The 72,089-nt window shown below is 41.8% G+C and overlaps 3 protein-coding genes across 7 annotated transcripts in view; 1 reads left to right on the top strand and 2 right to left on the bottom strand.

Annotated features, from left to right (window-relative positions):
• Positions 1 to 23,058, bottom strand: part of LOC142492382 (uncharacterized) — a 96,091-nt gene extending 73,033 nt beyond the window's left edge. The window contains exons 1-9 of the mRNA XM_075595028.1: positions 22,866 to 23,058; positions 20,129 to 20,279; positions 18,546 to 18,618; positions 15,808 to 15,918; positions 10,500 to 10,613; positions 9,317 to 9,511; positions 5,352 to 5,496; positions 3,252 to 3,409; positions 1,162 to 1,314 (exon numbers count right to left, since the gene is read on the bottom strand). Coding sequence (XP_075451143.1) covers positions 1,162 to 1,314; positions 3,252 to 3,409; positions 5,352 to 5,496; positions 9,317 to 9,511; positions 10,500 to 10,613; positions 15,808 to 15,918; positions 18,546 to 18,618; positions 20,129 to 20,265 — 1,086 coding nt within the window. The 5' untranslated portion in view covers positions 20,266 to 20,279; positions 22,866 to 23,058. The remainder of the gene's footprint in view (positions 1 to 1,161; positions 1,315 to 3,251; positions 3,410 to 5,351; positions 5,497 to 9,316; positions 9,512 to 10,499; positions 10,614 to 15,807; positions 15,919 to 18,545; positions 18,619 to 20,128; positions 20,280 to 22,865) is intronic.
• A 16,666-nt stretch (positions 23,059 to 39,724) lies between these two features.
• Positions 39,725 to 59,248, bottom strand: CEP57L1 (centrosomal protein 57 like 1). Of its 5 annotated transcripts, XM_075597588.1 has the most exons (13): positions 56,902 to 56,990; positions 56,240 to 56,377; positions 54,959 to 55,066; positions 53,545 to 53,728; positions 52,228 to 52,398; positions 51,270 to 51,391; positions 50,727 to 50,843; positions 45,528 to 45,605; positions 43,700 to 43,795; positions 42,834 to 42,914; positions 42,501 to 42,730; positions 40,668 to 40,812; positions 39,725 to 40,114 (listed from the first exon to the last, which is right to left on the bottom strand). In XM_075597588.1, the coding sequence occupies exons 4-13, from the start codon at positions 53,717 to 53,719 to the stop codon at positions 39,875 to 39,877; spliced, it is 1,455 nt and encodes a 484-aa protein (XP_075453703.1). In that variant the 5' UTR covers positions 53,720 to 53,728; positions 54,959 to 55,066; positions 56,240 to 56,377; positions 56,902 to 56,990; the 3' UTR covers positions 39,725 to 39,874. The 5 variants fall into 5 exon arrangements, with proteins under 5 accessions (XP_075453703.1, XP_075453706.1, XP_075453701.1 ...); XM_075597591.1 differs by lacking the exons at positions 56,240 to 56,377; positions 56,902 to 56,990 and adding an exon at positions 59,131 to 59,248 and having other exon boundaries at positions 39,725 to 40,108; XM_075597586.1 differs by lacking the exons at positions 56,240 to 56,377; positions 56,902 to 56,990 and adding an exon at positions 59,131 to 59,244.
• An 8,653-nt stretch (positions 59,249 to 67,901) lies between these two features.
• SESN1 (sestrin 1) overlaps positions 67,902 to 72,089 on the top strand; it is a 268,236-nt gene continuing 264,048 nt past the window's right edge. The window contains exon 1 of the mRNA XM_075597581.1: positions 67,902 to 68,176. Coding sequence (XP_075453696.1) covers positions 67,910 to 68,176 — 267 coding nt within the window. The 5' untranslated portion in view covers positions 67,902 to 67,909. The remainder of the gene's footprint in view (positions 68,177 to 72,089) is intronic.

The raw sequence follows: 72,089 nt of genomic DNA, 5'->3' as shown, positions 1-72,089 counted from the left end.
TCGCCTCCCCTACTTATATCTCCACACCAGGACTGGTGTAGGCACGTGGCTCTGTCTGCTAGCGATCTGAGTAGTGGAGCCACCCATTTTGAGAGAATAGGTTAGGTTGGGAGGTCTCGAGAAATGGGGGTTCAAAAGGCTGATCCCAGTTTTTGGTTAATTATGTATTTGTATGTGTATGTGTTTTTATGTATTTTTTATTGGTTTTTTTCTATAACAAGTCAACTGTCGCAGGGAGAAATTATCCAAAAGTTTACTTGGCAGATTATGGCCGAGGGTAACGTGGCTCTAAAGAAGGTAGGGGTTAGAGTAAGAAACAAACTGAGGTTGGGTGCCCACCATCACTACGAACCCAAACACCACAACAAACATGACACATAGGATAGTAGGCACTCTGAGTGTAAAGGGGCTAAACTCACAGGTAAAAAGGGGACGACGGGCCCTTGAAGAGATAAAAAAGATGAAAAACTATGTGATGTTTATACAGGAAATGCATTTTAAAAGAGATAAAGAACTGAGAATGATCAATAAAGACATTGTACAACATTTCTATAGCTCATCAAGAGATAAGAAAAACGGGGTGGCAGTTCTGCGTTGCAAGAATTTTATGCTGCAGGGTATCATCACGAAGAAAGATATAGAAGGTAGATATATATAATGATCAAAGGGAAGACATTAGTTGATGCCTGGAGAGTTTTGAATCCGTCAGGGAAAGATTATACGTAATACCCCCACATGATAGCTACTCTCGAATAGATTATCTTTTCATAGACCAGATTAACGTGAGTAAAATACAGAAAGTCAATATTGATAAGATTACATGGTCAGACCGGCACCAGTAACTCTAGAAATTGATTTGGGTCGGGGGACTATCCAGAAAGGTGAGTGGACATGGAGATTGAACGAGTCCTAACTGAAAAATATTGAAAAAGTGTAAAAAAAAATACCTTGATATCTTTTCAGTTATGTTGTATTGTTTTGTATATGTGAAATGTTATAAAAATATGGATTATAAATAAAGAATTTACAAAAAAAACCTCTCCTCAAGTTTTCTAATGCTTATTCCTGTACTGTAATTGCATAATAAATATTCAAACCACTAAATGCAGCTAAATGTTACAGAGCCTTATGATTAAACAGCAAAGCCCTTTATTGTTGTACCTTTACAAATGGAATCCAGTTGGCATTCTTCTTCAGGGCCATACTTGGGCCTCTAAAGCCCCATCTGTCCGATGCTTCCAATCCGGAATCATACACAGGGAACGTTCTCATGGTCTGCTGCTTGCTGAAGGTACTTCGAAATTTAGAGACCACCTATAAGAATGAAGAAGATGGGAGAGCTGTGAACTTCTTTATCAAAAGAGGTTAGATGGCCCGTATTTACTAGGCGGTGCTGGACCATAAGACACCTTACGTCACCTGAATGGTGTTGTAGGGCACTTGGAAGGTGTTTTATGGCTCTGTACCACTTAGTCATGGCTCCTTGGCCTGGACTCACTAAAGCACCGATGCGGGGTACTGCACCCTGTAACCGGTCATTTACTTGAATGGCAATTAAAGCAGCATTTCCTCTTGCCCGATTTTTAAAAAAAAATTTTTTTTACTTAATGCAGATCTATTCTCCCGCAATCGATCGGTGAAGATCCTGCTTCCCAGAGTTCACAATATGGCTGTCTATTCCAAAACAAAAAGTGCTGTATTTTCCTAAATTGTTGCTATAGCAACCGAAGTAAGCTTAATACAATACAAATCATTAAAAAGGGCATAACGAGGTGGGGGGGAAAAGTTTTAAATATGCAGTTGTATTATCTAATAATACACTAGTTTAAACACAAATCGGATTTTGAATTGAATATAATAATAATAATAGCATGTTCTTGTATAGCGCTGCTAGTTTTACGTAGCACTTAACAGAGACATTTTGCAGGCACAGGTCACTGCCCCATGGAGCTTACTATGTTTTTGGTGCCTGAGGCACAGGGAGATAAGGTGAGTTGCCCAAGGAGCTGACACTGGGAATTGAACCAGGCTCCCCTGCTTCAAACTCTGTGCCAGTCAGTGTCTTTACTCACTGAGCCACTCCTTCTCCAATGCCACTTAAATGCCAGATTAATGTGCAATACCCTGTATAGGCGTTCAGGGAATCACCTCCCCAGCCCCCTTTAATATTTTACATATTGTAATAGAGTCACTATCTCTATGTGCTAGAGTAGTGTAGCTAGTGTGCTTTCCTGCCTACAGACAGTTAAATTGCTCTGGAAAGCTAGCAGCACCAGCAAGTAATCAAGCTGGTTTCCTGAATGAACAGGAGTTTCAAAGGCAGAGAGAGAGCTGCCACAGTGAGATTGTTTTCCCCAAAAACAGGGATCATTTTTCCCCAGCCAGGAAGGAATCTGGTTGGTACTGTTCCCCAGGCCTTCTGGACATTGGTCGCAGAGCCTAGTGGGACTGCCTGGGTTGCAAACCCAAGAATAACAAGCCTGCTGAAGAGATAAGGACGTGAGACTGCTGTGGGAGCAGGGCTGTCCTATCCAGGTTGCTGGATGCAGAGGGATTTCCTGGACTCTCATGGGACAGAGTCCCCAACAACAGATAAGGACTTCTTAATGTATATTTCTATGCCTAAGGACTTTTGATATTGTCGCATAGGCTTTAACCCTAAACGGGAGTGTGTTTTGGGCTGATAACCAGTTTAGCTGGCTAGCCAAGTAGAGAGGGGCCTGCTGTGTACACAGTCTCCTAAATTGGAGTACTGTAGGTCTTTAATTTATGCTTTGTTTTCTTAAAGGGATGTTTTTCCCCTGTAAATAAAACCATGTTCAACGAATTCTAGAGTTTCTTGCCTTGAATATGGGACAAAAGACGCCGCAACGTGACGGAGGAATCACAATATAAAAAAGAATGAAATTATTATTGTTGGTCACTTTTCTTACACTCCCAGGATATTCTCACCCAACTAGTAGCAAAAGAAATGGTTTAGATGTGGCAAACATAAGGAATGAAAATAAACAATGAAAATAGTATGAACCTCGGATAAGTCATACGCTTTGGTCAAGGTGGCCTAAAACTGCATTTTCTCAGAACTTTATGTATAAGATCAACTTAAACATGAAAGAACTATATACTTATAAACAGCTTCCTATTTACTATTGCATCTGCCAACCTGTTATCTGTGAGAGGCTGTTATAAAAAAACGATAAAATTCTACAGTATAGGTTTGTCTATTTAAGATCCGATTTTTCCATGCTTACCAAAGAGAGAAGCTCCATCTCATCAGCAGTGTTGTTGAGTTTCTCTGTGCCATGCTCAATGTTAAAGTAAGACACCAAGGGACCAAGTAGTGGTTTTATCTCTTCTGTTTCAGTCTTATGCTGCGGCACTACAAAGTCCTCATCAGATAAGTATACCCCTTACAAAAATATAAACAGAAAAGCACTTTATCAGGTAGAATATGTTTTTTAAACATTGCACCATGATGCTCCAAGTTATACTGTATCTCAATATATACTTACACTTAAAAAAATAAAATATATATATATATATAAAACGGAAATGGCCGTGTTAGTCCAGTTGCGATAGTGCAGAATAAATGAGTACTTCAGTATTAGGTTATACCTTTTTTATTTGGACTAACAATTTATGTTATAACATGTCATAACATGACATAAATTGTTAGTTCAAATTAAAAAGGTATCACCTAATACTGAAGTACTCATTTATTTTGCACTATATATAGGTATATATATTATATATGTACAACGCTCTCTAGTACTGAGTTTTATTGGTGAGAAGCGCGTTAGAAGAAGTTCAAAATAAATATGTACTTTTTTAAGTTCAGTTTGCCTCAATTAACTCACTTGATCACCCCAGGCATTAAAGCTGCAGACCAAGCAATATCCTACGTGTGTGTGTGTGTTTTTATTTTCAGTTCTGTACTATGAGAATATACTTGTAGTATTTTTTAAAAAAAACAACAACCCTGAATTACATTTTTAATGTGTTATAATTTAACAAGCCTTTCTTGTTTCTACAGAAACCATTTACAAAGTCACAGACACCCTCTGCAGTCATTTAGTAACCCCCGAGCCGAATCTTCGCAGATCGATCACAAGAGAACGGATCGATCTGCGACTTAGCTAATTACTTATCATTGTGTGGATTATATTGTTGCACATATTAAAGAGGAAAAAATACAATTAAAAAAAAAACCGGCAGCTTGGACTGCTGCTTTAATGTAGATTCTTTTATATCCAGTAGTTGGTGATATAATGAGCAGAGTATGATATGACTCTAACGTATGCCTAGTAGTAGTAGTAGTAGTTGTAATAGCTAATACAATTGTATGCACCGGATTGTAAATCTTAGAAAATCTGCCTTAAAGTTTTAAATAGTATGGTTATTAAGCTCTTAAGATTACAGCGGTTTATTTTTCTTGGTCACCTCTGGAGAAGAGACATTCGGTATACATCCAACATGAACCTGGGCTTTGGTCAAACAGCTGGTAATACCACGTAATACTACGTAATACCACGTGTTACAAAATCTGTAGTATATCAGTCTTAAAATGAGATGGTACTGAGGAGAAATTAGATTTTACAATGAAAGGCAGATAGCGAACTAATGAGAGATGAAAGATGCAGATAACTTCATTAAAGGAGCAAAACAATTGTTTTTGTTTTTTTAATAGGCGCGCAGCAGGGGGTCTCCAGGGCTGAGCCCCGTTAATTTCAGCTACGGGGAGCCCTGCTTCCCGAGATACTTACCTCCGTAGGGGGTGCCGGTAGCAGCTCAGCCAGCTTATCTCTACGGCCCAAGTCACTGCATGCACGCGCAAGTCTAAGGCGCCACGACGTCACACGGCTGGTTCGCCCTCATTGGCTGAACCGTCGCCGTGACGTGGCGATCGCTCGGCCACCGCTCCAAAAGACAAAAACCTTGTCTTTTGGGAGAGGTGGTCGCGCATCGCGGTTTCTGCCGCCGCGCGCAGGCAGTGACTGGGGCCGGCCCCATTGAGGGTTTTATCTTGTTTGCACCGCGCACGCAGCAGCCCACGCAGCAGCAGCGAGCAGTAGGGACGAGGCCTAAAGGTCCTGGTCACGCAGGCCAATAGGAAGCCGCAAAGGATGACATCACGGCTTCCTATATGCCTGCATGACGCAGGACTTTTAAGTCGCCATTTTGATAGCCTTACACGGCCCAGTCGCTACCGACACCCCCCTACGGAGGTAAGTATCTCGGGAAACAGGGGGAACCGGAGCTGAAATTAACACAGTTCAGCTCTGGAGACCCTTTGCATCAAACCTATAAAGGAATGCAGGATTGCTGCTTTAAAATGAGAATACATTCCTTACCAGATGGTCCTGCAGTGCTGCTGGCCTGAGACCTGGAGTTGATAGCTCCAAACCTACTGCTGTATCCAGGTTGGCTTTCGAGCTCCTTTGATTGTGTCTCAATGACTGCCTCAGCTCGGTCAGAGATTGGCAAGTACTGGAGTATCTAACACATTGACAAATGAAAGCCCTCAAATCAGCGCCAATTTAATTCAAAATGCATCGTAATAGAGGAATAAGATGCAAAAAGGTTCAGAGTGTGAATTAACAGGCGGTTACAGTTGGCTTTAACCCTGTCTAAATTGCAGTAACTGTATTGCCAAGCTGACTCCTAATGATTTCTTGTATTAAACCATTGACCGTGTTCAGGAGACATACTGTACTGTTACAAAATGTGTGTGCTGCCTTTGGCAAATCATGACATGTTGCACCATTGTGTTTACATTAATTTAATTGAATATTATATACAGCAGGGCCCCGCTTCTCGGCGCTCCGCTTTTCGGCGATTCGCTGGTACGGCGGCACCGAGACGGGGGCCGCCATGTTGAATTTAAAATCGCGCATGCGCAGAACGGTCGGGTGCGCCCGGCGCGCATGCGCAGACCGCCGGTTGCGCGCGCAGACCGCAGGTCGCACATGCACAGAACGGCGAAAATGCCGGTTTGCGCATGCGCAGCACTGAAAATCGCCGGATCCGCTTTCCGCCGATTTTCACTATATGGTGGGCCTCTGGAACGGAACCCGCCGTATACCCGGGGCCTTGCTGTACTCTATTGCAAACTGGGAGGCCCCGCACGCTTCCCCACAGCACTTAAATAAAATGCCGGGGCAGCGTGCAAGGCCTCTGTATAATCCCACCTGCTCTCCGGCAGCTTCTGGCGTCAAGTCGCCATGACAACGCAAAGTCAAATGACAATGGCAATGCGACGTCACATGACGTTGTGATGTCAAATGATGCTGCTGATGCCGGAGGAAAGGTATGGGGGAGGGGCACGAGCATGGGGGAAATGCAGGCAGGGGGGCACAAACAAAAAGCTTTGCACACTAGAGCAGGGGCTTTATTTTACAGGTGCTTCAACCTGTGCTGAAGCAGGGAAATCCTGAAAACTTGATGGCCCTCTAGGACTGGAATTGGCCATCCTGCCCTATTGTAAAAGCATTATTGGCAGGAAACTGTTAATGCAAACAGTAATAATAATAATAGCATGTTCTTGTATAGCGCTGCTAGTTTTACGTAGCGCTTTACAGAGACATTTTGCAGGCACAGGTCCCTGCACCGTGGAGCTTACAATCTATGTTTTTTGGTACCTGAGGCACAGGGAGATTGTCACGGGAGCTTGTGCAAGATTATAATATACACCAAAATAACTGGGTGACTTGCCCAAGGTCACACCGGGAATCGAACCAGGTTCCCCTGCGTCAAACTCAGTGCCAGTCAGTATCTTTTACTCACTGAGCTGCTCCTTCTCCCAGCATGACAGAAATCGCTCTTTATGTATGGTTTCTGTTATTTTATTCACCTATACATGACTGACAGGATCATAATACACATATAGAGGTACTGATTCTAATCCCACCTGCAAATAACACCACAAGGATTTATCCTGATAGGAAAAAATTATTGTCATTATCATATGTCCTGTCAAAATAAACTGTTGATAATGTCACCATGTCATGTCATGCCAGTCAATATTGTTTGAGTCCTGCATATATAAAAGGATAATTCCTTATTCTTAGTCATTAAATTACCATTTATGCTCTTCATCATAATGTTAAAAAAATTATGTTATTTGCTTACTTAAATTCATCGACCAAAGACACTATTGTCAGAGGCAATTAAAAAGTTATACGCTTTAAGCAGATGCAGTTGTGTTTTGATATTAGTATTAAATAGCCATGAAAATATATTACAAATGGCCATTTCTATATTTGAAAGCAAAAATACAAGGTAGAAAATCCACACAAAAACAATTGAATAAGCAAAAAAAAAGCATTATAAATGGGGGAAAAAAATAAACAAAAAAACTCACGAATCTTTTGGAAAATAGAAGAAAGGCAGACACGCTAGCAAAGAGACCCAACTTTTGGGGCGTACACACTCAATCAAGCTAGCAGAGAAGCCCCCAATAATTTGGGTATAAACCCTTAATGTTATTTGGAGAGAAACTGCTGGGGGTTTTAATGCACCCATATCTTTCTCGATATATTTTATATTGTTTTTGCCGATTGTCTTAAGCAAACGGAGTACCACTCCACCAATGAATGCCTGAAATGCCAGTGTGATTAAAGACAAAAATAATTGTCTTGCGCCCCTAAATAAAAGTGTACATTACCTTCTCAAAATGATTGGTATAAAAGAATGCAGAGCTGTTTTGAAAAGATAAAAAGATGTAAAACCATGATACTAAGTTATTTTATAATGAATGTATTCACTGAGCCCCAGTAATGACATCTACAGTAGTGCTTCATTCCGAGCTGCAAAGCAGAGCAGTCCTTTTGGCTCAAAGTAAATGATGCTGTCTTGTGTAGTGGAGTCTTGTCGGGATGTCAAGGAAAGTCGCAAAGATTGGTTTCCCTGGTGAAAGGATCCCAGGTTTCTAATGCCCAAAGTCACACCTTTTCTGTAGTGGTACACCCAAGGCTAGCACAATACTCCACAAGCAGGTATACTTGTAGAAAAACACAGACAATACATTATGTAATAATGATTAGGCTGTCCATAACATTACAAAAAAAAAAACCTTTAACCAAAATGTTTTAGTTTATTTGCTGTTTTTGATTTGATTTTAACTTTTATTTAAAAAGGTGCAAAGTCTGCCGTAGAGTATTCACATAGCAGCTATTAATCCTAACTTAGTCTACTCATGGAGGTTACGTTTGGTTTTGTACTCATTTTGTGTGACTAAAACCCACACTCAGTGAGCAGGATAAAAACCAGAGAAGTGAAAACAAAAAATAAGAAAAAAGGGGACTGCACTTTTGAACTGTAGGGTGCCGGCACGCTATGATGTCGAGTGAACATCATCTCCTGTGTGCTTATTTCTCTTGGAGCTCTGGACACATTTGTAATAGTAGAAGAATGTTTTCGATGTAGGTGAGCCGTTCACCCCTTGATGGTCACTACGTGATCGCATGGTCACAGTGCTGGGATGTCTGTGGTGCTCTGATTCCAGCACTGAATGAATTAAAGCAAAGTACGCTCCAAAATATTTAACAATGTGTTTTTTTTTCTACATTTCCCTTAAGAGACAAAATTTAACAAAACTATCCACTTAGTCTAAAAATGTTGCTGCATATAAAACGAATGGTAAGTCACTGCACAAAACATAAATCTGAAATTTTATTAAATGGTCAATGTTTCAGTGGGTACAAAACCCATAAGGTTTTATAAGGCTCTTATGGCTTAGCACTGTTTAGTCAATAAAACCCATGATGCCTTATCTCTCCAGATGCGAGCATTCTTGGGAACCTCAGTATTATATCTTTTCCAGACTCATCAGAAGCCAAAGTGCTACATTTACCTTTTAAATGTAATTGGAAGACATTCATAGTTTAGTAACTTAGACAGTTCACTACCAAAGGTTTTGATATAGCATTTCCCATCACTGTATCAGCAGAACATTTTTTGCATGACAAAATTGCTATGCTTTTCCAGGAAAAAAAAAAACTAACTTACACTCTACCCCGAGAGTCATGAAATTGCAAGACACGAGCCAATGATGTGTGGAAGGTGTGGACCTCAGCACTGAGCTGTCCCATATGTTTTGCATTATTTGATGTAACGTTCCCCAGGTTTTCAGTGTAATGGTGAGGATAGCTCAGTAAACATGTTGTATGGTGGTCCTCCAAATAGCAATGTAACCACCCCAGGGATCTGCTACACTTAGAAATGTGAGAGCAGCTGTTCAACATTACAGCCTTTGATTTCTCCTATGGTACTGTATCTAGCAGAACATGGTGAGTCACAGAAATAATAGAATACATACCCTGATGTAGTTGTGTATGTTCTTCATTGAGTGCAAGTGGCAGATTAACCACTGCAGGTAAATGACAAGGTCCTCAAGAGTCACTAAATAAATAGAATTATTTTGTCCAGTCAACAAATGTTCTCTGGCCACTGACAGCCTCTCCGCTCTTTGTACAGCATCATTGTATTCCTGCATAATAAGACCAACTTGCTTCTGTAGGAGAAAACAGAAACGGGCTGCTGAACTGAAGTTTGCCATGTAGTGAGAACTATAACAATTACAGTCACAAGGCTGCTTTCGTGGGAAACATTACAACAGGAAAATAATTATACTAATTAGATGAAAGGGAAAGAAGAAAAGAACCAGCAATCAATCAGAAGCATGCAAACTTGCCAATTATGTAAGTCATCTGATCAATTAGATGTTTCCTAAGCGAACGGTAAATTAACGGCCAGTATCCATGGTACTGTTCGCTAAAGCCTGTGTTGTAAGTGTAACCCCCTCTTTATTTCCCTATATGTATTAATATGTATATACTAGGGCGGGTGCCTGGGTCCACCTCTCCTGTACCTGAGAGTCAGTATTCAGCCTGCAAAGAACCAGGATGGGGTCAGACAGCGCAGTGGGATACGTAGCTTATAAATAATAGTACAGTACTTTATACGTAGGGAACACAGGAATCGCATGCACTGGCCTTCAATGTCAGGAGACCACAGACAACACTTAAGGCAATATACTGTAGTGCCGACGGTTATTCTAACACAAACCAGTGGCAATCGCCAAAAAGACCCAGGTACATGCTGGGTACATGCTGGGTCTAGTTTAAGGCATTTCTGCATTGACTAATGGCCCATCAGATTAACAGCGGGGGTTTCTGGCAGTTCCATTCAAACTGAGTGGGACTGCCAGTGACCCCTGCTGTGTTAATCCTATGGGTCATTAGTCAATGCAGAAATGCCTTAAACTTGCCTTAAACTAGCCAGGCTGCACCCAGCACATACCCAGAATGTAACCGGGCTAGTTTAAGGCAAGTCTTAGAATACTCGTTGTCTCGTCTGTACATCCAGTATAACAACAAACCTCCCTGTGCAAATGTCCCACAGTCACTCGTTCAGACCCAGTTGGCTGTGTGCTAAAAGGGCCACTCTAGGTGCCGGCAACTCCTTACATCCACCCGGGAAGTCCCCAGCCCTTAACCTACCTGGTAGAGAGGATAACACTGTTCCATGATACTAGTGTGACAGCAAAACCTCTTCCATCTCAGCATATGTAAATATTTACTCCGGACCAAGTGCTGGATTCTGTCAGTGTAAAACTAGAATACAAACACATAAAAGTATCACGTCAGTGGTAAATTAATCATTGCAACGAAGGACATAGATATTTATGATAAAGGCAACATTTTGGAAGAATCATTTTCTGCTGGTACTATTATCTTATTATAAATGTAAATATTGTCCAAGGGAAACTTTAACAAGATGCTCATGTGCTATTGATTTTAAAGATACAATACAACCACAGGTAAACAAAAAACAAATACACAATCACATAAAACAACAAATACACACACAGTAAACTTGATGAAGTTTCAGTAGTGTTTCTAGAAAGCTTTATTTATATGGTATTAACTTGTCATTTCTTTGGACTCCTGTTCAGTTAATACAAAGCAAGATTTCGCTGGTGAGTCCATCATACTGTGCTGGAGAGGCTTGAACCTTGAACCTGTTTGTACGCTATTTGTGTAGACTGATCTTGGACAATTTTCCTTCGCATCTATTATTCACTTAGGCATTCTGTGTAGGTATTATCAGTTTTTTATATACCAAAACAAAGTACTTATCGCTACAGCAATCCCAAACATATTCTATGCCAAGAATATGCATAAACTAAGTGGCTCAGCAAAATATATGATGTCTAATTATTTTCAGTATTTCTAAACAGGTTAACATTTCAGACTATTCAGAATATGAAGGAAATGGGTGCTCCAATAGTTCCAGAATGTGATCAAAGTCATCAGTTAATACAACCTATAAATAAACTCTTGAATGGAGTGAGTATAATAATATGTGAGTATTCAGAGAATGTTCAATGAAAAGCAATAATGCACCTTCCTGAAGGTAACAAGCAGGAATGACGATTCACCTTGCTGTAACCTCATTGGAGGTAAGAAACTGTGAGGATTCGCCATCCTGGCGGTCGCAGACCGTCTCCTCACCCCAACAAGCCTTCCATGACGGACACTCAGGATACGCGGTCTCGTGGTCCCAGTACACGCGCGCGTGGACCTTGCACGGCCTGATCCCCTGTCCGCGGATTTGGACCCCGCCCCCCCGCTCTGACGCACGACGGGTGCGTTCGGCCAGCCTCCCTGCTGACGCACGGTCTAAGCCCCGCCCCGGTCTGGTGATGAAAAGGACCAGCATGGGAGTGACGCGCGCTCTCGGCATCCGCCCCCTGACATCCATGATGCGCGCAGGTCGGCGTGCGATTGGTCCCGCCCTCTCTTGCTCTAAGGACATTCAGAACCGGCGTGGGAGTGACGGCGCTACAGTCTCTGCCCCCTGTCCTCCGTGATGCGCGCGCCGACAGTTCCGCCCCCATCCCCGATTAGGCTGCATCATAGGGAACACCTGTGTGCACCAGCAGCCTATTGGTGCTTACTTCCTGGTTCCGCCCTTGCTGGCTATTGGAGGCTCTGCCTTTATATACCTTCAGTCTGCTCTCATTCCTTGCTGAGCATAGTCTAGTGTGACTCCGTGCCTTGCTGCATTCCAGTTCCTGTGACCTTGCCTTGTTGATTAACCTCTTGTAGCCTGACCCTGCTTGTCTCTTGGATTCCGCACCTCTCCTCTCCTGATCCGGCTACGAACGACCATTCTCCAGTCCTGACCTTGGCTAAGTACTCCAACGATCCGATATTCTCCTATCCTGAACCAGGCTACGTACCCTGACAATCCGCTACTCTACAATCCTGAACTTGGCTACGCACTCTGACGATCCGCAACTCTCCACTCCTGAACCTGGCAAGTACTTTGATTATTCTCCAATCTGTAACCCTGACCTGGCTTGAACGACTACTCTACATCCTAGGCGCACTCGCGTGGCTGTGGGTCGGCGTTAACCAATTCCCTACCTCAGCACCGGGTCGCGCGTTGTTTGTGGTGAGCTACGCGTTACAGAAACATAACAATATTTACTTTAAATGTAGCCATGTCTAAGATTGGTGTACATATCTCTTTCTCATGTTGGCAGTAAACCTGGTAAGTATTCAGGATTGCCAGCAACAATCAATGGAGGTTTGCCCTCAAACCCTGGTGAGGTGTCATATATCCCCAAAGGAAGTGACAACATGCAATGTGCCCACACTTAGTGGTACAGAGCAGGTTTGTTCTCTGGGGGGTGATATAAGACACAGCACTGCCTAAAGTTAGAAGTTCAGTTTCCTGTTGTTGTGCTGCCTCTGTTCAGTGAGAGGCACGTGAAGGTCTGCAACAGTGTTGCAGTGTCTCATGCTAGCTGTGAGTCAGTGAGCAGATGCAGGACATTGGGCAGAGTTAGAGGAGCTGACAGACAGAGCAGCTCAAGAGAGAGACAAAGCAGCTCAGGAGAGGAGCTTACAGCAGCCAGAGAAGCTGGGGAATCTCTTTGAGAGTAAAGGTGGAAAGCAGATCTATTAGGGAGAAGGGACCTTCCTAATGGAGTGCTGCACAGAGATGAGCGGCTGAGTTGCTATCTGTGAGGGGCAGCTTGCCCATACAATGCAAATAAAGATGTCTTGTTCGCATATACATCCACTGTGTGAGAGTGAAGTTACTCAGCAGTGGATGGCACCACCAAGAAGGAGTTCCTCGCCAGGACCATCTCCCTGCGGAAGCACAGATCCTGATGAGGTGGAGGCGCTGCACATGAAGTAAGTTGGACTCGCACCCACTACCTCAGCTTCCTGTCCTGATGATATCCCCTAATACCACCAAGCGGGAGACTCAGGAGTCCTGTTACTTGCAGGTGCACCACCAAACACGATCACGTAATGGGGACCGGTTAGACCACACGAGCCAATGTGAGATTGGGGGGGTCAGACAAGGGGGTCCACCCGTTACATAAATAAGTTTCTTCTTGGTTGAATAATGAATCAAACGTCTTACCCACTCCTGGAGTCTCAATAGGTATAGTTGTGGCGTGTCCAGTAGTAGATGTAACCAGATGGAAGCAAAAAAAGATTTTAGCAGCGCGCTGCCAAATGGAGCCAGGTTGTAAAAAATGAAAATTTATTAACAATAAAGCATCACCCAAAGTAGGTGTAGGACCTCTTACGCATTTCACACACACATGTGCTTTATCAAGGAGTATGGAGTTGTTTAGCCCAAACCTTCTTTAAATATAGTGCTCTAAACCAAATTTCGCGCCAAAACGGGTCCGAGCATAAACCCTCATATAAACATCTATAGTAGGGCATAGGAGGTAAAAGACTCCTGACGAAGCGACAACAGCGAAACGCGTAGAGTCGAGAGCGCCCTGCTGACGCTACTCACCTGTACCTGCCTGCACCTGAGATCCCCTCGATTTGGCGAAATTTGCAAGCGCCGCGACACCGGAAGTGAATTGCCGGGAAACCGGAAGTGACGCGACGGGAGATCCGTGCGGAGGGGTGAGAGTCTGGAAGCAGCGTTCGCTTTTCCTATGTGACCATTATATGATTTTATTGATGTAAGCATACATCCTTATGGTTTTACAGATTAAATTGCTATATTTTTATTGGTACACACTATGTTTGGCTTTTCGTTTTCCCATATGGTTGTAAATCATCCTGAGTGACATCCAGTCGCAGTGAGTGATTCTATCCCCAAGACCACGGAGTACACAGAGAGAGGCTGAATCTACATACCACATCCCACTACCACTACCCACTTGAGTTTGGGTTACATGCGTGATTTTTTTCAGAGAAAATGTGAGTTCTGAATTTATAGAAGTCTGCAGAAATTGGAATAATTCCTTTAGAGACATTGTTGCACTATATTCTGTCTTTTTTCTTTACATATCATCACTGATTGAGTTGCGCTCCCCTTCAACTTCCACACATAGGAGGTAAATGAATTACACATTTAACACAAAAATTTGATATTTAAAAACATTTGTAGAATTTTTTTTATGTAATAATATTTCTACTGTTATAATACACCTCCTAAGGGTGAATTTGAATTTTGCAGGATTTGGATCAATGTATATTTCTGTATATCCATAAAGTCATATTATTGAACACAATATTGTATCTATTAAACATATTTATCCAAAAACTCATTATGTTTGAATGATTTCAAGGAGTGAATTCTGTACAGATTATCAAAATTAATTAAAAAAAATTAATAAAAAATAATTAAGTAAATAATTGGCAAATGATTGAACCATTTCAATTAAAAAAAATAGCTACGGTTCCATTCAATATTTAGACCACAGGGAGAATGAGTTTGCAGCATAAAAATCCAATAAGCATCCCTGCGATCTAAAAGATTTAACTTGTTTCCTCCTCTTTCTTTTAACATCACTTTTTCAATGCCTTTAACGATTAAGTTATTAACCCCCCTAATCTGCACTCCGTAAAATGCTTCGATACGGGACGGGAAAGATCTTGCTTTATAATTCATCTCAAATGCTCCATAATTCTTACTTTTAGAGCTCTTGCAGGATACAGCAGTAATGTATGCTTCTGTTTTGACGATTCTTCAAGGAAAAGAAAGGCTTTACAGGTCTTTGAACATTTTGTGGATACTGACTCAAATAATATTACTGATTTAAAAACACATTTCCAAAGGCTAGAGAAATTATTGATACAAAATACTAAAGCCTGGTGGGATATAGCCACCCTGGAGAACTATAGAAAATAATAAAAGAATTCCCAGGGGACGGCGAATTAAACCTCTTTTTATCTGAGTTTGTTATTGTACAGTGAAATCCATCACAGCGCTTTGGCTGTGCTCCAGCTTAACCATACTATTATAGATATTGGGCGCTCATTGGGGTAGTAATCCTGGCGCATGTGCAGAACCACAGGGGCTGTGGTTTAATCAACGCATGCGCATTGACCACTAGATGTGGATACATTGAGTATTGTAGTGTTGCAAATGGTTGGGAGCACTGACAATCACTGTTTGTGGTTTAGAACCATTAATGCCGCCATGTGGGAGGAGCGCATGCGTGGGCGCGCCCGCTATGATGTCATGAGCGTACCCGGTTTGGCGCGAAATTTGGTTTAGATCACTATATTTAAAGAAGGTTTGGGCTAAACAACTCCATATTCCTTGATAAAGCACATTTGTGTGTGAAACGCGTAGGAGGTCCTACACCTCCTTTGGGTGATGCTTTATTGTTAATTCATTTTCATTTTTTACAACCTGGCTCCCTTGGCAGTGCGCTGCTAAAATATTTTTTTACTTCCATCTGATAACATTTCAGACTAAAATGCAACTTGTTGTTTATTTAGCAATATATCTATGTATTGTGCTAGTTTTTACCTGGTGCAGTAGTAGAGGTAAGTTGTCCGCACTGTATTCTCTTCTTAAACAGCTCTCTAGCTCCCTCTGCATGACATCTGCATGAATAACAACCGGCTTTGCTCCTGCCACCTGCACGGTCATGTAAAAATCAATCAAAACCAAATGTAATTATTCCATAGATTCAATTAGCTAATTAGCTACCAGAAGGCCATCGCTATAGTTTTTTGTCAAGGATTTTTGTAATGCTCAAATTTTATTGAAGAGTTTTAAGGGTTATTTATATGATTGTCACGTGTGTTACTACAGTCAAGCGCTATGTATATTAATGGAGCTATATAAAGACATACATACATACATACAAGGGGATTATGGGATACAGAAGAAAAGAATGGGGGAGAGGGACAACAAAATAAGGGGAATGGAAGAACATATATCAAAAAGATTCAATTGTTAATTAAAAAAATTAGCCGTGACATGGAACAACTCTGACGAACAATCTCAGAGATTTGTACCCGTTGGAGATTGGTACCTGTCTCAAACAAAACCCTCCCACTGTAATTACTGCTGATAGCTGGGAATAAAGAGCTCCAACCCCTGTCAGATATTTATCCCCAAAGCTAAGCGCTTTTAGCGTTTCGTAAAGCAAAGAACATATTTAAGGGTAACCTCTCAGCTCTCCCAACAATAACGCACTTTCCAGCTAATTAGAGCTCTTCTTCATTTTTACTTTCTAAGACATGTCACGTTTTTTATGCTAATACAATGGGGAAAAACCTGATGACCTGAGGCACAGAAATTGATACAGCCCATTATGTTACACCCAATGCACCACATAATCTGAATTGTCCCGACGCACGTAACCCGAAGAGCGCAATTCTGTACAGTATACGGCAAAGTGGCCGTTCAGACCGTTTTGCCTGAATATCCTAATTCATTTTAGTAACCACTTTGACCTGTACAGAATAAGGCCCTAAATCAGATACAAAATTATTAAAAATTGATTGATGGACTGCTGCAGAAATGTGCAATTTAAACGTCAAACTAACATCCTGACGTACTGAAGAAATGTTGCACATTTGTGTAGTAGATTGTGTAGTAGATTTGTGTGCTCGGCATTTCAACCGCTGCGTTTTGCTTTGTCGGCTGAAATAAACATGAATTGATTGTCAAATTGGCTGTTTTCATCCCTTGCTACATTGATTCCTTTGACTCTAAACGCGAGCATAAGCAGCCATTGTATATATAATACAGTACATGTTACATAACACATTTCTGTAAACAGTGTACTGTACTTGTTTCTCTTTAGGGTGTGCAATGATAAACGAAAGAGGTAACCCCCGCTCGGCTGTAAGGGGATAGGGGGGAACTGTACCTCTGGGATTAGATGTTAGTACATACTGAAACCAGAAAAAGTAAACCCCGTTGTGGGCCCTCACTCTCCCTGCTGGGGGAATTGATGATAATAATTAAAACACTTTATTGAAATCAATTAAAATAATGGAGGTAAATAACGGCGATCAACGCACTGTGACCCAGATACAGCAACAAGATGGGTGCTGGGGTCTAAAAAGTAGTGTGTAAAAAACTGCAGGGTATAAGTGGCCCACACCCAGATAGTCTCTGATCTGGGTAAAAGAACCCTAGTGGCGTGGGCTAAAGGAGGTTAAGTCAACTCTGCAAATATGCACCTGTGGATAGGCTGGATGGATGTACTGCTGCGACACACTTTATTCGAGCAAATACCCAGTATGTACCTGGCAGATACCTGGAATGCGCCGCTCCTCACCTCAGACAAGCCCCGTTGCGTTTGCCTTCCCAGCCATGGTTCATGCCTGGCTGACGGGCGGCTGATCTGTTAAATGATAATGATTAGGATTTAATAGGCTGCAATGCTTCGCGTGTCTACCAGATGGCATAAATTCATGAATTGTAATGCAGTATATATATACAGTATATATACTGTGCAGTATTGCAGCCAGCGGGAATAAAATGCTTCAATCCCTGCCTGGAAAATAACGCAATGCACTCGGGCAGAAAACAGTCACAAACCTCAATACACCCGAGTATACCCGAATTCGTGGGACTAGCCGAGCTCGAATAAAGTGTGTCGCCAGTGTATCATATGTTTTAATAGCAAAGAGTAGGGACCGGTTCCCTTTCAATAATTGCCCTAAGTACAGATAAGAATGCCACCTGATATAGTAGAAGGTATATTGAGTAGACACTGAGGTGCTGACAACGGTTGCAGAGTGAACCTGCAATGGGATTACAGCTCCTGATATGGAGTCAGGCTACTCATGATACATAAAAGCAGTGTGTCCCTTCGTGTGCCAACGCCATTTCAAGGCCAAAGGCTACGCACGCGCGAAACGCCCGAGTCGGCCGACCAGGAAGTAACAGGCACTGTCCTGTGTACGAGCAAGGCACTCTGGAATAGGGCGTCCATGATACGCCGTGGCTCCCTGTCTCTGTTGTATCCAGCACACTTGCTTCTAGGCCAGGGGTCTCCAGACCTGTCCTCAAGAGGCGCACACAGGCCAGCTTTAATGGATATCCCTGTTTCAGCACAGGTGGCTCAATCAGTGGCCCAGTCAAGCACTGAGGCACTGATTGAGCCACCTGCGCCGAAACAGGGATATCCATAAAAGCTGGCCTGTGTGCGGCTCTTGAGGACAGGTTTGGAGACCCCTGTTCTAGGCCAATGTTTTTCAAGCAGGGTTCCTAATAAAAACAGAAAACTTTCACACTTTATTTACCTGAAGCCCCTTTTTCAAGACCATCTCTCTCTCTTTCCTGAAGTAAAGAATGTCCTTTGGTATTGATACAGAGCTACAGAAGAATGCAAAAGAAAGACATTGTATGCACATACCGTAGGTCACAGGGGTGCGCAAAGTTTTGAACCTGCGCCCCCTGCCTGCTTACCTTTCCGGCTCGCGCCTCCTCCCCCCCCTCCTGCTTGGCTCCGGCATCAAATGTCATCGTGGGGTCATGTGATGTCACGTTGCCATGGCACAGTGATGTCACGTGACCCCGCAGCGTTATTTGACATTGGGTTACCATGGCGACGCGTCGCTGAAGACCAGGTAGGAGAATCTGCACAGGCCTTGCGCGGTCCCCTGGCATTTAATTGAAATGCCTGGGGGAGAGCGATGGACCTCTGTAGCCGCCACGCCCCTCTTGGAAATCTCCCGCCTCCCACATTGCGCACCCCTGCTGCAGGAGACATAATTCAACTAACGTTTCCTGACGAGCATAAATAGGCCAACTGATTATCTTGAATGCATAATCATTCTTACTGATATCATTTTAACTATGTATTTAGCTCAAACTATTTTAGAAAGCATAGAGAATGTATGCCACACTAACAGGAACAAATAATTCAATAAACATAATCTTGGAGTCCTCAGGGATGCCATTTTTAATCATTCAAAAAAGGTGAGAAACATGTATGCAGAATGCAGAGTGGCATAGTATTAGTCTTTAGTTTCTTAAGCTGGTACACTGTTTTACAGTCACCGTCTTCAAATTCTAAAGAACAATTTCCTTTGTAGCAGGTGAAATGTCCTTTACTTTAGTCTGAGTATACTAAATGCTTCTCATATTAGTGCATAGAACTCTAGAACGCTGAACAACAATTAGCTCTTCTCCATATGGCTCCATTTTAATATGGACAAGAAGCAAAAAGTGTCACACTGTAAGTGCTCATTTGCATGTCATTTCCCAGAATCCCTGGCTGCAGTGGAAGCACTGTATGCTAAGAAATAATGGGAAAAGGCAGAACTGTCTGAGACATGTGAATGTACTCACAAGTGGTATTTTTATTTGCTCTTGTCCATCGATACTCCTATTTCATTGTGCACTATACAGAGAATGGTTAAAAAAACAAAACTGCTACAGACACACACAAGAAGCATGAGAGAAAATACTGTTGCTTTGGGAAATAAGCAAAGTCTAAAAGGTTGAAGTACAATTGTGTTGTATATTTTCTACTGTGCTGTTCCCATAAATGTAAATACGTGTTGTTGGTCTGCTTTTCATCAAGTTACTTTAGCAGACACTGAATTAACTGCAATAAATTCAATGTTACATGGGTGATTAGGTGGACTCTTTTACAGGGTTACTGTTCCTGCATAGAAGAAGGTGTATACTGTATGAGGATAGTCCTGAAGAGTTGTGTGTCTAAATCCAGAGAGATCACGGTATATCGAAGCAATTTAAGTGGCATGTAATAGTTTGTTTAAAAAAATGTAAATTTTTTGTGTCCTTTTGATAAACCTCCATCTGCTGAAACTCTAAATGGTTAATGTAAGTATTTCTGTGCCCAGTTTTAATATCTTACCTGTAAGCTCGGTTGGGTGTCCCATGAAGCACTCCATTTTCTTCTATTTCTGTCTTTAACTCGGCTAACTGGGAACCTAATTCTTTTTCCAAGAACTGGATCTTCTCACTGGATGAGATCCTGTAAACCTCACTCATTATCTGAGCTCTGACTAGAAAGAAAGGAAGTCATTGATTTCTTTAAAGGAGCCACCCAATGTGTTTTTTATTTGCCTATTTCTTTACATAGGTATTGAAGCATGGGGGTCTCCGGAGCTAAACCCCATTCATTTCAGCTCCAGGGACCCCCTGCTTCCGGAGACACAGACCTCCAAAGGGGGCGCTGTTATCTCGGCAAAGTTTAAAGCTCCCGCGTCATGCGGGTCGATGGGACGCCGAACCTGATGATGTCACGACTTCCTATTGGCCCGCAAGGAGCGGGAGCTTTAAAACTTCGCCATTACATGAAGCCTGCCAGCTGAGCGGCTACCGGCTCCCCCTACGTAGGTAAGTATCTCTGAAATGTAATACAAAGAAAATGGCCCCCGCTCAGCATGAAATAAATGTGTATTCGGGAAGGTGCTGCTCTGGGCAGAGGAGTATATGATACACTTACACAAGACAAGTAAACCCAGTTATGGGCACTGTGATCCCCTAGTAAATGTATTATGACATATATTAAAATATATGAGTTTTAATATATGTCATAATACATTTACTAGGATATCAGAGTGTCCATAACTGGGTTTACTTGTCTTGTGTACGTTTATCAAATATCTCTGAAAGCAGGGGGTCCCCAGAACTGTAATTAATGGGGTTCAGCTCTGGAGACCCACTGCTTTTAAAATGTATTCATACAAAAGTTTTACCAGGAAGCAATACATGGAGAGTTACCTCTCGCTTCAATCCTATCCTTGGAATGCCTCGTTGAGATGTGAAACTCATATAAAACTAGCCAGCCTTTATTGTCACGTATGTAAGGTTAGAGAACACAAAAAACTGCACCTGTATAAAAGATTCAGATTGAAAAAACAAATCATAATGCTGGAGGGGACTGCCCGACGTGAACTGTGAAAAGCTTCCAGGGCCAACACTAAAGTCTCCAGAGACCCCAGTGTGAGAACTCCTGTACTAAACACTCTCGTTTGTTGCGTCTATTCACTACATGTTACACGTGCTAATGACAAATATGTGAACGTATCATGTAAACTGCATTAAAAAAAATATAGAAAAGGGGACCTGGAAAAAGTAAGCACACAGTAAAACCCATTTTGGGTCTATGTACTGACATACTGTATTTTTTAAAATTGTGTTGCGACACAAATCTCGCCGCGGCCATGTCGCCGCGGCCATGTCGCCGCAGCCATCTCACCGCGGCCATGTCGCCAGTCGCGTTTCACAGCCAAGAGACCCTTTGCCGCAAACCGCTCCACGGCTGGACACTCAGCCGCTGGCCGCTTCGCCAATAAGGTAAATTACCTTAAGGGGGTTTAGCGATTAGGGTAAAGGGTAGGGAATTAGGGTAAGGGGTTAAGGTGTTTTAGGGTAAGGGGTTAAGCTTTTTAGGGTAAGGGGTTTTAGGGTAAGGGGTTAAGCTTTTTAGGGTAAGGGGTTAAGGTTTTTAGGGTAAGGGGTTTTAGGGTAAGGGATTAGAGTTTTTAGGGTAGGGGGTAGCGTTAGTATTACGGGTTAAGATTAGGGTTTTATAGGGTAATAGGTAAGGTTAGGGATTTACCTTGGCAGCGAAACGGCCAGCAGTGAGATGTCCCTGTGGTAGAGTGAGTGGCGGTTAAACGCCAGCGGCAACTTGGTCACAACAAAATGGCCGCGACCAAATGTCCTAGATGCCATTTACATTTGTTTGCCAAACGCAATGCATCTCTGTGCACAAAAAAACGGGGCGGGGGGGGGGCGGGGGGGGCGGGGACAAAACTTTTTTGATGTAGCTGCCATAGATGGCGAAAGCTTTGTACATGGGCCCCAGAGTATTGTGATGTTTGCAGTATCCGGAGATGAAACAGCACTGGCTTTCTTAGAATGACACCAGGTTTTCCTGTGCTACAGGTAACACAACCAGATGGTAATCTCTGAGCATGGAGGCAAGAGTTACCTCAATTGTGTTACCATGTGCACTGGCTTCTACCTAGGAAAGGTAAACTAAGGCAGTAGGAAACTGGTAGTGATAGAGAATATACAGTATATAATAACTACATGGCATTTAAGAAATAGAGGGGAAACAAGATGAGGGAATGATGGAGGCAGATCTCCAACTACATTCGGTAATCATTACATCATTGACATTACAGTGCCTGGCTGCTTGTCTGATATGTTCAAAATCGTGAGGTTGCCCCCTAGCAATAAATAAAATAATGTTTCATTATGGCCATCAGTCCAAAAGAGAATATGTTCAATAGACTTCCTTTTTCAGTTTCACTTCATGCATGGAGAAGAGCCACAGCAGATAAGAAGTGTTGGTCACGGTGTAATGGGGCTGCATTTTTATTTACGAGCCATGTTATTTTTTTTAAATATATATATATACTTTTTTGTTTTTTTAGCGAGTCTTGTTGTTTTTATTTCTATAGTATACAAATACGAGCTTGTTTTAAATGGGAATCCGAGCTTTATCCTTTATATGTTCTATTTTACAGGAACGGGGTCCTCTGAAACCGGTGCAGCGCCACTGCTATTTAAATCGCACTTCAACCAGTGAGAAGGGTAAATCCATGGAGTGGTGACATGTAATGCAGACACTTTACCTGCCTCTCAGATCAGAGCTTTCCTCTTGCAACAAGTCAAGCACAACACCAACACAGCAGCCTGATGATCTGCAGCAATCGAGCATCTATACAAATACAGTGACAGCCTGTACTATTTCCCCCCTCAATTAGGATTTAAAGTTGACAAATCCTGCTCTAATCCAGCTCCGCCGCTGGCAATGTGCAGAGAGCCGCCTGCATGCTGCTGGCTGCTGGTGCGCGAGGACGCGCTTAGCGGTATCCATGGTAACCCTTGTATACACAGCGTTCCATGCAGGAAGCAAACGCCAAGTACCAGTCACCACCTTTCCGAATCACCACACCGATCTCCAGCAGGGGGCGCTGATCTGCCAACCTAGTTGCTAAGTGTACACTTCTCATACTGCAATGGCCACCTTTCCCATCACCTAGTTGTCAGGGTTTCTTTACTCACTTAAATCCCATTGACCCACTTGCATGGAAGTTACTCTGTTACAATGTCGGTTTACATAAAGGTGTCTCATTCATGAATATTGTTAAATGGAAGTTTCAATAATAATAATTTCTCCCTTTACTATTGGTTACAAAAAAAGAGAATTTGCACTAACCCAGCGTGTTAATTGTAACTGTATTGTATGTCTTTATTTATATAGCGCCAACAGTGTATTCAGCGCTTCACAAAGAATACAGTATGGGGAATTATAATAATACAATAAGCGCAGCAAAATCAGACAATAGGAAAGGAAATCCCTGCCCCGAAGAGCTTACAATCTAAGACCGTGGTCCCAGTCTGCACTGTAGCACACGCGCCTGGTGGGGGTGGGGGGGGCGGCCCGTGCACACATGCAAACTGTGATCTGCGTCCTCAGGTGAGATGCAGGAGATTGTGACGGGGGAAGGGGGTGGTGGGGGTTTTGCAGGGGCGTGGCCATGACCTCACGCAGCTGGTTCGCCCTTATTGGCTGAACTGCCGGCGGGGGCGTGGCCAGCCCTCAGTCGCAAGTTGTAAAGACAGTTTTCCTGTCTTTGCAAAAACTTGTAGTAGAGCGCGGCTGCCGAATGCGCGCCACAGTGACTAATACTTGCAAAGTTCCTTGTAAACTGCTGAAAAGCACACGCTCTGCAAGTCTCTGAATGTTGTTATTGATAGTAATGTTACACTGTATGGCAGAAGAGATGTAATGAAGGACCAATAAAGCAGTGTTCACTTTTTTATAAAAATGGGGAAAATATTTGGTAATCCTTTCCGAGGAGACAGGGAGAACAGATAAGTGTTTGAAAGGTCACAGTGGTTTTTACTAAAACTATTGGCAAAGTAGTACATACCGTATGTCAATAAGAAAGAACAGATAAGTGAGATCACCTATAAGTAAACTGAATACTGGTTATATGTCATTCTAATAATATATGACGTGTAGATCATGCTCTATGCTGCATGTTTGTACTTCAATTAGGTTTTTTTATTTTACATTTCTCCTCTTACCGTGTCATTTACTCTTTTGAATGTATTATGTTTCTCTCTCGATTGAAATGGTAACATCTCAATTTGAATTGTGCAGTGTAATATAATTTGGAACATGTGCAACAATGAATTAGAAAAAAATAAAAGAAAACTACATTAAGACAATGTGGGTTCACGCTGTTAGTAATTAAAACAGACCCTTTTGAGTAAGATTGAATCAATGGGTGAAAAACATTAATAATAAGAACAACTTTATTTCATATCGCGCTTTTCTCTCAATGGCACACAAAATGCTTCACAATTACAGTACAGTGCATGGTACGCAGCACAAGGCTGAGTCCCCAGTCAGCACTGTGGCACGCGCGCCCAGCGGGGGACAGTGCGTGCACAGCACTACACCGCGATCTGCGGTCTGAGGGGAGAGAGAACGTTTGCGACGGGAGGGGGCGTGGCGGTAGGTTTGCGGGGGCGTGGCCATGACGTCCCGCGGCTGGTTCGTCCTCATTGGCTGAACTGCCGGCAGGGGCGTGGCCATGCCTCCGTCCCAAACTTTACTCTTCAATTTCCCTGCCTGCCTGAAAACCTGTTGCGCACCGCAGGGGAAAGGTGCGCGACAAGGTAGGAACTGGGACCGGCCTGACTGGGGGGTAGAAGTGACTGGGGGGGGTAGAAGTGTAGAAGTGACTGGGGCCGCCCCCCAAAGGATTGTTACAGGCTGTAAAATGTCCTTCAGTCTCTTTCGATCGATTACTCCAGCATAAAAGTACTCAGCATTCTGGTTTTAGCACATAAAAAGAAACGTTTATTTATTTATTTCCCTTCTAATCTCCCCTTTAATATTTTTATCTTGAAATCAATTAAAACCCAATTTCAAATAAAATGTCTTTGGTGAAAACGGAACAATTTCCAACAAAGCCGATATGGGAGCATGGTCTGATACAGAGATACAATCTATATTTGCACGTGTTAACAAATGTGAGGGTTGACTGGATATAAATATATGGTCGATCCTAGAGTAGGTATCATGAGAAGAAGAATAACATGTATAATCTCTACCTGTAGGATTTAACATACGCCATGAATCAAACATACCCAGCTGTTTTAATTCACTCTCTGATTGTACAGCTTCTGAGTTATCTTTTGTAGCATTCGACGGAGATCTATCCATCAATGCATCAAAAGCTAAATGAAAGTCCCCACAACAGATAGTGATCCCTTCAAGAAATTGAGCCACAATAGGAAACAGGTCATGAAAAAATTTATACTGATTAGTGTTGGGAGCGTAAATATTAATTATAGTAATGATTTCCCCAAACACACGTCCCTTAATCATTATATATATATCTATACTCCTTGTCTTTTTTTTCTTCTTTTTTAAGTTGAATGGGGGAAAAAATGTAAGCAAAATGGCTATTCCTTTTCATTAAGATGACGCAAATGATAAATATTGAGTGGGATATTTCTTATTATTAAGAAAATGTTCTTCTTTAGAGGTAAAAGGAGTTTCCTGTAAGCATACTACATCTGATTTCAGGGAAAAGGGAGACCAAAAAGCGCACCAGCACAAACGGAGCAGGAAGAAACCAGGACCAAAAAATGATTAAAAGGGCACTTTAATGTGGCAAAAGACCCATCCAATGCATTTCGAACGTCGCAGCGTTCTTTTTCAAGGATTCCTTGAAATGCATTTTCAAAGGATTCTAAATGCATTGGATGGGTCTTTTGCCACATTAAAGTGCCCTTTTAATCATTTTTTTGTCCTGGTTTCTTCCTGCTCCGTTTGTGCTGGTGCGCTTTTTGGTCTCCCTTTTCCCTGTATTGCATTGAGTAGCTGCACAGCCTGCCTGCCTGCCCTACCAGGATGTGAGTATTTGCATATTTTTCAGGGGAACCTGCCGATGAGACAGATGGTGAGTGGGTTGCACCACACACCACCTGTCTTCAGGAGGATAGTACCCATTATATGACACAATAGGTACTATATCAATTGTTAGTACCCTGGTACAGTGGTCTGGCTTATTATCATTTTGAGATATACCTGCATTTGAGCGCTTCAGCTATTTTCCATATTACATCTGATTTCAATCCACAAATAACATCATAAATCTTCCTCGTTTTTCTGGGACTATTGAGGCCTTTAACATTAAAGGATGTTATCTTAGACATACATTAAAATACATTACATTTTTAAAGCAGTCGGAAAAAGTAAAAGGTGTATATACTGGTAACAATTCACAAAGTTCTCACATTGAAACATATAGGGGCTTATGCAGAGAGGAACGTTATTTAATGTGAAAACGGCAGGAAAATAGCCACAGAATTGGAGTAAGTTATGGGCGTATGCAGAAAGCTGCGTTACCTCTTTTTTTCTGATGAAATTCAAAATTGCCAAGTTTTTCTGGCTACATTGAACTCGCTATAATATATGGCAGAATGGCGAGTTGCAATGCATCTATGCTACCTGCATACCACCCTATTTTAACATGGCGAATTTACCAATCTCGCCACGTGTTTGGCAATTTTTAAAGTAAAGAAACCTGATGTGGCGAATTTTATGAATCTCTCCATGTTCTCTGCAGGACAAGCTTCTCTGGTGCGTATTTTCGCCAAAAGATGGCGCTATTTCCCTTCTCTATCCTCTCTGCATAAGCCCATAGATTGTGATAATTTTTCCCCTTATGAGAGGTCATTGGATGGTATGACACTGGGGTTTTTTGTTTGCCTTGGACCCTTGTTCACAATTTCATGTCTAGATCTTATGCTCTGTGCCTTTGAATGTCAAGAGGAGGATCAAATGTTGTTTTGAGGAGCTTAGGAAGCCATTGTTCTAAAAACGTTTCAGGCGACTTTTTCACAATTTCTTGCGGTACACCATAAATTCGTGTTGTTCCTTCTCTGGCGATCCTCAGATTCCGTTTTTTGCACTTTAAGATCATTTATTTGATGTTTCATTTGATCAATTAATGCAATTGAATCCTCCATTATACTATTTTCGGTGCTACTATAGCGTGCAGTCTACCGGTGATCTGTGGTCTACTTCTGTCAGTGTAACCCTCACGTGCATTCTGTCAGTGTAACCCTCACGTGCATTCTGTCAGTGTAACCCTCACATGCATTCTGTCAGTTTAACCCTCATTTGAATTCATATAATCAGTGTGCATATCAGTTGACTGTCTGATACCAATTATTCAGCGGGAGTGCGAAATTGGTTCAGTGATTCATTCCGACGAGTGGCCTGCATATGGAAATTTAAATGCTATCGGTTACAAGCATTTTACGGTGAACCATCAAGAAAATTACGTGGATCCAGTGTTGGGAGCAAACACGCAAGGGATTGAACGGTCGTGGTTGGATGCCAAAAATACGCATTTTGAAGAAAATGAGAGGCGTTCCTAATAAGATATTTCAATCACACCTTGATCACATTTGCTGGAAAGTGCTAAGAAAAGATGCAGAAGATTTGTTTTGACAATTTCTTAAAGAGAGAAAAAGGAGTGATCTGCTCTCATAATTGTGATAATTGTGCTCAAGTATATTGCTTAGTGCAAAATAAAATGTAATAAATATCAATTAGAAAAAACCTGTTACAAAGGAAGGGAGGTAGTGCTGCTGTGCTCGTGGGATGGCTCCACAAACCAAAACTAGTACAAAAACAAAAAGAGAACCAGCGCAAATAACCTCATGGTGTAGTATTTTAAAAAAATTATATTGTGAAACAGGTGAGTAATGCACGTACATCAAGAATCTTTCAAATTCGCATGACATGTATATGGACATGTTACCACTCTGCAGTCTGCAACCGTGGATAAGATAGTGCCTGTCACTGGATCGATTCTCCTCTCACAATCCCGTGTGGCAGTCCTTATGTATCCTCCACTCGAACTAATTGAGATCCCTTGCCGCAAGGTGAAGGCACAGCCGCCGCTATCACGGAGAGAAGGGCTCCCTTGCCGGTTCCTCGGCGTCAGCTCACCACACACACGCCAGTGACGTCATCAGGTGGCGCCGACGGAATATCTCACGTCGTGTCTTTTGCGGGTAACCAGTGAAGGCAGACAGAGAATGTCCCGTATGGAAATAAGTATTGGCAATAAAAATAAACCTCAATAGATAATGATAGGAATGCGCCCTCTTCTATCCAACGCGCTTCGTATATATGATATACTTCGTCAGGGAATATCGGAAGTTACTACATGGGCGCTCTATATACCTATACTCCTCCTGTGATTGGCTGTTGATGAATAGTCCAGCCCCTCACTCAGGGAAGGCAAAACATACATTGCACTAAACTCTTACATCTTTAAAACATCTCTATTTAAAACAAAATACATTTATATTCGAAAATGTATTAGAACAACTATAATAAAAAATGTAAGAGAATTTCTTTAAAAAAATAAAGAAACAAAAGTTAGTACAAATTAGAAATCGGTAGAAAAATGCTATCAAATGTTCTGTAACTCTTGAAAAGGGGTGGAGGTAAAGAACAGAATAATACCTTACACCAAGAAAAAACCATAGAGAGAAGGAACAAAAATGAATAGTGTACATAAAATTACATTAAATAAGGTAAAAATTAATGTGGTTTAAAGAAAAACATATCAGACATCTTTTGACCAATTTTTAAAAACTTTTTTTTTTAAATATATTTTTAAAAAATCTTGGTCAAATCAGTACAAGGACCAGACATCAATTTCCTCATTTAGTCCTAATGGGGACAGAGTTTGCATTTTTTTTAGATCCGCAAACTTTCTTGCTTGGAAAGCATTTTATCTCTGTCACCACCACGTCTCCCCGCAGGGACAATCTGGATACCAATATATTTAAGAAGACTAGAATCGCAGTTATGTTTATTTTTAAAATGTGTAGAGACACTATGATGTTCCAGACCAAGTCTAATATTTCTTGCATGCTCAAGAATCCTAATTCTGAGATATCTTTTTGTGCGTCCAATGTATTGGTATCCACATGGACACTGTAGGAGGTATATTACATGTGTGGATTTACATGATATACAGTCTTTAACTATAAAACTCTCCTTCGTGGTATTAGAAACAAATTGTTTACGGTCTGGATTGAGCATTTTACAAGCTTTGCATTTGCCACAGCTAAAGTTCCCGTTGGGTTTCTTTCGCAACCATGGGATCCCCGACACAGAATTTATCGGAGGTCCGATATCACTTGGTGCCAGATAATGTTTTTAATTTTTTGCCCTACGGTAAATGAAGCTGGGTTGCGGCTGGAGGGAAGGCCCAAGGATAGGGTCATTACATAAAATGTTCCAGTTTTTACTAATAATTTTCTGAATGTTCATACTAACTGAGTTGTATTCTGTAATAAATGGAAATGTAATCTTATTATCACTTAAATTGTCGTTATTCTTTTGTTGTTGATTATTTTGTAACAGAAGGGATTCCCTATCCATATTATTAACTTTCTCTAAAGATTTCATTAGTAGAGCTCTATCATACCCTCGTTCGATGAATTTTTCAAACAAAGTAATGGATTGGATCTCAAAGTCAGTCTGTTGACTACAATTGCGTCTAATACGCGTAAACTGACTTGTAGGTATATTGTCAATCCAGGACCTTTTGTGGTTACTAGAAGACAATAGAAAACTGTTGGTGTCCACTTTTTTGAAAAAAGTTTTAGTATTAATGTTCTGACCAATGCTTGATTCCAAATTGAGATCTAAATAATTAATTTCATTGACATTAGTCTCTGCAGTAAATCTCAAATTGAAATAATTTTCATTTAAATACATTTTGAACAGGTCCAAGGTGTTCTCATCACCCTCCCAAATACACAAGATATCATCAATATATCTTTGCCAAATGATGACATGGTTTACAAATAGATTGTTATTCCAAATGAATCGATCTTCCCATGCCCCCATATAAATGTTGGCGTAGCTAGGGGCGAAACGTGTCCCCATAGCTGTGCCACACAACTGAATAAAAAATTGATTCATAAATAAAAAATAGTTGTGTGACAGTATATATTGTATGGCATCGATAATAAAATCACAATTTAGTGACTGTAAATCTATATCCTGTATTAGAGTCTCCTTGACAGCTTCTAGACCCTTATTATGGGGGATACAGGTGTATAATGACTGAACGTCGAAAGTTGCCCATCTATAGTTTTCTTGCCATTTAATTGTTTTAACTAGATTTAAAACGACAGTCGTATCTTTTATATATGATGGTAATACTTTTACATACTTCTGTAAAAAATAGTCTACATATTGAGACAGATTGTCTGTCAATGAGCTAATACCGGAAATTATCGGTCTGCCAGGTGGATTAATTAATGCCTTGTGTATTTTGGGAAGATGATAATACACTGGGGTTTTTGGAAATTGAACATATAAAAATTGAAATTCTGACTTAGTAATCACTGTGGACTCAACAGCTTCATCGAGAAGGGCTTTCAGTTCTATTAGGAACTGGGTAGAAGGATCCTGAGGAAGTTTACCATAATAAATGGGATCATTCAATATACGTAATGCCTGTTTCGTAATCCTTTCAATTTTGGAGCACCACCCCCCCACCTTTGTCCGCTTGTCTTATGATCAGATCTTTCCTATTCTGTAATTCTTTTAAAGCTAGATGCTCATATATTTTAAATTGTGTTTGATGTCTTGAAATTCTTAACCAATGATGTAAATTAATTATTAACTACATTAAAAAATGAATCAATAAAACTGCCTTTACTCTGGGCAGGATAAAATCTGGAAGGCGGTTTAAAATTGGTATGTTGATATAGCATAATACCATTATCCTCAAGTGTAAGATTGTATTGTATTGTATGTCTTTATTTATATAGCGCCATTAGTGTACATAGCGCTTCACAGTAGTAATACATGTGGTAATCAAATAAATAACAGATAATATAAATAACAGATCATGGGAATAAGTGCTTTAGACATAAAAGTAACATTTCGGAAGAGGAGTCCCTGCCCCGAGGAGCTTACAGTCTAATTGGTAGGTAGGGAGAACGTACAGAGACAGTAGGAGGGAGTTCTGGTAAGTGTGTCTGCAGGGGGCCAAGCATTATGTATCGTGTTTAGAATATCCACAGTGCTATTCATATGCTTCTTTAAGCAAGTGTGTCTTAAGGTGGGTCTTAAAGGTGGATAGAGAGGGTGCTAGTCGGGTACTGAGGGGAAGGGCATTCCAGAGGTGTGGGGCAGTCAGTGAAAAAGGTTTAAGGCGGGAGAGGGCTTTAGATACAAAGGGGGTAGAAAGAAGACATCCTTGAGAAGAACGCAAGAGTCTGGATGGTGCATACCGAGAAATTAGGGATGAGATGTAAGGAGGGGCAGAAGAATGTAAAGCTTTAAAAGTGAGGAGAAGAATGGAGTGTGAGATGCGGGATTTGATCGGAAGCCAGGAGAGGGATTTCATGAGGGGAGATGCTGAGACAGATCTAGGAAAGAGTAGAGTGATTCTGGCAGCAGCATTTAGGATAGATTGTAGGGGAGACAGGTGAGAGGCAGGAAGGCCGGACAGCAGGAGGTTACAGTAATCAAGACGGGAGAGAATGAGGGCCTGAGTCAGAGTTTTAGCAGTCGAACAACAGAGAAAAGGGCGTATCTTAGTTATATTGCGGAGGAAAAAGCAACAAGTTTTAGAAATGTTTTGAATGTGAGGGGCGAATGTGAGAGAGGAGTCGAGTGTGACCCCTAGGCAGCGTGCTTGGGCTACTGGGTGAATGATTGTAGTTCCAACAGTAATGTGGAAGGAGGTAGTAGGGCCAGGTTTGGGAGGAAGTATGAGGAGCTCTGTTTTAGCCATGTTGAGTTTAAGGCGTCGGAGGGCCATCCAGGATGATATAGCAGAGAGACATTCAGAAACTTTGGTTTGTACAGCAGGTGTAAGGTCAGGTGTTGAAAAGTATATTTGTGTGTCGTCGGCATAGAGGTGATAATTAAACCCAAAAGATGTGATTAGGTCACCTAGAGAGAGTGTGTACAGAGAAAAGAGAAGAGGTCCCAGGACAGAGCCCTGGGGTGCCCCCACAGAGAGATCAATAGAGGAGGAGGAGGTGTTAGCAGAAGAGACACAAAGTACAATGGGAGAGGTAGGATGAGATCCAGGATAGAGTTTTGTTCCGAATACCAAGAGTATGGAGAATATGAAGGAGAAGAGGGTGGTCCACGGTGTCAAATGCTGCAGAGAGGTCGAGTAATATGAGCAGAGTGTAATGACCTCTGTCTTTGGCAGCATGGAGGTCGTCAGTTATTTTAGTGAGGGCTGTTTCGGTGGAGTGAGCAGTGCGGAAGCCAGATTGTAGAGGGTCTAGGAGAGAATAGGTGTTGAGAAAATGGAGCAAGCGAGAGAATACAAGACGTTCAAGTAGTTTAGAGGCAAAAGGCAGGAGGGAGACAGGTCGATAGTTAGAAAGACAGGTAGGGTCAAGCTTGCTGTTTTTGAGTAATGGTATGACTGTTGCATGTTTGAAGGAGGATGGAAAGGTTCCAGAGCAGAGGGAGGAGTTAAAAATGTGTGTAAGCGTAGGGATTATAGTAGGAGCTAGAGGTTTTAGGAGATGGGAGGGAATGGGTTCAAGAGGGCAAGTGGTAGAGGGAGAAGAGGAGATCAACAGCGACACATCCTCCTCTGAGACAGTGGAAAAAGACTCAAGGAAGGCAGGAGGAGAGTTAGGAAGAGGTGTAGGATGGGGGGAAGAAACAGAGGGGATGTTCTGCCGTATGGATTCCACCTTTTCCTTAAAATAGTCAGCAAAGTCCTGAGCGGAGATGGAGGAAGGAGAGGCAGCTGAGGGTGGTTTGAGTAGAGTATCAAAGACAGAGAACAGTCGGCGTGGGTTAGACTTGTGCATGTTGATTAGTGCAGAAAAGTAGGCTTGTTTAGCTTGCGAGAGGGCAGAGTTGAAACAGGATAGCATAAATTTGTAGTGAAGGAAGTCTGCGAGAGTGTGAGACTTCCTCCAGAGGCGTTCAGAGGAACGAGTAAGATCTTGACCCACTTCTATATTAGGTTGATCAATTCCTGTTTCTTTTTTTAAGAAATGTCTTTTTAATGTCAAGTTCCTCGTTAATTTATGTAAATCAGTGAACAGCTGAAAGCCATTAGGGCCACTAGACTTAGAAAATTTAAGGCCTTTATTAAGGACTTGTTTTTGACAAGAAGATAATACAATTGAGGATAAATTGAAAATGCCTTCTGTTCCTTCATTGTTTGAATCTAATGTGATTCCCTTCTTTGTTTGGGATTTCCACCATCCTCGCGTCCCTCTTCGGGTGAATGATGTCTTTTTTGCGATCTTGGTGTTTCTTGACACCGTTTCTCTTTTTCTCTGGTTTCCCCTTCTCTGTTGGCCCCAAATACCGTGATTTGAGTGCCTCCAGAAAAAGGGAACGTTGAGGGGATTTTCGATCCAAGTCTATTCTGGGGGGTGTACTCGCCCTTTTGTAATGTTCTTGTGTTTATCCCTATGGTATGGTAAGTATCTTTGTGATAAGTCTCTTTCTGGGGATATTCAGATCTATTATTAGAACTATCCATCCTTTTGTTTTGATATCTATATTGTTTATCATATGTCTTTTTTGTATAATATTTATAGGGTTTCTGGTATTCTTTGTATCGCTCTCCCTGGCCTTTTCCCCCTTCAGTACGGTAGCTACCAAACCTTTGTTTTTGGTGCTGTCCATTCTGATACTTCTTGGGGGGATTTTGGCCATTGGTTATGATACCTTTCTCCTTTTCAAATCTACCCCAATCTTTCTGTCTACCATTATCGTAATCATGCTTATCACGATAAAATGTATTTTGTTTATTTAACATTGTTTCCTCCGTGGTTCACTCTAAAGTCATTTTGAGTTCGCATTCCAATTTAGAACAATCATTATTTATTATTAAAGGTTCTAAAATTAAAAATGTTTGCCAATATCATTTTCTAATGCAGCAATAGATTTACTACGTTCATAGATAATTAACCTCATCAATTCTCTAGAACATTCTTCCAGGATCCTATCCCATTCTTTCATAAAGTGAACGTTGTCTCTCCCAAACGTGGGATTTTTCAAAAAACGTAACCCACGTGGTACTCTACCACAATCCAAATATCTTTGGAGAGTGTTACATTCTAACCATTGTTTTCTTTCAACCAGTAATAGGGTCTCTAATTGTTTAAAATGGACCTCAATGGGAACTTCAGATGAAATTTCATCTTCAAATACATTTGATTCATCTTTAAACATAGAGTCAAAAAGTGATGCCCTTTTTTCCCTACAACTGGACAAAGTCCATGCCATGTTGCAGATGTAGTGTGCAATAAAACAATCAAAGTGCCGCAGTCGTGAGCAGAAAGGAATAGAGAAAAAGGAGTGATCTGCTCTCATATAATTGTGATAATTGTGCTCAAGTATATTGCTTAGTGCAAAATAAAATGTAATAAATAACAATTAGAAAAAACCTGTTACAAAGGAAGGGAGGTAGTGCTGCTGTGTTCGTGGGATGGGTCCACAAACCGAAACTAGTACAAAAACAAAAAGAGAAACAGCGCAAAAAACCTCATGGTGTAGTATATTAAAAAAATTATATTGTGAAACAGGTGAGTAATGCACGTAAGAGTTTAGTGCAATGTATGTTTTGCCTTCCCTGAGTGAGGGGCTGGACTATTCATCAACAGCCAATCACAGGAGGAGTATAGGTATATAGAGCGCCCACGTAGTTACCTCCGATATTCTCTGACGAAGTATATCAAACGCATTGGATAGAAGAGGGCGCATTCCTATCATTACCTATTAAGGTTTATTTTTATTGCCAATACTTATTTCCATACGGGACATTCTCTGTCTGCCTTCACTGGTTACCCGCAAAAGACGCAACGTGAGATATTCCGTCGGCGCCACCTGATGACGTCACTGGCGTGTGTGTGGTGAGCTGACGCCGAGGAACCGGCAAGGGAGCCCTTCTCTCCGTGATAGCGGCGGCTGTGCCTTCACCTTGCGGCAAGGGGTCTCAATCAGTTCGAGTGGAGGATACATAAGGACTGCCACACGGGATTGTGAGAGGAGAATCGATCCAGTGACAGGCACTATCTTATCCACGGTTGCAAACTGCAGAGTGGTAACATGTTCATATACGTCATGCGAATTTGAAAGATTCTTGATGTACGTGCATTACTCACCTGTTTCACAATATAAATTTTTTAATATACTACACCATGAGGTTATTTGCGCTGGTTCTCTTTTTGTTTTTGTACTAGTTTTGGTTTGTGGAGCCATCCCACGAGCACAGCAGCACTACCTCCCTTCCTTTGTAACAGGTTTTTTCTAATTGATATTTATTACATTTTATTTTGCACTAAGCAATATACTTGAGCACAATTATCACAATTATGAGAGCAGATCACTCCTTTTTCTCTCTTTAAGAAATTGTCAAAACAAATCTTCTGCATCTTTTCTTAGCACTTTCCAGCAAATGTGATCAAGGTGTGATTGAAATATCTTATTAGGAACGCCTCTCATTTTCTTCAAAATGCGTATTTTTGGCATCCAACCACGACCGTTCAATCCCTTGCGTGTTTGCTCCCAACACTGGATCCACGTAATTTTCTTGATGGTTCACCGTAAAATGCCTGTAACTGATAGCATTTAAATTTCCATATGCAGGCCACTCGTCGGAATGAATCACTGAACCAATTTTGCACTCCCGCTGAATAATTGGTATCAGACAGTCAACTGATATGCACAGACTCACCTGTTTCACAATATACATTTTTTAATATATTACACCATGAGGTTTTTTGCGCTGTTTCTCTTTTTGTTACAATTTCTTAAAGACATACGAAGTGTTTATCGTTACAAACCATTGAACTATATTGTTCCTTTGTAATATAATAAAAACCAATACATACCACATCGTTCCTTTGTTTAGTAGATAAAGTCGACTGCACGCTATAGTAGAACAGTAGAAGTAGACTGCACGCTATAGTAGAACAGTAGAAGTAGACTGCACGCTATAGTAGAACAGTAGAAGTAGACTGCACGCTATAGTAGAACAGTAGAAGTAGACTGCACGCTATAGTAGCAACCTATTTTCTACTTCAGTAATTCTGGTTAACGCCTCTTGTATTTGTTTTTGAGAAGTAAATCCTTTTCAATTAAAGTTGTTCGTGCATCAATAGCGTTAGTCGTATTCATCTTTGCTAGTTCTTTAAACAAAGCTTCCATAGAAAACTGGTCATGTGAGTTTGTTGAAGGTGTAGGATCAGCCTTATTCTTTTTATTGCCTTAGCTGCCATCTGAAATATATATTTTTTTGGACCTGGCTTTATTCTAAGCATATGTGGCAGTATGCACTCACTTTTTGTTTTTTGTTTGTTTGTAGGGCGTTTCAAGCTTGGTTTCTGGGTGAGGCCTACTTCACCAGATCCAGCCCTTGGCCTTGCGTGTAAACAAAGCCCAGCTACTTGTGGAAAATGCCATCCTGTCACATTAATCACTCCAGCAGTAATATGTAGCTATTGTATAACAAGCATACTTGGTTTTATTTATCTAATTCAGCATATATATGTAACACTTTCACAATTTATGAGGTACATCTTTAAGTGAAACTTCTTTGCAGGCACCAAATCAGTTTTCCAGGAGAAAGAAGTAGATAATGGAAGTGACAGAGTGACGTCAGTGCTGGCAGATGAGGCCAACACTTGCCTCCATTCCCACAGTCGTCCCCGGCCATAGTAGAACGCACCTGCGCAGCAGGCGCCATTGGGCACGCCTGCGCAGTAGGTGCTGTGTCCGGCCGCACCTGCGCTGTAGGTGCGCCTGCGTCTGGGCGCACCTGCGCAGAGGCACCGTAGTTCGCTATGCATCCAGCCGCACCTGCGCATTAGCCGTGCCTGCACAGTAGCCGCCGCACGCACCAGATACAGGCGTGCGGCGCACACACACACACACAGAATTCACAGTTACTATACAAGTACAAATAGGTAAAACAGGGGGGGGTGCCACACACGGACGTTCTAAGTCAAACTTCTTTTCTTCTTTTTGGCACTGAAATTCTGTTTTGTTTTTTAATTAAAAACATCACCATCACAAATAAAATTTCTGTGACAAAACACAATGAAGTTTCACTTAAATTGCACGTGGTCGGCACACACCATTTATTTTTATTTGTGAACTCTGTCACAAGTCAGAAGGGCGTTTCCATGGATACCAGCATAGAAGCTGCAGCAGTTAAAAACACAGCAGTGTGACAGTTGGCCCAGATTTAAAATGGCCGTGCGAGCTGCCTGTCCCTGACATACAATGTGTATGTCCTCATTTGTGAGTCTGTCACAACCGCAGGGAGGTCGCTGTGTGCCCAGACAGGATCCTCAGAGCTGAAGTAGAATTTGAGGCTGCCTTCACTTCAGAAACTTTTCTTTTGAAGATACTCGCATACAAAAATAGTACAAAAATGGGCGACATTCAAATACAGTAAGTTATAATATCCTTAAAGATGGTTGCGTATTATTCTATTCCTGAGAAAAATAATACCTGTTGCTCCTCTTGATATTAACCCGTTTCTCCTCCTTTATCCTGGTGTAATCGCTCTGCCTCCCACTGCTGGTTATTTATCCAAATATCCCTTAATCAGCTCTTGCTACCACTAACTATTACCAGATAAGGTCCTGCAGCTTGAAACTGGTCATATTTGATAAGTAACTACCCGCCCCCCATACAAGTTTATAACTTCTTCTGGAAAGATTTTAGAGCTGTCATTCACTCCTAGGATTGCATCAGCCCCAACAACAGTTCCCAACAGTCACTCAAGTCACCCCCCACAGGGCCTCTGTTTAGACAACCTAACACAGCTGCAATTCCCATTACAACTCCAAATACTGCCCCAATGCAACAACCTGCAAAAGATATTAATTATCATATGCGCGATATAATATCTCTGAAAGAATCATTGCAAGTCAGACAATCATACTGTATGCTTGGCATTTTGTCTTCATCAAATCAAACCTAATTACAATATAATAATATAACTGAACTGGAAGGGCCTGTGCACATGGAGATAAAGTGACTTGCCGAATGTCACAAGGTTTCAACCAGGTTTTCCCGATTCAAACGGTGTCATGGTTTAGTCAGCGGCTTTACTCACTGAGCCACTCCTCCTCCTCTGACCACTTGTTATGCATGATTAACATTGCAAATAATGTTGTTATTGCTCTATCTTTGTAAACTAATGCACGAACAAATCATTTTTCAGTTTGGTAGCATACCGCTCGGCTTCACATTATGGTAGTTTTTCAAAGCACCCGCGCTCTGCGGGCCAATAGGAAGCAGTGACGTCATCAGATCTGGCCTACGTGGCGTGGGAGCTTTAAACCCCAGCCCTGGCAGCTACCGGCACCCCCTGCAGAGGCAAGTATCTCCGGAAGCCGGGGGTAACCAGAGCAGAAATTACTGCGGTTCAGCACCAGAGACCCCCTGCTTCAATCACAGAGTGGAAAAAAAAAGCCTTTATGGTTTCTTTAAGTGTCATTAATTCTCCCAACTTCTTTATTGCAATACTATGATATTTACTTTGTATGAGCGGTATTGTCATGTGTGCAATTTAAATATTGTTTTATAAATTATTTTATGAAGACAGGAGTCAGACAGTAAATATTTTATAAGCATAAATGTGGCAGTGAGCACTGACATTTACAGCTGCTAGCCCTGCCGTCATCTCCTGACACACACACACACACACACACACACACACACACACACAATGCTTTTTCAATTATATATGTGTGCTACACCCATGACAGTGGTAATATTTAAAAATCAACATGATTCAAATTCAAAGGAGAAAAGTTCATTCCAAAACACACCGAGCCCCATAACAGATATAAAGCCATATGCTTCTGAAGATTTAGGGCCGTATGTATTAAGCATTGCCAAGCCATGAGGCACGTTACAGTCAATGGGTCAAAAAGGTGTATAGCTTAGTACGCCCTATAACCTAGTAAATAAATGCTCCTGCTCTTTTTGAATCTTTATGGACTTTTAAACCCTCCAATACAGTGATAGGCAACATGATATATTTGAACCCTCAATAGGGCCGCACATTACCTGATGCAGTAGTCCCGCTCCTCTTCTTACACTGGGAACTAGTAATTAGGACAGAAGAGAGGGCCAGTATTCATCATTGCACTTTCACTAAGCAGCTGGGAGAACAGGGGAGAAGCTCTGACTCACCGCACTAGCGAGAGAGCGAGGGCGGCCAATGGGTGGGGTCCGTAGGTAAAAGATCCCAAGAGCAGCCACCTTTTGCCCACCAACACTCAATTACAAGTACCTAGCAGACACTTCCATGACAAAAGGAACAAATGGTCTGTGCTAACAAGTTTATAACATAGGCCCTCTTATTATTTAAAGGCCAGTTCACAAGCAATAATCACCATATCAGAATTCAGTTAAAATATTTTATTTAAAATATAAAAATTACATCCAAAGCTAGTGTTTACAAAACGTTGAAAGCGAGACACACGCCTTACAAAAACAAAACAAAACCCCACGCAGCATAACTCATGCAAATCCTACTAAAAAGCAAACAATATTTTATTTCTCCCACATGATGTCATCTTTCTTTAAGGTCATCTGCATTTTTTGCACGTTTTTCAGCAGCTGGAGGGAGGACCTGCCTTTCGGTGTAGCAGTGCTTTTTGTCACATCCCCTCGGGCACTTCTTGGTGTGGCCAGAACTTCTGTATTGCCTCTCTCTTCATGTGCAGCCGACTTGGCGCTAGAAGCTAGTTTCTTCATCGATTGAGCTCTCTTCTTCAGTTTAACAACCTGAAACTTTGAGAGCATTCATATTATTTTAATTGCAACAAAAATATTCTAAAATAATGTGAAATATTTCTTCATATACAAAAACAAAGTTAAAGAGTGTATACATACGCACAATAAATTCTCCTTTCAAAACACCAAACGCACCCTATAATAAAAAGTGTTTGCCATGAACTGAAGGCACTAGCCCAGCCTCTGTTGTGGGAGATCCAAATTTGAAACCCACAATTATTTGTGTTATTTTGGACACGTGCCTGGCCCTCGGGTACATCCTGCATCAGTGATTCAGTGACTATTCCCCAATACCAGAGCTATTATAAAACTACAAGGAATGCAAAGTTGCATGTAACTAAATGAAGTAGTGGCGATAAACAGCAAAAAAATTTTTTTTTTTTTAAATCAATAAATATAAAAATGCAACTTTCAGTGCTCTGCAAAAGGAAAAAGGTAATGTAGTGACAAATCTATGATTTCCATCGGAACAACAATGTACATAAGTGTATGAAAAGTCAGCAAAAAAACCCAGGCTCTCTGCATAATTATTTGAGAGCAAGTTGCTTACACTTTCTTGATGCCCTTTCAAAGTAAGTATTTGGTCACTTTTAGTTTCCATTTGCTTCACCAGGTAATCCAGCTCACGCTCTAGGTCCTCACAGATCTCATTGTTCTTGGTTTCATGTATCTGCTTCAGAAGCTCTTGATGTTCACTTAAAAAAAACAAAAAAACATTGGGAGTACAAATTGAGTTACTTCTGCAACACACACATTTTCAGTCCAATAGTACTGAGAGTGGTACTGGTGTAGACAGGTAGGATTCCTAAGAAGAGAAACTGAGCAAGTCAACTAAAGATGGCATGTGGTGTTAATTGGTTGTATGGACCCTTTAAAAACCAATATAGTGCTAACACACACCAACATTCACACCCCTAAACCTCAATAGATACAGCTGTGCAGCTGAACCATACTGGACCCGGATGTATACTCCATCCCACAATGAGCAGGCACTTTACCTTTTGTTTCAGCACTGCCCCTCATTCCCTATCCATTGTAAGCTCTCGTGCGCAGGGCCCTTGTTACCTTCTGTATCTGTTTGTGCTCTTTTGTCCTTATTTGGTGTCATTCTGTTTATGTAATTTACATAACTCTGTATCCCCATTGTACTGCGTTGCAGAACATGGTGGCGCTTTACAAATGAACATTAAGCTGTTCCTGAAGGATCACATATGCAAAACACTATTTGGCTTGCACGTACAGATAGAAAGAAAGTAGAGATGCAAAGATCACAGAGTCCTGCTGCTGTGCTAGTGTATCATAGGGTTTTCTTTAACCCCGTCTCTGCTGAAAGGGCCTGAAACACACAAATCTGCTTTGTAGGCTCCATATTAAAAAGGGCTTACAGAGATCAGGCTGATCAGTATTTACAATTGATAAATAAAATTGTTTAAAAAAATTTGTTATACTGTATATGTATATTTCATTTTTTTTTTTTTTTTAAAACACAAGGATTTGCAAGATTTAGTAAATGAAAACAATTATAATTTCTTAGATTATTTTTTTCCGAAGGTCATCATGTATCTACAAGTTCTGCGATTGAGTATTACAATTAAAATACTAGTGTAACACATACTGTAGACAGAAATAATAAAAAACACCAGGATGCAAGGTTTACAAACCTGAAAATCAACAATTATACTCTTAGATTATTTTTTCGAAGTGCATCGTATCCTTTCCACAAGTTCTATGATTGTAATATTCAATTGAAATACTAGTGTAACGCAATCATTTAAAGGCAGCAATCCTAGCCAACATCCCTACTGTTTTCACAGCATTGAAGTGAGCGATCTCCAGAGCGTAACTGCATTATTTTTAGCTCCGGGAACCCCTCTGTTTGCAGAGATGTATACCAGGTTAGTTAACGGTGTTCGCTCTTGGACATTAAAATGGCCGTCCAATAGGAGGCCGCCACATCAACCCCGCAATGACGTTGCAGCTTCCCATTCGCTCTGACAACCCACAAGATTTAGAAGCCATTTTGATTTCCCTAAAAAAGGCGAGGAAAATACCAGCAACTAAACCAGTATACATCTCAGTATATTTTTAGCTCCCGGAGCTAAAAATAGCACGGTTCACTTCTCTGATTTGGATGCCGCAATAAGTCAATAAAACCGGTAGGCGGGATTGCGACTTTAACACTGATATAAATCCCGTGCATTCACATCCTTACTATTTTTTTTTATTATTAAATGAATAGTCACTTTCAGACATATCCTGATCCCGACATAACACTAAAAGGAATAACTGTTCCTTGGCTTGATAGAACAGGTTGTACAGTTTGACAATACAAAAAAGGCTGAATCTCTAGAATAAAGTATATACTATAGCATACTGTACTCACAAACTCATTTGCCCCAACTCATCCTGCAGGGCCAGCAAGAGGTCTGACAGATTATCCCCAGTGGCAGATGATGCAGAGCAGGTGGCAACGCTCCTGCTAGCACTTTGCGGCCGCCAAGGTTTGCGCTCTGCAGATCTCAGGCATGGCTGACTGACCCGTGGACTATGATGTTTCATCATGTGCAGGACACTCTGCATATTCGCACTCAGAGAATGACTTGAACTCGTAGACTTAGGGGGAAAAAAAACAAAAGAAAGACCAGCAACACGTGAGCAGCAACCAACATGTTATAAGTGGAAGAGAGAAAATGCAAAAAACAAAAACACTACTGACCCTTCCAGCTACAAAGGGAAGCTCTCTGGCCTTCGGGTAACACTGATGCTGAAGAGGCTCTTTATTGACCACAGACTTTTTCTGGCAAAGACAAAAATAAACGGAAGTAAATATACAATGCGATCGTAAGTAACATGTTTTATAGGGTATACATTGGATAATGGCACAAGTTCAAGGGGAAACAAAGAAATAAAAATCAGTGTAAAAGCAGCACTCTGCAACCTTTAACATTTCCTGGACGACCCATAGAGCTGAATCTCGGTTCTCCAAGGAAGAGACCCCCCCTTCCTCTCCCCCCCCCCTAAAATAACTGGATACGTTTCCAGTAAAGAGCACCAATATAATGCCATGATTTGCCACCGGATCAAGGCTGACCAGGCACCTATAACGTGGTCACCGGACAAGTATGTGTCTAGTGGATATCGATGTGGGTGTGTTGGGAAGCAGGTTGTGACACTGGAGGCTAGACGACCTCTATTTTCCCCCTTTAGGTATTACAAATAAATATGTCAATTAAAAAATAAAAATAAATAAAAAGGGTGACACTGAGCGTGGCTTTAAAAAGGAGAAAAAATAAAATAAAAAACACAATGCTGTGTGAAATGTAACCTCGTTCCGATGTACATAGGGACCATATTCGGTCTTTTTTTAAAGGATAAACATTTCCCCCTTGTTACTCAGATCTTTATTGGTCGCTTCACACAAGATTCTTTTTTTTTCTTCACTTTATAACTTTACAGAACATGTTCAACAAACCCAATATTACTCAGTCAAGTCATTTCACTGGTCTAAAAAATAAAAAATTGCTACAACTGCAATACCCCTGCCCCCTTATTTTGTTTGCATAATAGTAAATAAGAGATTACCGTTTGTGGATTTTTTTTCTTCACTTTGCGTTTCGGTGCAATTTGCGCAGAAGCAGAGGAGATTAAAATTCTGTTCACTTCAAGTCCGGTTTGAAGCTATTGAACAAAGATTAAAAATCAAGAGGAGAACTGGGAGTAAAGCAACATGACATTTCAAATTCCATGTACTGACATACTGTCCAACACGTGACAGCTCCTTTCAGAAATGAACTTGTGGGGGGGGGAGAATAATTTGGGATTGTAATATAATAAACTCTTTTATAGGTCGGTATTAAACACTTTCATGAAGTAAAAAAAGGTAATGCATATTCTAAACTCAAAGTCGTGAAATATGGGGAGTGTTGGCCAGGGCTGAAGGAACCACTTGGTTTTAATATCACTGCACTTGAAGTGAGAGAACTCCGTTCAAATCCCAGCGTCGGCAGTCCTTGTGACCTTAGGAAAACTACTGATGAAGGTGCCTGCTGCACCGAAATGTTGGATGCTGTTATGACATCTTTAAGTCATTAAATTACACTTTTTGCTACATTTTTTTTTTTTTTCATGTCCAAGGAAAACCCTTTTTATTTTATTTTTTTATGCCTTAGGAAAACCCTGTCATCTTCCTGTACTTCAGGCACCAAAATTATATTCCAAGCGCTCCGGGCAGAGGCTCATTGTGCCTGTAACATTCTAGGTACAGCACTGCACACATGGTCAGTGCTAAACAAATATGACCATTATAGATTTGGTGGACGTGCTTTTTTCCGATTATCAATGAGGCAATTTGCTATTTAGTAGCACAGAGGCAGTCATCCTGGATTTGTGATCGAGGACACTGAAGAATCAGAGAAGCGGACGTGGTTTAGATTTCTTACCAACTATTCAGGCTTCTGCTCGTTTTGACACAGCACAAACCTGCCCTTTTCATAACTACTGCCAGGCACCGCAGAGAAAAATAAAATACACAAGTACAGCTCAACCCCCTTCTAACGCTGTGCTTGGGGTCCAAAGAATCACATCGCGTTAGAAATAATATACAATTGTATGAGTTGTACAATAAAGCATTTAAGATACCAATAATCGTGTTGTAAAGTATTCATAAATACAAAAATTGGGAGCCACGCTTGCATCGCGTCATAAGCGAATTCATGTTATAACGGATCACGTTATAACAGGGTTGAGATGTATACAGGCATACCCCGCATTAACATACGCAATGGGACCGGAGCATGTATGTAAAGCGAAAATGTACTTAAAGTGAAGCACTCCCTTTTTTCCACTTATCGATGCATGTACTGTACTGCAATCGTCATGTACGTGCATAACTGATGTAAATAACACGTGTAACAGGCTCTATAGTCTCCCTGCTTGCGCACAGCTTCGGTACAGGTAGGGAGCTGGTATTCCTGTTCAGGACGTGCTGACAGGCGCATGCGCGAGCTGCCGTTTGCCTATTGAGCGATATGTACTTACTCGCGAGTGTACTTAAAGTGAGTGTCCTTAAACCGGGGTATGCCTGTATAGCGCTAAGCTCAGCTAAGAAGTAGCAAAATATTTATCAGGCTTCCAATTTCTCTACAAACTATATGTATAGATTTAAATGTAAATATTTTTTTGGACATGGAATAGTGAAGTTAGACACGAAGGTCATGTGTCTGTGACCTTCATGCCAGGAAGAGTAATGTGTGTTTCTGGAGGTATAAAACAATAGAGCTGCTCCATCATATTTATTGATATAAGACAAAATAAGACACCCTCAACAGAGATACATGCAAACCAAAAACAGAAAATTACCCACACAATACCTTCGTAGTAGTAGTAGTACAAATAGGAAAAAGACACTTACCTGGGCAGCTTTATCTTGTATTAATTTCCGCTGCTGTTCTTCAGCACATAGCTTTTCCTCCAGCTGATGTATTTTGTTCTAAAATGATAACAAGGGTACATTTGGATTGTCTCTAGCTTGGTGTTTAAGTGTTCAACTTAACACCTCCCTACAAGAGTTTGTCTGATATTGCTGTGCCATTCAAATTTCCGACAAACGTTGCAAGAGTTGGAATCTTACATTTTACTTCCTAGCTGAATTATAAATCATGTGATAGATCTAGGTACAAGGGTTACTAAAAAAGGGCCATCTTGATTTAACTTGTACTGTAGAATTATTTTTAGCAAGTGTACACCCATCTCCATCTTTGTTTTAAATCTGTGAGTGCACGCACCACCTTTGGAAAAAGGGCAGAGGCATTTCCCATTTCAGTGGCACCTCCTTCACCTGTAATGGGAAGGCATGTTCCACCGTTCCAAATATATGCTCTATTGGGAATATTTTCATATTGACAATGTAGCGCAAACCATTTAAAACAAGTTCATAAAGAAAAAAGGTAAACACGTGCTAAATAGTGCCAATATATTATAGACGTGCATCGATACGGGTCTGCTTCAACCACAATAAAATGAAGAGTTGCGGTTGCCACTCCCTAATCTGCCTTCTTTGGTTTATCATTGAATTATAAAATCCATGGAGTTTATACCATAGATCAGGGGTGTGCGGCGGTTACCGAGATCTCGCGCTCCCCAAGGCATTTAAATTAAATACAGAAAAAATACTGTGCGCTACTACCTAACTAACTACTAGGTTTTATAGTATATGAATATACACAGTGCAGTGACTAAACCATAAAATATGTGATAAAGGATTATACCACAGCTCCCACAGTGAGATATATAAAAAATAAATAAATTATATCACATAACCGTGTTGAGGATACAGGCGTCTGCTGCTATAAACACAGGGGGTGGCTCAGCACCCCACACACACTAAGAAAATGGAAACAAAAGAAAACAGCGCACAACGCCAAATGGTGAAGCAAGTTCAACAATATAATTCAAATTAAAGGGGTAATATATCTGCGTACATAATAAAGGTTGGTAAAGTGCATTTAGTGTGTATCACACTGTTTACCACTCGGCAGCTGTTGTCAGGAGAGTCAGGTGCTTGCTTCTCTCAGCTAGTGCCACTCCGTTGGTTCTGGGGCAGGACGGCAATCTTTTGCTCCCAAGGGGGTTTCCCTTCACGCAGCCAGGTTCAGCTGAAGGTATTGGTGCTCGGTGAGATCACTCCGGCTTCCAGGCCGTCTGGAGCAGCTCCTATACCTCAGCAGGTGGATCCTCTGCACGGAGGTTAGACCGCAGCTTGCAGGGGCACACTCGGCGTGCCACGATGCCGCTCCGTCGCGGGACGCTGCGTGATGACGTCACTGTCTCCACAGCAGTGGTGGAATCGGCAGGGAGGTGATACAGTCTCTCAGAGTCTCTCACAAAGGCCCAAAACAGCACACAGGATTGGTAAAATCAGGGCAAAGCCAATGAATAGGCAATAGCCAATATAGGCAGATATAAGGCAATAGAAGATAACATCCAACGCGTTTCGTAGAATTAACTACTTCAGGGAATAATTAGGCCATTACCCAGAGGTCTTATATACCTCACAGAGATACCTTATTGGTTGACCAATTAAGAATAAACCAATCATCTAAAATAGGTAATGGTCAGTGTGATAGGGAAGATGTGTAACTTACTTTTAAAACAACAACTTTATTAACAAAAGGAAAAATACATATTAAATTAAAACTTACATTGGGACAAAACCTAGCATAAATAATTAAAAACATGCTGGAATAAAAGAAACACAATATTAGTTGACTTAAAATAGACACCATCATTAATTATATAAAAAGATGTAGCTAGAAATAAAGAATAGAACGAAGCAAGGAAAACAGAGATACAAAGATCAATAGTGCATCCCCTAGGTTCAAAGGGGCGGAGGGCTAAAGATTTAATAAAGTGCCCAAATGTCCACATCCTCATTTAACCCCTTAGGGGACATAGTATCTAACTTGTGTATCCAATATGTCTCTTTGGAAGATAGTGTTTTGACTCTGTCCCCACCTCTTCTATTTACAGGAATAAACTGAATCCCATTAAAAGTGAAACTTGACGGATCTTTATTATGGTGTACCAAAAAGTGCCTGGATACACTATGTTTTTCGAAACCATTTTTAATATTTCTGACGTGTTCCTGGATACGGACCTTAAGGCTGCGTTTGGTTCTGCCTATGTATTGATACCCACACGCACATTCCAATAAGTATACAATATGTGTGGAGGTACATAAAATAAAGTCATCAATATTAAAAACTTCCTTTGTGATTTGCGAATAAAATGTATGTTTGTCAGGATGTTGGTATTGATGACTTTATTTTATGTACATCCACACATATTGTATACTTATTGGAATGTGCGTGTGGGTATCAATACGTAGGTAGAACCAAACGCAGCCTTAAGGTCCGTATCCAAGAACACGTCAGAAATATTAAAAATGGTTTCGAAAAACATAGTGTATCCAGGCACTTTTTGGTACACCATAATAAAGATCCTTCAAGTCTCACTTTTAAGGGGATTCAGTTTATTCCTGTAAATAGAAGAGGTGGGGACAGAGTCAAAACACTATCTTCCAAAGATACATATTGGATACACAAGTTAGATACTATGTCCCCTAAGGGGTTAAATGAGGATGTGGACATTTGGGCACTTTATTAAATCTTTAGCCCTCCGCCCCTTTGAACCTAGGGGATGCACTATTGATCTTTGTATCTCTGTTTTCCTTGCTTCGTTCTATTCTTTATTTCTAGCTACATCTTTTTATATAATTAATGATGGTGTCTATTTTAAGTCAACTAATATTGTGTTTCTTTTATTCCAGCATGTTTTTAATTATTTATGCTAGGTTTTGTCCCAATGTAAGTTTTAATTTAATATGTATTTTTCCTTTTGTTAATAAAGTTGTTGTTTTAAAAGTAAGTTACACATCTTCCCTATCACACTGACCATTACCTATTTTAGATGATTGGTTTATTCTTAATTGGTCAACCAATAAGGTATCTCTGTGAGGTATATAAGACCTCTGGGTAATGGCCTAATTATTCCCTGAAGTAGTTAATTCTACGAAACGCGTTGGATGTTATCTTCTATTGCCTTATATCTGCCTATATTGGCTATTGCCTATTCATTGGCTTTGCCCTGATTTTACCAATCCTGTGTGCTGTTTTGGGCCTTTGTGAGAGACTCTGAGAGACTGTATCACCTCCCTGCCGATTCCACCACTGCTGTGGAGACAGTGACATCATCACGCAGCGTCCCGCGACGGAGCGGCATCGTGGCACGCCGAGTGTGCCCCTGCAAGCTGCGGTCTAACCTCCGTGCAGAGGATCCACCTGCTGAGGTATAGGAGCTGCTCCAGACGGCCTGGAAAGCCGGAGTTATCTCACCGAGCACCAATACCTTCAGCTGAACCTGGCTGCGTGAAGGGAAACCCCCTTGGGAGCAAAAGATTGACGTCCTGCCCCAGAACCAACGGAGTGGCACTAGCTGAGAGAAGCAAGCACCTGACTCTCCTGACAACAGCTGCCGAGTGGTAAACAGTGTGATACACACTAAATGCACTTTACCAACCTTTATTATGTACGCAGATATATTACCCCTTTAATTTGAATTATATTATTGAACTTGCTTCACCATTTGGCGTTGTGCGCTGTTTTCTTTTGTTTCCATTTAAATTAAATGCAGGGGGACTGCGCGAGGCCTCTGTAACTTTATCCTGCCTTGATTCAGACGTCATGGTGGTGTCTTCTGCGATGCGTCACCATGGTAACCCAGCGGGTTCACGTTACGCCACATGACCCCGCTGCGTCATTTGATGCCGGAGCTGAGCAGAAGGGGGGGAGGGGGGAGGAGGCCAGCAAGGGGGAAATTTTGCACATCCCTGCCATAGATTATTAAATCCACAGGATTAAAATTTCAACCTTGCCCATATCCTCCATTCGATGATTCCATTACAGAGTTATTATACGATTTGTAATTTAATCATGTCTAAAAGCAGCAATACTACTTCCGCCCCCCTTCTTATTTTAATATATAAAGCATGTGACACTGTATAATTCTACATTCTTACCTATATCAGCAATCTTTTGGTGTTCCTGTTAAAATCCTGATTGAGTGCCTTACCTAATCGCCGCCTTTCAGTTTCATGCAACCCTTCAGTCAGTGTAACTCAGTAGCTACAATGTATCCTCATGTTGCTAAGGCACCATTATTTATGGTTACAGTTTGCAGTCCAAACGGTTGGGAACATTGACAACAAATGATCACAAACAGGAAAGTGTTGCAAATTTCTTGCACTGTTTGGGAGGAAGGTTAAAATCTGCTCTAGAAATCAAAGGTTGCTTTAAAATTCATTAAGAATGGCATGAAGAGTTGGAAAAAAAAAAAAAAAAAAAAAAAAAATATGGGTCACAATAATCTAATACTACAGAATGGATTAAAAATAAAAAAATAAATAAAACCACCACCATACACACACATTTTGCTGCTTTAAAGGCAACACATTACTTTGCCATAACTCAAATTACGAAAATAAAGTACTTTATTTTTTGCTAAACAATATGGGACGATAAATGTATCGGACTATGAAGATGAACCATGGTGCGTGTGAAGGGGAAAAAATCATGCTCCCAATTGTAAAGACTTTAGGACAGGCCTGCATGCACAACTCAGATATTGAGCCACTAATTGAGCCAGCTGTGCTGAAGTAGGGATATCCTGAAACACTGGCCTGTTTGCGGCCCTCGAGGACTGATGTTGTGCAGGTCTGCTTTAGAACAAAGACGATAAGAATTCCTTCAGTTTGCAGTTTTCCTATGAATAGAATCTATGCCAAAACATTATAAATGCAAAAACAAAACAAGTCCTCCGTGCCATTCATAGAGTTAGTGGCGCGTCCCCAATACATTCACTGTGTCCCTACTGATTTTCTGGGGTCCCCATGGCACAACATGGACTGTACAATTTAAGGCTGCATTTCACTTCTACTAATATCTCCCGTTTCAATCTCCTTGTATTGTATAATTTCTATATAGTTTAGATGTGTGTATACATCCGATGTAAAAGATAATAGGAATGGTAAGTGTGCCATGAAGTCGTGTCTGACCTCTGCATTTCTTTGAGTGGCTGTGAGCCTGACGCATTCCTTCTCCAAGACGTCAAGTTTCTCCAACTTACAATGTACTTGCATCTGATCCTGGATGTTTTCTTGCCTGAGCAATGTCTGAAAGTGGGAGCGGAACCAAAACAAAACAAACCATTACCCCCGAGTTTATATTCAACAAGACAAGTGATAAGATAAATGAACAAGGATATTCCCATAACGTAGGCTTATGGTTTAGAAGTAGGGAGAAGAAGGAGAAGGAGGAGAAGGAGGAGAAGAAGTGGATCTCAAGGAGACCAGACAATATAAAATAGGCATTTGAAATTCTACAAAAACCCAACATAACTTTATAAAAAAAATTAAAAATTAAGTACCATACTGTAATCATGTTTTGTAATTTATGGTAGATTTACACCCAACATATTTTTTTTGCTAAGAATTACCATCTTTTTAGTACTCTTTAAAAAAACGTTGGTATAGAAGTTTGTGAGCTATTAAAAATGTCGGCACATGGCGGTATGACAGGTGAGAAACAGATCACATTACCTGCTGTCCCAGCACAACGTTCCTTTCCAGTTCTGCATTCTGAACCATATTCCTCATGTAGTCCAGCTGCTTCTCCAGGAGTGAGCACCGCTGCTGTGCCACATTTAGCTGGGTAGTTACATCTAAGACATGCATAAGGAAAAGAGGGAGAGTCGTACAACTCAAGTATTCAATTCCAATATATTATGATATCATGGTCCGTTCGTATTGTATAATTTGTTTGGTACATGACAAGAATATGGAGAAGGCTTGGAAACATTGCATAACCAAGAGGCACTGCGCTGGTAAACTGCATGCCTGGACCAGAGACAGACACACAATTTTCACCAGCAGAGGACTGCATCCTGGCACCACATACATGATGTAAATTATGTACCCATTATTTTTGGATTATTGTGTTTGTGACAGTAGGGGTAAATGTGACTGCTTTTAATAAAGGTCAAGCCTGCCATTAGCCCGGTCAGTAATACATTTGCATGATGTTATATGTATACTGTAGCCTGGTTCCAGGGGTTAATAACTTCTGATAATAGTTTGAGCCCATTACATAAAAGATTAGGAGGTGTGACTGTCACGTAGACGAAGCATGTAAAAGACCAGATTCAGAATAAACCGAGAATACCAAAAGCTGATATATGTAGTAGTTCTTTTCATAAAAAGGCGTACATTAGTTAGCTATGGGGCAGGAGGAGGAAAAAGGATAGCTTCAGAAGAAAGTATTCAATTCAGAGAGGAAGGGACAACAGATGAAATACAACATCTTTGAAAAGCATATGCATTTGATGTGAAATATCATATATCTGTTATATGCAAGTAATACTTCGGACAAGAAAAGTATTTTTCATGTGCCAAGCTCAAACGTGGAATTTTTATATCTTGGAAGATATGATGGTAAATGACTTAACAGTTATTTTCTTTTCACTTTGTGCTTTCAGATTTGTGTAACAGCAGTGTTTACCATGTGTCGGTCTGATGATTTCAGGCTGAGCTGGATCCTTCCCTTCTCTCTCAGAATCCAAGTATTCAGCGGCCTCTTTGGTCAAGTTTTGTAAGTTGCTGTGAGCGCGAGTCCTCTCCAGTTCCAGGTGGCAGATCTTCTCCTGAAGAGTCTTTAGTGCAGAGACCAGAGCTGTTGAAGAGAGATATAGTATATAATACACATTACTTAAATACATATTTTATTTCGACTACTAATCATGCATGCAGTGCTCTGCAATCCAAGTATACAAACGGTGTGAAATACAGAGGCATAACGCGGAATCCATGTCTTCCTGTAAATACATCTGGTCTTTCATTATCTTATTGCAAAGATTGATATAAGCCACAAGCCATGGTCTGTTTTCTCTGTGGTATACGAAGATCCTATTTAGGCCTCTTTGCCTCCATGATATGCTAGCAACCCGATTTGCGTTAAATTATAATTTTTTAATCAAAATGAGCAATTTAGAGTTCTCTAAATACCTCATACAAAAACCAGGTCTGAAACATATTGGAGTTGACATAATAAACTTTGGGGTTTATGCTCTAAAAATGAACTAATCCACAGAAAGTCCAATTTTAGTCAAAGGGAGTTTTTTTGGGTTAGTTTCCAATCGGCACGAATACACTTTAGGGCAGAGGTGTCCAATACATTTGCTGCTCCCCACATGTAGCGAATAGAACAATGTATTGTGGCGAACAGAAGTATCGGGGAGAGAGCCGGGACATCTCCCCGGCGCCTTCAGGTGGACTCAGCTGTCCAGTGGCTGTGGGGCTGGCACCTAGTTACATAGCACTGCCCTGCACGCTGGGAGTTGGCTCTGCTTCCTCATTCACCCACGTGGTCAGAGAACTCCCCCAGGTAAGGTGTGGGGGAGTTATGTTACTTTGGGGTGTGGCGAATATGGAAAGACGACAACCACAAGTGTGGCTAACTTTGAATTCCTATTGGACACTGCTGCTTTATTGCATAACCGCTTTACTGGTCACAGTAGCTTTGAGAGCCAAGTTGTCAATACAACTCCTGCGACATTACAACCGGGTGAGGAAGATGTCTTAACGTGAATAAAAGTGCAAATTTTATTTTATTTTGATGCATTGATTTTCTGTGTGCAGCAAAAAGTAAGGAAGTGTGCAAGTTGTGCGGTAATGGCAGAAAAAGTCCTGCACGAGGGAAAAAAAAAAAAAAAAAAGTATGTTTATGAAACAATTATGTTTTGCTTTGACCTTGCAACATAAAAAAATCAGGGATTATTCTTATTAACTGCTGAAAGAGAAGAATCATAAATCGCTTTACCTTTGCTATTTGGTGCTTGAAGAACATCATACGAGTTAGGATTTGAGTGTTTTGTGGCGAAAGATGGCATTTTTCTGGTAGGTGAAGACTTGGAATCAATAAAGTTAGCCATGGGAATACTATTCGGAGGCTGATAAAAGCTTCCAAGGTAACTGTCCTTCAACATCGAGTCCATCTCAGGAAGCTGAAGGGAGAGAGGGGCGAGAAGGGGGAGAGGGAGGGTTGGAAATGCAATTACACAAGAAATGTTATACAAGCAAATATTTAAAGATAAATTAAGCTTTTTCCAAACAATAACTGCAGCACAATTAGATAATGCAAAATGTTACCAGGCGTTGGTTTCTTTTGAGACCACAATTGTAAAAAAAAACAACAACTTTTACTTAACACAAGCAAATTTAAACAGCAAAATAAATGCATGATATGTTCTGCAAGCAGAATTGAAGAATTAAATGAATATTCTTAATATGTTGAAAGAAAAATATATAACGGTTATTTGACATTACACAAGTCCAGAAAATTGCTCAAGGAGGGGCAAATGAAAACAGTGCTTTGCTGCCAACATGGCTATGTAAACTGATCAGGTCTGAACATGCCTCACTATACACAACACTGGAAGGGTTTTGGTTTAGGTCTCCTGCCTACACCATTACTTATTACTTGACACTAAACAATGCATCTTGGATAATTGAAAGTGGACTATGCAAATAAACACACGTCAAAAAACAGCAGAGACATCCATCACAAACATTAGCATATGGAGGCAAGTGCACACATCATAAGAATCAGATAAATATATACTTCACCCAAACCCACGGATCGGAGTAGAAGAGGCACCACGTTGCAGGTAAGTGATCAAAACAAAGTGTATTACACAAATATCCAACATTTCGATCTTTAAAAAAAAAAAAAAAACAGACGACAACGCTGATGAAAGCCTTTTTATTGGGCCGAAACCTTGTATTTTTGGGCAATGCACTTTGCTTTGATCACTTTCCCGCGATGTGCTGCCTCTTCTGCTCTGATCATGGATTTGGGTGAAATTCATGTGTAGTGCTAGTTCTGACCGTCTCTGGTAGAGATATGCCAATATAGGACTATATCGTGTGGTGTGTGTGTGGTGTGTGTGTGGTGTGTGTGTGGTGTGTGTGTGGTGTGTGTGTGGTGTGTGTGTGGTGTGTGTGTGGGCCCACGGGGAAGATGGACTTACAACTGAAATATTGAAAGAAGCTGGGTAAGAAGTAGAGAAAATCCTTGCAAAGCGCATTACACGCTTCTTAAACATGAAAATTCAAGAACAAAATGGAGCAGTGCCTGGACTATGCTCATCCATAAGAAAGGAGACAAGAGTCCTACAAATCAAAGCATTGATCTACTTTCAAATAACTTACACGGTTTTTACGAAGATACTTACTAAAAGGCTGCAAAAGACACTGACTTTGCGCAGCCTATAGAACAAGCGGGATTTCACAGTGGATACAACCCATTGGAGTACATCCAAATTTATACAGGAAGCGATTTCCTGAAATAACGAATACAATCTACCTTAGCATTTATAGATTACAAAAAAAAAAATTGGATTCTGTCTACACCTCAGTCGTTTTAAATGCATTAAGAAATCAAGATGTTAAAGCGTACATGGAGATTATTAAGAACACTTGCAAGAATGTCACATGAACCATTAGATTATATTAGGATACAAGCAAAATATGAATTAGCAAGGGTGGGAGACAGGAGAGGGGAGGGGGGCAACACCATATCATCAATGCTAACATCAACAACATGTTCAGGATATCACATTGGGAAGAAAAATTAGACTCAACTGTGAATAATTGTGTCACCTACGATTTAGAATACAATAATATTTTTGACACAAGGCCAAAAGACCTTCAGCAACCAACCAGAAATCACTGAAGTAAGAAGGTGGGCTTCCATATGAATCTCTGCAAATCCAAAGTGGTGTTCAACAAATGTATGTATGTATGTCTTTATTTGTATAGCGCCATAAAATGTACATAGCGCTTCACAGTAGTAATACATGTCATATAAATAACAAATATAAATAACAGATCATGGGAATAAGTGCTTCAGACATACTGTAAAAGTAACATTAAGGAAGGAGTCCCTGCTCCGAGGAGCTTACAATCTAATTGGTAGGTAGGGAGAACGTACAGAGACAGTAGGAGGGAATACTAGTAAGTGCTTCTGCAGGGGGCCAAGCTTTGTGTCATGTGTCCATGATTATCCAGTGCTACTCATATGCTTCTTTAAGCAGATGTGTCTTAAGGTGGGTCTTAAAGGTGGATAGCGAGGGGGCTAGTCGGGTATTGAGGGGAAGGGCATTCCAGAGGTGTGGGGCAGAAAGTGAGAAAGGTTTAAGGCGGGAGAGAGCTTTAGATACAAAGGGGGTAGAAAGAAGACATCCTTGAGAAGAACGCAAGAGTCGTGATGGTGCATAGCGAGAAATTAGGGCTGAGATGTAATGAGGGGCAGAAGAATGTAAAGCTTTAAAAGTGAGCAGTGTCAAAGAACAACATACAACATAGAACTAGACGTTGGAAACAATGTCTACACAATGTAGAGCAAAGTGTCAACAGTTGTGAACCTTTCAAATGAAACCAATAGGAGAATGAACATGGGGGATGGAGTGGATTTGGAAGAAATAAGAATTTTCCTAGGGAACCTTCGACTGTACCTGAAGATGAAAATGTTCGACCAGTGTATTCTGCCTGTGCTCACATACTGATGTGAAGCTTGAAACCCTAAATGAAGAGATAATACAGGAGCTTCGGACAACTCAAAGAATAAGGATGAGATGTATGCTGGGCATTACCTGAAGAGACAGGAAAAAGAATGAATGGGTTTTAGAAGAAAAAAAAAATTACAATTGACGTCATTAAAGTAGCACAACAAGTTGCAGTTTATTTTTTATTTTTTTCTTTATTTATAGAATTGAATTAGGAGGTCTCCGGAGCTCAATTGCGTTAATTTCAACTCCAGGGACCCCTGCTTCCCGAGATACTTATATCAATAGGGGGTGTCGGTATCTCTGCAGGTATCAGCTAGGACAGGGCTTGTTGGGGCTGACATAATGGCAACTTCAAAATCTCTCGCATCTAGCAGGCCAATAGGAAGCTGCATCATCCCTTGTGGTGAGGGACATTTAAACATGAACCCCCTACGGAGGTAAGTATCTCAGGAATGAGGGGCTCCCCAGAGCTGAAATTAAAACAACTCCGCTCCAGAGACCGCCTGCTTCAATCTCATAACTAAAAAAAACTGCAACTTGTTGTGCTGTTTTAAAGGGTGAGGAAATTAAAATGACAGTGGCCCAGACAGAACACAAGGAGAAATTACCATCGTTGGACAGGGATGGAACTAGATTGAGATCTCCATCAGAAGACCAAGACGGATAAAGTAAGATGCAATAATGAAATGAGGAAATCCGTTGGAACAAAGTGGAGAAGAGAGGCTTGAAAACACAGTAAAAAGTAGAAGGCTGCTGAATTAACGGAGCTGAGAAGAGCGGAAGATCCAAGTCTGATCTGTCAGACTGTTGGAGACAGCGTGTCGGCCCCTAGCCCGGCCCCCTGGTGTATCAACGCGAGAACACGAGTGCGGTGATGTCACGAGCGCACGTGACGCAGGAGTGGAGCAGCGCCAAACCCAGGTGGTGTGTGTCTGGAGCAGAGGCTTTCACCATCAAGAAGACAGACACTGAGGCTCTCCCAGCTGGCTGACACCTTGAAGTGACCTTCTAGATGTGCCTGTAACCTACTTACGTTTAGTGTTTTTAACCGGTTTTTATATATCATTAAATATTATGTATTGCACTATGGGTCTTGCGCCCTTTTTTTCTTCTTTTTTATCCCTTTAGTATCTTGGACCCGAGGGTTGGATCCAACAAGTAGCTGCATTCCCTAATTTTTGAATGGACTGGACATTGAACCATATTGTATGGTATATTTATTATTATTATATTTTATATGTGTACAATCCAAGTATTTATATTGGAGTCAGTAAGTTTCACTGATATTAAGGGCTTGAGCGCTAGTTGATCCTAAGTATTGTATTTAGGTCTTAATACAGTACCTGGATCAGCCATTGTATTGTATTATCCCATTCGAAACCCTATGAGAAAGGTATACTACTTGCCTCCAATGAAGAACCCTGGGTCGTTGGTGTTTATAAAAATGCTTTATCTTATTTATTGGTGTGTGGCCGTATCACAGCATCATCGCAGCGGCACAGGAACTCAAAAGAAGAAATGACAAATTACTTAATTCAGAACACTGTGGAATACAAACAAATCCTCCTTTGCATTTCACAGCAAAAGGCGCTTTCTCCAGGAGTCCACAACTACATTATCTGAAAAGATCATTGGGGGGCGCGCCTTTAAATACAGATACAGACACAGTGACAAAAGGCTCTGCACCTTTTACAGCTGAATATGTCTGATAATTCGTGCAAGATGCAGGTATTTTTTAGGCAGGCATTTTACAGAGGCGTTTATAATGCAGAACATTGGACAGAACTATTATTAATATAATATGCAGGACATTAGACAAGTGACAATATGCAATGGATAATAAACATGATAATCTAAGAGATGATATTGTATAAAACAGCGTAACATAAATGCAGGGTATTGTAGATAGGTGTCAGAACTACTGCAGTTATATTTCCAGAGCAGTGCACCATACTGCATATATCATGCAGGTAACTTTACATACTGCAGGTGTTAATGTGTCATGCATGGCATTATGTAGACATGGTAACATACCACACATTATACTGCACCTGCAGTAGGTGTTAGCAAAACATATGGGATAGCCTCGTGCTGACTGGTTAACATAACATGCAGATACTGTACACGTATCAATATACCATGCAAGGTATTACACAGGCAGGTTAATACCCTGTGAGATAAGTAACACTGTATATGTTGCTGGCACAGTATTATTCAGAGGTCTGCGTGTTACACGCTGTGCAATGACCTGCAGTCCCGCCGTGTTACACGCTGTGCAATGACCTGCAGTCCCGCCGTGTAACACGCTGTGCAATGACCTGCAGTCCCGCCGTGTAACACGCTGTGCAATGACCTGCAGTCCCGCCGTGTTATATACGCTGTGCAATGACCTGCAGTCCCGCCGTGTTATATACGCTGTGCAATGACCTGCAGTCCCGCCGTGTTATATACGCTGTGCAATGACCTGCAGTCCCGCCGTGTTATATACGCTGTGCAATGACCTGCAGTCCCGCCGTGTTATATACGCTGTGCAATGACCTGCAGTCCCGCCGTGTTATATACGCTGTGCAATGACCTGCAGTCCCGCCGTGTTATATACGCTGTGCAATGACCTGCAGTCCCGCCGTGTTATATACGCTGTGCAATGACCTGCAGTCCCGCCGTGTTATATACGCTGTGCAATGACCTGCAGTCCCGCCGTGTTATATACGCTGTGCAATGACCTGCAGTCCCGCCGTGTTATATACGCTGTGCAATGACCTGCAGTCCCGCCGTGTTATATACGCTGTGCAATGACCTGCAGTCCCGCCGTGTTATATACGCTGTCTCTGTCTTACCTTCCCGGGGACACCTCACAGCCGCGGTAAAGATCACACGTGATCACGTCTGTTCTCCCGAGCTTTGAATCGCCCGCCTTCCTTCCCGCTTCCGCCGTTTCCAGGGTAACCACGGCGTCAGTCACGTGACGCGTGCAGGCGGCGGCCATTTTTAGTGATGGCAATCCAGGTTTTTACCGGGCTTCATTCTTCAAGAAGACCTGAATCTCCTGATTTGCAAAAAATAAATAAATAGATTGATAGAGTATATTTGACAGGCGTCCCACTCTCAAAGTGTGCCCTGGGTTGAACCCTCGTGGTGATAAGGTTCTTTCTCTAGTGCCAAAATGTAAAATGTCTTACCCAAGTGGTGTGGGGAGTGAAATCTATTGTCATGCATTGGGTTCAGGGGATTTAACAGGAAGCAGTGAAATCCTACATGTTTAAGGCTGAGTTCAGGGTGGATACTACGTCCGCGAGCTTCCGTGCGCACCTCCGCCGCGCTCCTGCAGCCCAGCGATCTGTGCCTTAGCTGCAGGAGTTGGGTCGCGGCGTTTGGGGGCGTGGCAAACGTGTCACGGAGCTGGTGCGCTGAACCTGCTCACGTGACGCGACTGCAGCCCGAAAAATCAAATTCAGTTGTGTCGGCAAAATGTAGCAGCGTCATCGCTGTACTTTGCCGCCAAGGGTCATTTCTACCCTGAAAACAGATATTCTCTTTCACAACTTCGTCCCGAACGTGCGCATGCATGTAAGCGCGCGCACGTAGCGTAGTAACCACCCTGTCTCAGCCTTGGATATGTATCTGAGAGTACCCTGATAATTAATAGTTTTCTTATACTGCACTGACAGGGTATGCAGTGCTGTACATATAATGTTTGCACACACAATGAGTTGTGCCCTGTAGAGCTTACCATCTAATGTTGGTGCAAGCACAGGGAGATAAGGTGACGTGCCCAAGGTCACATGGTGAGCCACATTACCACTGAGCAACTCCTTCAGCTTGTAACTAGAGGGATTTGATTAGTAATTTGGTTAATGTACTGACCGCCGCCTTCACTTCAATCTGCCATACAGCCTGCAGTGTGCAGACTCTGATTTTTAAGCAGCAATATCCCCCCCAAACTAAGCCCTCTTTTCCTTTATACGACTGGAAATGGAGGATCTACCAGAGTTGAACCGTGCTATTTTCCTGCCCCCCTGTTGCCGCTATACATACTGGTTAAGTTACCGGTATAATCATCTACCGGTTTTTAAAAGGGAGCTAAATGGACATCTAATAGGAAGATGCAATCAATGATGTTGCATGTGTAACTCTCCTTGCCTGGCTCTAAAGGAGTTCACATTGAGTTGGATATATACTGTACATGGCAGTGCTCAGTCTCTCATACCTGTTCAGGGTGCTGGGTCGGTGCAGGCTGGGCGTGGATATGCAGACACAATAAAGATGAGCACCACAAATGTCTACAGTACAAACAAGAGCTTTATTCACATCCGTTTATAATGCTTACCTTACTGAGACAGACTTCACTTCAGGCATTAACTGGTGGCAAACAATAGGGTTAGTCTGTGCTTCTTCCCTTGGTAGCTCTCACTCAGTGCTGGACCAAGACAGTACGGCGCTCGGGCAGGCTAAAAATGTGTCGCCGCGACGCGTTAACATGACCACATGACGTCCTGTTGTCATGGAAACGTGTCGCACGTGACGGGACACAGAAAGAGGAGGCGGCAAAAAGGTCAGTACAACATTCTTGCCTTTTTTCCGCGTGTGGGCTTCCACCCTGGCGCCATCTTTAAATGCCTGAGTCCTGCGCAGCCTTGTCAATGTCAAGGGACATTAATAAATAGATCGGCAAGCACGGGTCTCGGAGCGGCGGTGGCAAAGGCAAGGGACATTGAAGAGGGCATTTGGCCACGCGGGGCATTGATGGAGCTGCGGCACGGGACAGGTCCTGCGCACCGTCCTGCGCCACCACTCTGTGAATGTCCCGCGTGGCCGAGCGCCTTCGTCAATGTCCCTTCCTGCTGCTACCGCTGCTCCAAATCCCGCGCGTGCCCGCCACTCCGACGCGCCATCTTTAACTGTCCTTTGACATTAACGCATTACTTGGAAATTTAAAGATGTCGCCGGGGTCGGAATGCACGGTGCCCCTTTTTTGATTTGTGCCCCGGGCAAGTACCTGGCCAGCCCGTTCCTTAATCCAGCACTGCTCTCACTCCTACACGTTGGAGGTAGTTATGCTTGTTTCCATTAGTATTGGTTAGGTTGGCAATCTCCTGCATCGGGTCCATAATGCCCCATCTCAGTTGGGCCTATGTTGGGGGTACAAGCTGCTCTCTTTGGGATCAATATCCTGTTACTGTGTACAGAATACCTAATCCATACATATTGGATCGGGAGTTTACTAAGAACTTCCGGTGGGGCAGATCCGATTATGCTCCCGAGTTACTACTCTGAGAAATTCTGCTAAGCACATGCTCACTCCTCTTCCTGCATGAAAACAATCTTGAGCCATTACTTTCTAAAACCTGTCGCTTTTTCCTCCGCAATATTACAAAGATACGCCCTTTCCTCTGTTGCTCGACAACTCTGACTCAGGCCCTTCTCTCCCGTCTCGATTACGGTAACCTCCTGCTGTCCGGCCTTCCTGCCTCTCACCTGTCTCCCCTACAATCTATCCTAAACGCTGCTGCCAGAATCACTGTACTCTTTCCTAAATGTCCCAGCGTCTCCCCTGCTGAAATCCCTCTCCTGGCTTCCTATCAAATTCCGTATCTTGCACTCAATTATCCTCCTCACATTTAAAGCTTTACACTCTTTTGCCCCTCCTTACATCTCAGCCCTAATTTCTCGCTATGCACCATCCCCACTCTTGCCTTCTGCTCAAGGATGTCTTCTCTCTTCCCCCTTTGTATCTAAAGCCCTCTCCCGCCTCAAACCTTTTTCACTGACTGCCCCACACCTCTGGAATGCCCTTCCCCTCAATAACCGACTAGCACCCTCTCTATCCACCTTTAATACCCACCTTAAGACACTTGCTTAAAGAAGCATATGAGTAGCACCGTGGATAATACTAGACACGATACATAAAGCTTGGCCCCTTGCAGATGCACTTACCAGAATTCCCTCCTATTGTCTCTGTACATTCTTCCTACCTACCAATTAGATTGTAAGCTCCTCGGAGCAGGGACGCCTCTTCCGAAATGTTACTTTTATGTCAGAAGCACTTATTCCCATGATCTGCTATTTGTATTATTTGTTATTTATATGCTTGTCACGTGTATTACTACTGTGAAGCGCTATGTACACTAATGGAGCTATAGAAATAAAGGCATACATACATACATAACGAAAACTATATAGGGCACATTCCTAAACTGAAACCAAGAAATGGTGACAGCACATCTTTAAAACACTTAGTGTTTTTCACTTAAACATATATACAGGACTCACAGTGAGGCACTCTACCTGAATTCAAAGGAACCCATTTCTAGAACATTGGGTGGAGCTATATATACCTTTCTATCTCCCTATGGGGACATCACTGAATACAAGACAGTCTACATCACATGATGGGGAGGGGCAATACCAGGGTGCTCCCACCCAGGTAACCCATTAAGTCCGTTAACCCCTTACATTACATAGGGGTGCTACACCTGTAATTACCACCTGAAAATACTCCGGGGGATCTCCTGGTTCCCTTCCTGTACAAAGAAGGGGGGGGGGGGGAGATAAACAAATAGGGATGGATTGCTACTCTAAGCCCACAGTTTACCAATCTCCCGTTTGCTACACTAGTACAAAAATAGAACCATATTTGCCACTAAGAAATTGTTTTTTTGTTTTAAATTACCTACTATTTTGCACTTTGCAACCCCAGTGTTGCAGTGGTGAAACTGACTTTGAATCTGCTCCCTTTAACAGAGACAAAGAAAAGCTTTCTATAATACGGACTTACCAAGACACTGTCCTCATTGTAAATGAAGAGAGAGGCCAAAGCTTGCAATATTAATTCATGAGAAGCTTGTAGTTTCAGAAACAGTATACAGTATTCTAAATATTTTCCATTGCCTTTTGCAATAAAATAATATTTTAGCTCTCTAAAGTCTGCTTGATATTAGGCACATGTGCACTAAAGGGTGCTACGCTTAAACATGCTTTAACTCGCATTCAAATTAATGGGAGTTAAGACATGCTAAAGCTTAGCCTCCTTCAGTGCATATAGGACTTTATTTCTAGTAAAAGACCAATGTTAGGCCCGTCCCACGGCTGTAAGCAGGCAAGGCAACACCTAGGGGCAGCAGGTCTCAGGAGGTGGTAAGACGCAGAGAGTGGCAGCACTGCTGCTTTCCTTTTTTTTTTTTAAATACATGTAGGTTAGAAGCAGGGGGTCTCCGGAGCTGAACCACATTAATTTCGGTTTTGGGGACACCCTGCTTCCTGAGATACTTACCTTCTTATGGGGTGCCGGTAACTCCTGCTCAGGTTTAGCTGTCCCATCATATGGGCCAATAGGAAGCCATGACATCATAGGCGGCTCCCTATTGGCCCATGTGACCGGGGGCTTTAAATCTGAGCAGGAGATACCGGTAGGGCCGCAGACAGATTTCCCGGGACCCAGGACTAGAGTTATGTCCGGAACCCCCCCCACCCCCCCGGCTCCCCTCCCGTGTCGGCGGTATTGCGAGCACACACCCCCTATTTCAAACCTCACGAGTCACCTCTATTCCCCCCCCCTTCCCATGTATTTCTTTCCCCACTCTTATTCCCTCTTTTCCTTACTTTTCCTCCCTCACCCCCTCTCTCCTCTCACTCGCCCCCACCTTCATACCCCACACTCGCTCAATCCCCCCTCCCCTCACACAATGCCCCGCCCACAAAATACATACCAAACCCCCCTCTAAATAAATACAACCCTTCCCCACAACCCAAATACATACTAAAAAAATTATATATATATATATATATATATATATAACCTCTCCCCAATACATATAAAAAATACAGCACCGAAATACATATAAAAAACCAGACTTACCTTGGGGATGGTTTCAGGCCGCTGAAGTAGTTATTTTGCATTTATCTGGACTATCCTCAACAACTATACCTGAGTCAACGCGCCGGAGGACACTTTTCTCTTCGGTACTGTAGATGCCGCCTGGCCCCGGCTCGCCCCCAGTTGCAGGTCTCCCTCATTCTGTCCCATACCGAACTTTCTGACGCTTGTGCGCGCCGGGCCTCCCTCATTACGGCGTGCGCTGGAAGCCAAGCGCACTTTCGGCACGCGCCGACATCAGAGAGGCCCATCGCGCGGCAGCGTCGGAAGCTCGGTGTGGGACAAAGTGATGGAGGCCCGTAGCTGGGGGAGAGCCGGGGCCCGGCCAGAGGTCGGGCCCAACTTGCAGCACCAGCCGGACCCACCGCAGCCACCGGGCACGGGACACCTCTCCCTCCTGTCGGTGGCCCTGGATACAGGCACCCCCTAAGGAGGTACTGTAAGTACCTCAGGAAGCAGGGTGTCCACGGAGACTAAATGAATGTGGTTCTGCTCCAGAGATCCCCTGTTTCCTACCTGGGGGGGGGGGAGTTTGGCGAGAGAAAGTTTATTGGGGGGGCGTCCTTAAAAGTGCTTGCCTACGGTCTGCACATAATTTAAGGATGGACCTAATTTCCCTCTATCATAATTACTAAGTAGGAGGAACAGTTCCTCTGCCCGATTTTTTTATTTTTGAATAAATGCAGGGTATTTTTGCCTTTACGGCAATGCAATTATCTAAGCCAGTGATTTTCAACCGGGGTTCCGCGAGCACCCCCCAGTGGTTCCGCGGCCGCCAGGGAGGGAGAGCGGGGACAACTGTCCCAGCTGTCATAGGCTTGGAGGCACAGCATCACCCCACGGAACAGTGACCCGGCGGCTCCCCAGATCAGCAGCAGCAGCAGCCTCTCGGTCACTGCAATGCTTCCTCTTCCTCCTATCAGCACTGGAAGTTGCGTCCAACCTCCATCCGACAGGAGGAGGGTGCTATGTGTGTGTTAGTTATATGGTGGCAGCTATTGTGTGTTGTATGGGGGGTTATTGTATGTTGTATGGGCGGTTATTGTGTGTTGTATTGGGGGTTATTGTGTGTATGGGAGGTATTGTGTATGGGGTGAGAGAGGGCAGAAGAGAGGGAGAGTGGAAGGGGGAATGAGAGGGGGTAGTAAGTGGCAGGGGGAAGAGAAAGGGAGAGTGTAAGGACTGAGAGAGAAGGGAAAGAGAGAAGGGGAGAATGTAAGGTGGAAGAGAGAGAGGGGGGAGTGTAAAGGGGAAGAGAGAGGGGGATAGTGTAAGGGGAAATAGAGGTGGGAGAGTCTAAGGGGGGAAGAGAGGTGGAAGATAGAGGGGGAGTGTATAGGGGCAAGAGAGAGGGGAGAGTGTAAGGGGGAAGAGAGGGAGGAGTGTAAAGGGGCAAGACAGAGGGAGAGACCGTAAGGAGGTGAAGAGAGGGGGATAGCGGGTATGGGGGGAGGAGGGATGGAGTGTAAGTGGGGGACAGAGAGGGGAAGTGTTAGAGGAGAAGAGAGATGAGAGAGTGATGGATGGGGGTAGAGAGGGGAGGGAGAGGGTTGGTGTTTCCAAGAATTGTGCAATCTAATTCTAGTGTTCCTAAACCAAAATAAAGGTTGAAAACCACTGATCTACGTTGCCGTTCTCCCATGATCGATCAGTGAAGATCTGCTTCCCAGGACGTACATTATGGGTGCATATTGCAAAAGAGGAAGTGCAGTGGCTTCCTAAATAGTTGCTAAAAAGCTTATGACATTAAAAATCATTAAATACAGTAAGTGTTATCTAATGCTACACAAGGATTTTGAATGAAATGCTTCTATCAATTATCTGTACATTCATTAAAATTTTGTGGAGTACTATTTTACAAAGAAACGCATTGTAGCCCCTTGCTTGCCACAAGTGTCTCATATACCACACGCTGGCGGGTACTGGTGCAGGAAAATAGAGCAGTTTAACTCTGGGAGGATCCTGTTTTAGAACATATCAGTTTTGGGTCTGGGCTAATTTCTGCCACAAACCAAAGCATGGTATTAGTACCATGGAAAATAACCTACATTCTTTGTAGCTTGTCACGACTTTTAATTTGACCAATTGGTGTTTTACATGAACCTTGGATGGACCTATAAGTATAGTCCATGAATATGCACCAGAACAGAATTCTGAAGGAGGCGGGGCTAGCACGCGTCGGCGCCGACATCACGGAGTGCCATTGGCTTCTGCCGGTCACGTGACCGGCCCTCCGCTCGAAATATTAAATGAATCTGTCAGCTGAAATTCCACACGCCTCCGGAAGCGTGCGGAAGCGTCTACCAAAGCCCCACACGATGCAGGGGGGTAAGTTTCCTGGCTCAGTGCGGCTCAGCGCTGTATTTTTTACCATGGCCCCGGCCTAATGGACATCAACACATTGAGATGTGTGTTTATAAGTGCTGCTGCTGCAATGCACAGGGCAGAATTGACCATAGATTACAGAAACAAGTCAACAGGTTTTGTTGTTAAATCTGCTTCTAGATTTCTGCCACCAGTTTTTCAAGCCAGAGAGATACTTTAGTAACAAACCTCCTAATGTATTACGTGGAAAATAAGGTGAGGTTCAAATAGCAAGTAATTTGAGTGGAGATAGTATGTGAAAGTCACACACTTCTTTTATTCACAAGGGGACATCAGTACAGTCGACCAGAGGTAGATTTAAGCATAAACCAGCCCAACTCCAAATTCTGAGGCCGCCTCCTCCTCATTCCCTGTGTGTGTGAGGAGGAGGAGGAGGAGGAGACAGGCAGCTGGAAGGAGCTGACAAAGGAAGGAGGGCGAATGGAAAACACATCATTAATAAGAGGGACTGAAGGACTCACGGGAAGGGAAGTGAGCGCGGGATATACAAGCAAATAAAAGAGGTGGGCGCCCTGGGACAGTGTCAGAGGCGGCATCCTGCAAAACTATCCAAGTAACAGCAGGGACACGTGACTTTTGCTCTCGCAGAGGATTGGGGAACAGAGGGCGAGCTGCAGTTTTTGGTAAGAGGGTCACATCTCCTGCGTGTGATGCAGGTCTCTTGTTGTTTAGGAGCAGGTGTGGGGCTGACACAAGGTGGGCGTGTGCCTGACGCTGCATGCGTTAACTCTGCAGCCGAACTGCCCTTTTGTTAGTAAGGAGAAAAACAAGGTAGCAGCATCCTGGAGAAAACAAAAACCCTCTTGTAGAAATAGCCCATGGATCAGGAGGGTGTGTACAAAGCAAGAGGAGTTGTCATTTAAATAACCTGGCATAATGGGTAACTGCATATTGCTGAGGGAGCTGGTAGTTATAAATAAGGACCCTGCTCAACTGCTGCTAAGATTTCAGATGTTTTGGTTTTTAAGCTTCTTGTAATTACTGAAGGGGCTTTGTTCTTATTATTAAGGGTGCTGCTAATTAATTGGAAGCCCTGATCTTCTTATTATGGGTTCCATATAATTATTGTAAAGAGTCTTAATTTATTAAGGGTTCTGATAATTACATAAAGGTGACATGATAATTATTCAGAGTTTTTTTGATAATTGGACACACGTTGCACTGTTTTTTTTTGTTTTTGGGCAAAGGAGGCAATTTGTAAACATAATGGTACAAATGCAAGACATTATATTGTGAACTAAAATTGTAGTATAGAGAACAACCTAATCTAAAGACGCATATATTTAATTTTTTATTAAGACTCCTATTTATTATTATTATTATTATTATTTAAATAAACGTTTCCTGCAGGAAGAAGCATGGCAGATGGTGATGATGACCTGATATGGGAGGCTCTGTGTAGCAGAGATTGTTGGACCAGGGAGATGGCCATGGAAAACCTGAGGAGAAAGGTGCTTAGGAGCACTGACCGACCAGAACCAGTGATGAAACACCAGTACCAGCATATGGACCCACCTGGACCTGAAGAACTCAATCAGATTCTGGCCAGGCTGCTCATGCTCTCTAAGAGGTGCCCTTATTCAGATGTCAGACTTAAGAGCCTGGACATCCTGAGCACTGTTCAGGTAAGAAAGAAGTGACCATGTGTTACTAGCACAGTCCATGCCATCATACAAATGTTGGTGTTTTGTTTAATTAATTTCATTTATTTTTTAACTACCCTCGCATTACATTTTTGGCTTTTCATTTCTGTGTATAGTGGTGACTTGGACTGGAGCACTGTTTTCCAAACTGTTATGCCGTAACCTGTAATATATATTCCTAATTGGTTAGTACTGTTTTTCCAGGGAGTAGCACAGAACTATTTGAGGACAGGTACTGATCCAAACCTCAAATATTTCTGGAATTAATCCTCCTGGGTGAAATACAGTAGGTCAGGGACGCTAATAATGGGTTTGGAAAAACATCCTTCTTATAGACTGGACTTAATGTGTAAGTTTCACATCATAATAGTCTATCTTGCTTGACTGTCATTGCCAGATTTTGATCTGTTTGTCCTCATTCGCCTGCATGTTTACGAATAATGTAGATCTGTATAGTAATGCATCAATATAACAGTTGTATAATTCAGACCACAGCCGTGCCATGTTTTGGTGAGTAGCTGTACTGTAGAAAATGATATCCGGAATCCTGTTACCTGGTGGAGATACTCTAAACATTTTCATGTTTGGGATCAGGAATGTGCCCAATATCACATGCTGTAAGTACTATGGATTACTTTAATCTCTCGCTTATACCCCTTTGCTCTGCTCTGCCCTGTCTCCTCTCTAACCCTGTGTCTCTACAGGCCTCTAATTCCTACAACCCTTCTCAAATTCAGCGGCCCTACCTAGGGACCTCTCTCTCCCTCAATGGCCACCAAGCCACTTTCTAACTTCAAAACCCATGTGAAACTTCACTGCTTTCAATAGTCCTGGATGCCTACTAGTCCTTAAACTACAGTATGCTCTGATACACACAACCAATGCACTCACATTTTTCTCTACTGTTTTGCTTAGTCTCCGCCCATCTCGATAAGATTGTAAACTCTTTGAGGCAGGGACTCCTTTCTCCCAATGTTACATTTGTCTTAATGTGCCTATCTGTAGTGTAATCGTAATGTTGTAAAAATTGTAACGCGCTGTGTACCTGGTCGACTAAAAATATACATGTTACATTCCCATCAGCAAGGCTACTTATTAAGGTTGCAACTGTGTACTAACTAAAGCATGGACTGCACCATTGCTGAAGACACATTTGTAGCGGTGTGTGTTTAGATACCTCCTAATACCAAACCATGAGAGAACGTGTCTATCTTTATTAGGATTCATATCAGGAATTCATTCTTGAATCAAAGACAAAGTAGAAAGGCATGTTATTTGTTTCCAGTACCTTGGATGTATGATATAACCTGTTGCGTATAAATGCATACTGCCCCCTGTAATTACCTTTGTTCACAATCCGTTAGAAATTCTAGTGCAAAACACTCATGCAAGAGATGGTAATGTGTATTTATTTTTGTTGTGAGATTTTGAAACATTACATGAAGTTGGATGGCAGTAATTGATGGGGCGGTTGTGTTTTGACACCTGAAAATCCCTAATCTGGAGGGGTCCAACAAATCGCTGCTCAAAAAATGGTAGGTTACAGCTTGAGGACCACTTTCATGGCATTATCGCCTTAATCCTCCACAGTGGGAGAACACTCTCCACTAGGTGTATAAATATTGCTAAGGTCCAACATGAACGTTATGAATGGCCACCATCACTACAGTATTTTATTCCAAGGAGTGGAATCTTCTGTGTTTTTTGATTATCGGAAACATGCTTCATTCGTGTTTTAGGCCAAGGAAAATCCTGATCTGAGTTGACGTGTGGAACTGCATCTAATAACCCTGTTACAGCCCAGATTTGGAGTAGCCGGCAAGTTCAAAGTAATGATTGTAGAAGAACAAATAAACATGTGTCCCCTCAACTAAATCTCCATGTAGCCATGGTTTATTTAGTTTTGGCTCTTTGAAAATCACCTTGGTATTTTTTGTTATTGTAGTTTCAGAGTTTGTTTGGTTTGCACGTGGCTAATTATAATGTTGTTTTCAAGAAATTGACACTACAGTAAGTGGGGGCAGCTGACTTTATAGAGCAGATACAGCTGTCTCTGTTGTGCTGATGTGTGGACCCTGGCCAGGTTTACTGTTTGGTGAAGTGGATGTTTGTAGAGCATAATCGGGGATTATATCAAGGCTAAAAATGTATCCAGCTCAGGTTATTAACTTTTATTTTATTGCCATTTTGGAAAGTGTGTGTGAGAAATTGGTGAAGTACTACACAGTTTTTTTTTTTTTTTTTTTTTTAATTATTTTTATTAAGACATTTGCTCTTTATTTGCTATTTGTTGGAGTGCTTTAAATGGTGCAATCCAAACGAGAAAAACAGGCATACACAAGGAATAGAATGGGGGAGAGAGGTATAGAAGAGCAGGGATAGAACGTAGTGGGTACATTATAGGCCATTGTAAATATCCAGCCGAGTAGGGTAATGCAGCCTACCTAACACCTGGTGGGAGGCAAAACTAACCTGACTTAACTCTTTTGAACTGGCCTACCAGTTATTTCACACTGGGACATGATCAAGTAACTGATACAAATGTAACAAGTACAAAACTTATTTTAAGTATTATGATCGCGTTGTCTGTCAACATATTTTCTTTTTCTCTGTCTCTTGTGTCCTTTCTTTCTCTCTTTCTTTCTTTCCCCAGCGGTTTGCACCCAGGCAGAGTGCCACTGTGTGCATGCCCTTCCATGTTAAATTACATTTGAATCCATCATTTCCTTTATTGAACACTGCCTTTTTTTCCCGTCCTAATCAGAGTGGTGACCTTTCTTTTTTTTTTTTTAAGCTTATTTATGTGCATCTTGACTGGTGGCATTAAGGTGTCTATTAATTAAGTCTTCTGGCTGAAAACCTGTGTAGTACAAAAAACCCCGCCAAATGTTATAAAAGAAAAGGCTTTCAGTTGACTTTAAGAAATCTGTGGGGTTTTTACATTTGTAAGACTGTTAAATACTTTATTTTACTGCTTCATCTTCTAATTTAGATAATATACTTTTTTTTTGAGAGAGAATTATTATTATAGATATAATCTATCTCTTCTTCCATTGCTGGGTGAAAGCTTCCCCGATTATTATCTTCCAGTTACTGTGTTTGCAAGCCGCTCCAACACATTTTCTGACTTAATCCTCCCATCTTACTTCTGGTCATCTTGATCTTTTAATTTCCCTTGGAATCCAGTTGAGTACCATCTTTGTAGAACGATGGTAATCTCTTCTTGCGATTTTTATGTTCGGCCCACTGCCACTTTCATTTCTTCACCCTTGTGATTGTCACAAACCTTCTTCTCCTCCTTCTTCTCCTTCAGTGTTTTATGGAGCCCAGAGTAAACTTTCACTTCGTTTACGCTGGGCGTCATAAACCAATAGAATACTTTACGAGCAGAATTCTGTAAAATGTAGTAACATTATGTATAGTTCTTATCCACTTTCTCTTTTTTTTTTTTAATATATAATCAATTGTAGTTATATTATCAATAGTGCATCAACACTTTTTGTAATCTAGAAATATAATTTCATATAGGACTATCACTAATATATATATATATATATATATATATAATTTTTTTTTTTTTTTTTTTTTTAAATGTATGACATGCTACACAGGTTTATTTCTCAGATGCTTTTATTTTATACCTGTATGAGAACTGTTACTACACAAATATTCCCTCCCCAAAACCCCCTTTTTATTATTATTATTTTGGATTGTCATTTCCCCCCATTTTTAAGCATTAAGGCAATGTAATGGCTCTTAGGTTATACATGTAGCCAGTTTCACCATAAGCTCTATTCCGTTGCCCCTGATGAAACAAGCATGGACTTGTGAAACACGTAGGGTGGAGTTAAACTGCAGGAGGCAGAGTTCCGACACTCCCCGTGTGACGCCAAGC

Source organism: Ascaphus truei, chromosome 4 (genome assembly GCF_040206685.1).
Source record: "Ascaphus truei isolate aAscTru1 chromosome 4, aAscTru1.hap1, whole genome shotgun sequence".
NCBI classification, from domain to species: domain Eukaryota; kingdom Metazoa; phylum Chordata; class Amphibia; order Anura; family Ascaphidae; genus Ascaphus; species Ascaphus truei.
The sequence above is the reverse complement of the archived record's forward strand: the minus strand, read 5'-3'. Positions and strand labels throughout refer to the sequence as shown.

Excerpts from the sequence above, each read along its gene's own strand:
- CEP57L1 (XM_075597590.1), bottom strand. The coding sequence starts at position 53,719 with ATGGACTCGATGTTGAAGGACAGTTACCTTGGAAGCTTTTATCAGCCT. Across the intron at positions 51,392-52,227 it reads AATCATCAGACCGACACATG|ATGTAACTACCCAGCTAAAT; the intron begins GTAAACACTGCT and ends TGCATGTCTTAG. Across the intron at positions 42,731-42,833 it reads TTCCCTTTGTAGCTGGAAGG|TCTACGAGTTCAAGTCATTC; the intron begins GTCAGTAGTGTT and ends TTTCCCCCTAAG.